Source organism: Anopheles marshallii, chromosome 2 (assembly GCF_943734725.1).
Source record: "Anopheles marshallii chromosome 2, idAnoMarsDA_429_01, whole genome shotgun sequence".
In the NCBI taxonomy this organism is placed as follows: domain Eukaryota; kingdom Metazoa; phylum Arthropoda; class Insecta; order Diptera; family Culicidae; genus Anopheles; species Anopheles marshallii.
Genome location: NC_071326.1, coordinates 24346374 through 24418462, shown reverse-complemented (window position 1 = coordinate 24418462; position 72089 = coordinate 24346374). Strand labels below are relative to the sequence as shown.

The 72089-nt window shown below is 48.3% G+C and overlaps 3 protein-coding genes across 3 annotated transcripts in view; all 3 read left to right on the top strand.

Annotated features, from left to right (window-relative positions):
• Positions 1-3895, top strand: part of LOC128717304 (sodium-coupled monocarboxylate transporter 1-like) — a 4968-nt gene extending 1073 nt beyond the window's left edge. Inside the window, exons 2-4 of the mRNA XM_053811430.1 lie at positions 1951-2351; positions 2425-2735; positions 2811-3895. Of these exons, the coding sequence (XP_053667405.1) occupies positions 1951-2351; positions 2425-2735; positions 2811-3895 (1797 nt within the window). The remainder of the gene's footprint in view (positions 1-1950; positions 2352-2424; positions 2736-2810) is intronic.
• Positions 3896-17873: 13978 nt separating this feature from the next.
• On the top strand, positions 17874-19986 carry LOC128719413 (sodium-coupled monocarboxylate transporter 1). The gene is made up of 3 exons (XM_053813038.1): positions 17874-18540; positions 18619-19376; positions 19447-19986. Exons 1-3 carry the CDS (start codon positions 17874-17876, stop codon positions 19984-19986), a joined length of 1965 nt encoding a protein of 654 aa, XP_053669013.1.
• An 11451-nt stretch (positions 19987-31437) lies between these two features.
• LOC128717287 (twitchin) lies at positions 31438-63232 on the top strand. Its single transcript, XM_053811429.1, is given in 22 exon segments — positions 31438-31747; positions 32764-32785; positions 33204-33366; positions 33464-33605; positions 36670-37296; positions 37365-38530; positions 38613-38732; positions 40184-40334; positions 40512-40954; positions 41023-41148; positions 41208-41904; positions 41969-42322; positions 42444-43853; positions 44058-44360; positions 44657-45550; positions 45663-46537; positions 46696-49378; positions 49449-49730; positions 49804-50109; positions 50177-62155; positions 62230-62532; positions 62604-63232. Coding segments are annotated over 22 exon segments (23985 nt in total).
• The last annotated feature ends 8857 nt before the right edge of the window (positions 63233-72089 follow it).

Here is a 72089-nt window from a genome sequence, read left to right as displayed (position 1 = left end):
ATTTACTAAACAAATCCAAGCTGAAAGAGTCGGCGCTGCTGTAAACATATTAGCGTATTATCAGATGTACTAATGGCGAAGTATTTCACTGATAAGTGACGCCTACCAGTGAGTGTCAAAGATCGTGAGAAAGTGTACCAGCGTTATGGCGTAACTGTGTACCATCGGAACCGATTGATTCCTGATGGCACGTGAAGTGTATCACTGCCCAGGCGCGCTAATGTGTTTGATTGATGCTGAAGCAGCTGAAGCTCGTCTCGTACCGATTGCTATTTACATAGTGCTCTGCGCGGAACCTTCATCGCATATTGGGTTGTGTTTGGATCAGATGGTCTAAAGTGGGAAATTTTATAGCTGCATGACTGTTTCCTCAAACGGACGCGTTGTTTGGGCTTTCACTTCACTCTACCACATCTATCTATAATGTTTACCTCTAGCTGAGGGTGACAAAATGGTGATAAGATGTCTACCGGTGCGAGGAGATGGTCAATATTGGAAATCCCCCCCCCATAGGCGGTGTTCAGACATGTTCTGCTTCAAGTAGAAGATCTAATGTCGCACGTATAATATTGATCTTACCACAAGCGGACTAAAAGCACATACACTCGGTTGCTTGTCCAACTTATTTGCGGTCAACAAAACGTTTTTCCACATCACTTTCATTCAGTTGCTGGGGCATATAATTGAATTTTCTTGTCTCTCAGACGGTGGAGTGAGTAATAGTGCACATGAAACGCTACGTGCTTTTTTTGTTTAGTAATAACTCACACTTGAAGTTATCAATCGGGACGGCCCCCGGGTGTTCCACACGACAGGACCTGGTACAAAAACCCCATCCGGGCCAATTCATCCGTATGCTGGGTTGGTTATCCACCTGTACGGGTAAATAAAGTCAAAGAAAGTCAGAAATGGAAGGTCTAGACCACTTGATGAGGTGGTAGTAAATAGCGTTATGATTAATGAAGCTTTTTGCAAAAAGTCATCTGGAATGAAAATGTTGATGAAAAGTCAGTTATATAAATCTTTAGTGAGGAGTCATTCAAACCTGGAACCGATTCTCAAAAGATTCTTGAATCTTCAGAGCGGAGTGGCGGATTTCCAATTCATCCGACACTAGTGGTAATGCCACTGTAACAGAAGTGTATCAATCTGTTATGTGATGTCTAAAATGAGGATTCGTTCACACTTGGTACAGTATGTTTAACCATCCGATTTGGACATGGATTACTGTGTGGGTCTACATAGCTCCAGAACGTTTACACCGCAACGAATGACCAGTCGCACACAGTTCGATGAATCTTGCAACAAAATTACACCGCAGTTAGAAATAAGTGCAGCTTGTAATAACTCATGGAAGAATTAGCTTTAGCAGCGGCGATCATGTGACAGTTATGGCAAGTTAATTTTTGACCAAGTTTCGACGAACCCTTCCTATTCCGACGCCGAGTCGGGCGAATTCCTTGCATTCTTTCGCGCGACAACGTTTCGTGCAGTTCAATCATTCGAACTGACAAGGTCAAGATGCGATCGTAACTGAGACGAGCATTACTACTGCTGCTGGCCAGTGCTAACCACTGGTTGATGGCATCGCTTCACTCACTTCCTGTACGCGGAAGAGTAACATGGTGTTACATGCGGTGCACGCCGAGCGTACAATTATGATGGATCTTTGCAAACGGTACCCCGCATCCGTCGCAGCGGCGGGCATCGTTGTGTTAGAAAGTAACGGGGTAAATGGCAGTGATTAGTGGGAGCTTCTGTGTGCCACTTTATCTCGACACAAAACGCGGTACGATCGTACCTGATGATGATAATGATATAAGCGACGACGATGACGATGCTGATGACGAGTAAACTAGGTCTAATTTTCACCCGTACCGTACGGTGTTGGAAGTTTCGTGACAGCTTTCGACCGGCGCACGTGTAATGTGTTGCACTGTCTCGTTACAGGAACAGCTGCAGGAGCAGCAGCAACTGCAGCAGTCCGCGACCGAGCGCGACACGACGAACGATGTCTGGAACTACGTTGTGTTCGTATCCTTCGTGGTTGTATCGGCGCTGATCCCGATCCGGAAGCGGCTCTGCCGTCGGAGCACAAACAGCAAGAGCAAGCAGGACTATGTGTTCGGAGCCGGTCATATTTCTACCCTCGCGATGATGCTATCGATCGCGCGCGGTACCCTGGGTGTGATCTCCGTGTTGGGCTATCCGAGCGAATTCTTCTACCGTGGTTCGGCCATGTGGGAGTCCCTGTACGGTGTCATCACCGCGTATCCGATCGTATGCTTTGTCTTCATACCGGTGTACTTCGATCTGGGCATAACGTCCGTCTACCAGTATTTGGAGCTGCGGTAAGTGTGATGATCTTCAGATTAGAATTTACCAGAGCTTGAAGAATTAACCTTCCGTGTGCTTTCCTTTCAGCTTCAACAGTCGTTTAGTGCGTTGTCTAGCGTCAGGTACTTACATACTGAGGACGTTGCTGAGCTTAGGCGTTACTATCTACACCCCGACCGTTGCCCTGAACACAATCATCGGGGTGCCGTACTGGGTGTCACTGCTCTCCATTACGTTGATCAGCATCTTCTTCAATGCGCTCGGAGGGCTAAAGGCAGCAGTTGCCGCAGACGTTATACAGAGCCTCAGCATGACGGCAATGCTGGTCGGAATCATCATCTACTGCAGCATTACGGTCGGTGGTGTGGATCAGATATTCACCATCAGCTCGGAGAACGGTAGGATTTCGCTTTGCCGGTGCTAATGTTTCCACAGAGATGACCCTTTCCCATTTGTGTTTTTTTTTGTCGCAGATCGCTTTGCGTTCTTCAACTTTGCGGCCGATCTTCATCTGCGTGTTACGACAACGTCCGCCTGGTTGGGTGAGCTGTTCAACTCGCTCAGTCTGCTCGGCTGCCAGCAGAACTTTGTCCAGCGTTACCTGAGCATGCCGACGTTCGGCCAGATTCGCCGCACGCTGATGTGGAACATCCCGGTAGTGATACTGCTGTTCTCGCTGCCCTGGTTGGTCGGGATGGCCATCTATGCGATCTACTGGCATTGTGATCCCCTGAAGGCGAGCGTGATCGCGAAGATGGATGAAATACTGCCCTACTTTATGCTGGATCGGTTCGACAGTGTACCGGGCGTTTGGGGCATCTTCGTGGGGACGCTTTTCAATGGGGCGCTCACGTTAAACATCTCCAACATTAACTCACTGGCCACGGTGACCTGGGAGGATTTCCTCTCGCTAATACCCGCACTGCGCAAGAAGAGTGACAAACATCAGCTGAATGTGATAAAGCTCGTCGGTACGATCTACGCGGTGGTGATCATGGGCGTTGGTTTCATCGTTGGTCTACTGTCCGGTGTGATCGAATCGTCGATGCTGATCATCTCGGCCACTTCCGGTCCGCTGCTGGGTGTGTTTGTGCTGGCTATGTTCATACCGTTCGCCAATTGGAAGGGTGCTGCGATGGGCATGGTTGCATCCCATTTATCGATCCTATGGATCGTGGTTGGCCGGTTAATTGAAAGCAACGTTAGCGACACACTGTTGGATACATCGATCGAGGGGTGTTACGCGGATTTGATGGAGGCGCAAAAGAACGCATCCCTGCTGGTGGTCGGTCTGGAGGAGGGTGTTGATGCGATCGAGACGAGCAATCTGCTCAATCGAATCTACTCGATTACGTACATGTACTACGGTGTGTTCGGGACGGTGCTCACTGTGCTGGCGGGGATCGTTATCAGTCTCGCCACCTGGAGCAGCCACGATCAGTACAACATGAAGATGCTACATCCGGCAGTACGGTGGCTCTATTCCCGCTGTCCATTCAGTGGCAAGCACTTTGGATCGTTCGAGGTAACAACGAAAGAAGCGGCACCAAAGTGTTGATAATGACTGCCCGGAGTAGAATTTGTGTTGTGCCCATGCTCCATCGGTATGTGATACAAAGAAAGAAAGAGAGAGAGAGAGATGTAATAGTTCCTATGCCCAGCTTAATAAACCTCTCTGGGCGTCTTGTAAAGATTTTAAATGTACGATAAGGTGTATAGTCTTAGCCGTTAAGTAGGAGTATATTAAATAAACTTGTTAAGCCATTTGTAAACCCGGATAAGAGTTTTTGTTTTATTGTTCTGGATTTTAATGAATTTCATTTACTATCGCATACATTCAATGAGATCAGTTCACTATGATGGATCGTCTGGAAGTCTTCTTGCAGAGAGAAAAATCATTGTTCACAAAGCCGTGCAGAAATTAGTTTGTTAATGTTGAAAGATAAATTGGACATTTAAAATACATCTTTTAGTTACATTATTATATCATAATCGGACGCCAATAATAAAAAGATACTAAATTTGATAGATTCGGTTAGTCAACACTATGAAAAAAGGGGATTAAAATAGCTAGAAAAAAAAACAAACAATTTATTGTTAGAGTACAACCGTGAGTTGGACACGTTGAACACATTTTAACACGCTGTGACTGTCGTAGAATCAAAAATTATCAAAAATCCCTAGGCTACTCCGTTTAACCGCGGTTGCCCCGGGTGACTAGGGTTAAGTATGGTAGAGTGAGATATGCGTGAGAAGGTAAGAAACAAGAGAGAATCAGCCACAGCACGGTGGTACGTACAGTGGTGCCTGTACTATTTTCTATGATGTTTGATCAAGGGTGCGCAACACTAATGGTACGCTGTATTTATGTAAACAGTTGAGTCAAATTACAGATTTGTCAAAAATATGCCGTGTTATTTGATTATGCTGGCATGATCAAGTAATAAATTTTCAGATTTTAGTTAAGTTTGAAAAGTTAAGTTAAAATTGTTACAAACTGAATATAAAAATGATGATGATGATGATAAAATAAAACGTTTTGATGGATCGATTTATCATTTATCATCGAGTCACAATCCGAACGTGGAACAGAAATTTTGACACCCCTGCCTAAAGCCAAGAGTGTCGAACACCTTCGTAACAGTTTTTGGACAGTATTTGTCTCATGGACTTATTTGTTGTATTGTAATGATGTACTGTTTTCTAACTTTAATATTTGAACTTAATTTACTAGTTTTTTTATTTTGAAAGAAAAGCTATGTACACTTTTAACAAACGTTAAATCATATCCCATGCCAAAGTATGAAGAGTTCAAAGAAAACGAAAGTATTTATAAGTAGTAAAACGATTTTTTGTTTCAATCCTTCTGGTGTTGTACTTGTTGAATCATTACAGATTAATGTAAATCATCAGTAGTCATTCAAATCTGGAGTCGAACCAAATGATTCGAGAATTCTCAACGATTGACGAATTTTCCAAAATCGTTAAACCTCATAGGCTAAACGATAATTCATTACTTTTTGTTCGAGATTCATTGTAACATGGGGTCAATCTGAGTCAGATTCACGAGTCTAAATGAATCTTTGAACTGAATGGCGGAATCTGCATCACAATCTCAAAGATTAATAAAGATCTAAGATAAGATTAAGATTCATGAATCATCAAAGATTTATGACCTCCGCCTATAAGCTTCCAATCTTTTGTCAATCGATTCTTGATTTGAATGACTCCTAACTAAAGATTCATATGAATGACTCTTCTCAAAAAGATGCAGCACAACCCTTATTCATTGATCTATGATGAATTATGAATCTATAAGGAGTCAATAGTCTGTGGGGATTGATGGATCTTCAGATGCACGTAATGTATCTATGCACCAAGCAGGTGCAGATGTTTTTGTGTCCGACATTTTAATCCACGCCATCCAATGTCACATAGAGGGTTATTCTGAAACAACAACAAAAAACTGGTTCATGCATTGCTTTTTAACAATCAGCTCGTTGTGTCCGCTGACTTTGAGGGCACCTGTTCACACCTCGTAAGCACAAATCAAACATACTGCTGCATACCGCTTCCATCCCTTAACGGTGCTTTCAGTGCCGTAGGGTTCGGTTTTTCATTCAGCTTCTCAATTCGAACTTGACTCATAATTTATGTACCAAACAAACCAACGACTTTGGCTGGTGGGCAGCGTGGTTCGTACTGCTGCTACTGCTACGAACGACTGGTGGCAGTACTTTTCCACGGCACTTGACCGCCAAACGGGCAAATCCAATAGATTTTGAATGCGACATGCGGCAACATTGACACTGGCAGTAAACGACCTTCTTGAGGTTCGGCTACGACGGGGAGGGGGGGATCTCGGTGTTTTGGTGGGTTTTTTTTTTGTTCGGTTGCATGCGTGTGTTTGAGCAATTTCATCGAAGCTTGTGAGCCCGCACACCAACCAAAACATGCCCATTGCGGAGCAGTGATAGTGTTGCCGTCTTCATCAGTGGCGGATGTCAAGTTCTAGCACGTGCTGTTTGATACAATCTTGGACAGACGGGTGGACGGGCAAAGATAGTCGGACCCGCCGGACATCATCTCCAGCCTGCGTAGTGCTGATTGACGTAACGCATACCGGACGCCGGTGGCTTAGTCTAGTTGTTTAGGCTTCCCAAAGTACAGCCTCATATCTGCATAGGGGCAGACAACAATTGCCCATTGGAAGTGGCGCAGCACTAGCCTGCTACACCTGGCAGCCGTTTAGCGGCGTATTTGGAGCGTGCAGATGAGATGTTCTTATACTGCCGACTGGCTTGTATAACACAGTATAACAGTTTTTTATGGGGGAAAAAACGATTAGTGGATCTGGAACATTCATATTCAAACATTCCAACAGGCTTGACGTCGGTTTTTTTTATTATTAGCATCACAGTCACCCCAGCTTGATAAGCTCGGCAATGGAATGTAATGTTGGTTGATCAGGCAGGATGCTATCTGGTCGAGCCTCTTCTCGCTGGGTTTTTACTAAACGCCAAACGTCTATTTCTCTCAATGAATTCCAAACGAACTGTGTCAATACCGTATCGCCGCAGATACACATCTCAACTCGTCAATCAAACGATCGTACATGAATGATATCACTCGCGAACTCCCCACCGCACACACACACCCACCTAAACAAACAAAAAAACAAAACCGGCCCAATCCAATTTCGTTCGGTTTCACGCAGTTCATTGATTGAAACTTCGTTGACCTTTGCAACATTAAACCATGCATTCAACATAAATGTGGTATGACGCTTTGCCGAAAGTAAATACACACAATAAAGCATAATGCAAAAAAAAAAAAAATGGTGCCAATCGTCGCGGTACCTTTACCTATTTATTGGCTTTTTTTGTCACTTTTGCACCATTTTAATGGTGATGTTTATTTTCGGCTTCCCCGCAAAAAAAACAAATTGGAGGACGGTGCCGCCGGCTTCGGTCGGGTTGGTTGTTTTAAATTTGGACTCCGGAGCACATTTGGATGTGTTGATTAAACAACTGCATGCAAACGGCAGTGTGTTTCTATTGCTGTGGTGCTGCGGTGCGTGAATTTGGCATAAATCTATCGATGGAACGTGTAGCGGTATTTTTAAGTAATCAAACCCGCTAATCAACGGTGCTAACAGTGGCGCGCACACTGTTTTAGCATGTCTGCCCTGGTGGATTTCCCATTAACACCTGGGATCGCATCGATGATCAGTGTTCCGGGCCAGGTGAGGGAGTTGGGGCAGGGGGGAGGGGGGTATTTGGATGATGGATGTTTTTAGTGCTTGTTACGAGGAAGCTTCCATCGAGCAGGGTTTGATAAGATAAGGGTTTGAATGAGTCACGATTGTTGTGGTTGACGCGCGCGCCTGAGGCTCCAGATGTTAGCAGCAGTTAGTTCACCTTTTCTACTGCTGGAACAGCTGGACGAAGCACCGCCAAATGTGGAGGCTTCGGGGGCCGAATGCGGCACGGTCAATCATAACGACAATGCGCTGATGACGGAGCCACGGATCGCCTCTCTCGACCACGATCTTCGAAGGACACGTTACCGGGTATGTATCGATCGTAACCGATCGTGCTGAAGGTTCCTTTTTTGTTGTTGTTGTTGTTGCTGCTGTGTCCAATTGTTCGTGGTACGAAGCACGCGACCCTGCAATGCACAAGAAAGAACCGTGACGGACCTTGCCCGAGTGAAACCCTTGGGCCGGCCGTGTGCTGGCGGTGGGGACGGTTTGGTAGGCACCGGTACCGACCGCTTCTAGCCAAGTAAGAAACATTGGGACCTGCTGTTTTGTGGCAAGTGATTATTCGGTACGGACTCCAAACCGACACCGACCGTGCAACCGGTGTGTCCGGCTGTTGATCGATCTGCGTATGCTACGGGAGGGGAGTGGGACACCGATGACAATTTTGGAAGGCCTTCGGACCCTTCCGACCGTACCCATCAAGAAGCGGTGGAAAGCGACCCGGCGGAACGGTGGGAATCACAGACGCGAGAAAAACAAGTTGTAGGGGATGGCGAAAACAAACGAGCGTGCTGCAAGGCTTGCGGGTGAAAGGAACATCGGCTAGGCATGGGAGGGAACTACACACGGCTCGAACGGGTGTGTGAGCGGGATCGCCGAATGGTTCGGTATTGCCGGTACTTCATGCGATCGTACGAAGCAGCGGGCGAAGTCGCGCCGAAAAAGCCAATTTCTGCCGGAATATTGGCAGAAAGCAACCGAAAGCCGAAAACCGTCCCCGGGACAAAAGTGTCCCTCCTTCGCAAGGTGTGGTGTCTGCCGCCAGTGCAGGTCGGGCAGGCAGTGTTGACCGGTTCGAACGAACAGACGCGCGCAAGATTTGCACGGAGCAGGACGTTCGTCGCTTGTAAACGGTTGGTGACTTGGTGCGGTGTTACACTAGCGGTGCTTCACGGAACGCACGGTGCCAGCGGGTTGTGCGGGAGTTTCGTTTCACGCGTTTGTTTTGCGCCTAGAAGGTACATTTGTAAAAGTACGTAACGTTTTGCTTACACTACCGTTAAGAAAAACAAATAAACAAAAGAAGAAAAAAAAACCCGCCCGCCATCCAAAAAAAAAAAAAAACGCCCGAAACCAAGTGGCGCACGTGACTTTTGCGGGCCAACGCATAATCTTACAGCGCATGTTCAGTTTTGCGATCCGCAACTGCAAGCAAAGCGAGCGCATCCGTTTCGCTGTACGCCCGGTGAAAGGTGGTGCAAGTTGCGTTAGTGTAGTTTTGTGTTTATTGTTGACACAAGGGCACGTTGGGTGAAGTAGGAGAGTGAGTGAGAGAGTGGAAGATCGCGATCGCGGTTAGCATATTGTGCGTATCGTGGTGATTTGTTATTTTAGGCAGACAAATAGACGCTAATCGATCCACAGCAGGGAAGCGTGCGGCACAGTTTCTAATGCGTGATACGCCTGGCAAACATAATTCATACCAACGCACCATAACTGCCCCGTGAAGGTAAGTTCTATTACATAATTTTCTTCCCATCGGCTTCTGGTGCTACTGAGGTGCAGGTTTTTGATAACAATCCAATACATTCTATCCGTGATCTGCGATGTGCACAGGGAAAACCTACGAAGCGCGTTTTCGCTTGGGATGTTTTGCCTGGAGTTATGCAATCAGCGTAGCGCCATCGGCACACCAGACTGTAAGTCGGCGTACGCTCTTCTTTCGGGCTTTTTCGCTACCGATACCACGCTGCTGCTACACCGCTACACACAGCTGATTATCTGCATTGATTGTGTCTCTCCACCCGCGATCCCATCCGTGAATTTGGTTTCACGTGATTCCGATAAGATGGGTCCGGTTTTGTGCACGGGACGCATCGCAAAACCTGTCTGTCGCTAAGCGTGCGAAAGCAACAATTTGGCTGGGCACTGACCATCTTCTGTGCGTGGCAGCAATCAAATGGAGAGAAAAAAAACTGTCGGTAGTAGACAGGCAGAAGGGCAGTGGAACACATGCTAAGCGACAGAATACAGCCCAGCCCTGGCCAGGTGTCGTTCAAGTGGTTCCGAGAAACTTGGAAGCACTTAATGGCTTAATGATAGCGTTCAGCCCGAAGCGTTACTCTTAATTATCTTCTATCAGCTGGAGTGTATGGTGGCATGATTCGACGCTTTATGAAGTATTAAAGATGTTGTTAAACAATTCCCGTCTCAAATCTCGGCTACTGGACGTGCTTATGCGCACGTCTACTTAGAGACTTAGGACTCGCGTGCTCAAAGTCGCGTGACGCACCGTTTGCACCGTGGAGCACCATTGACACCGCACGTTATCAATTTCCACCGGCGGGAGAACGCTTTTGTTTAACCACTTGGTGACACTGATGCGGCACAATCGCTACAAGCAGAGCGTTTGAAGAGGTTCACGCACAGTGTGAATGTTGCTCAACTGATCGCAAACCAGTTCGGTCAAACGGTTAAAGTGTCTGCTGGTGTTTTTCCTATAAGTGATCGAAATGCGTCAATCAGCAATGGTTATCGAATGCGCCGGCGTGGTGTGCTTTGTTTTTCCGACGAATTTGTTCTGTTCTTCTGGAAGTGGATTTGTTAAGACTTAGGGAATACCTATCGATTATGTTTGTTTCCTGCAATTACTACTTCGTGAAGCTTTGTTTCTGTTCAAACTCCCAATAAAATACAGTTTCCACTACAAGTCGTTTAAGCGGGGGCTTTGGGGCTTCGTATCGTATCGTAGATATGTATCGAACCATCGACATGACAGCAGCGCTGATTAAAGCGACACACGCTTGACAAATCGGCCCACCGCCGTGCCGTGATTCATTCACGTTCTATGAGTCAGGTCAGGCTGTGTGCACGACGTGCACGAATGTTTGAAGAAAATGTTATCCCTCCATCGGTCAAGGTATGCTAATTGCCGGTCGAAGGATTGCCTAGCAATCAGCAGCAAACGGGAGAGGGGAGGGGTGGGGGGAGGAGGAGCAGCAAAAAGCAATCTCTCAGCGTTGTCTTACGCGAACCTCGTCAGGACGTGACTAGGCGCATTAAGAGAAATCGAGTTAATCGTGCATTTCTGAGGAAGCCGCGGCATAATGGGCCAAAGCCGGCGCTGGCCGTTCGCCTAGGGAGGGTAGTTCCGCACGTGAAGCCGGTCCCGACTAGGTCAAGTGAAAGAGTTTTGCCGAAAAATATCGCACGTCGATCGTGCGCGAATGGCAAACCAAAACCCGAAGCTGGCCAAAAAATCCCGAGCGTGGCCCCCGTGGCACAACGGTCGATGTGCGTCAAAAAAAAAACCTGTTTCTGCTCGCTGCGATCTGCGTTTGGAGCGTTTGTGTTACGTCCGCCCGAAACGTTAAATCCAGCGGGATGTACATAAAACTGGTCACGAAGATCACGTGATGTACTCAATACACAGTGGTTCCCTTTTCATCGGGTGGAATACAACACGCTCGAGGCCACATTGAAACCGTTCCCGAAACGCATTGGAAAATCCCCTCCTTCCAAAACGATCTCTGGCTGTTTCTTTTGTGCGGAAAGTGTGAACGAACTTTACATCGGGCTAGTACATTGATTCGCTTCGCCGATGTAGCAAAGTTTCCAGACAAACACCGGCACCAGCAGGCTAGATTGGGCAGATGACTAATGTGCTATAGACGGCCGATGTTCTATCACGGCGATCCCATCCTAAATTCCTAACCATTAACGTCTCGATTATGCGTATTTTCCCAGCGTACATAGTTGTCGTCTATTATGTCGCCTTAATTATCAGATACAGCATGCGTGCAATAGCATCGGTGAGGATCTGTCTGTCACACCGTTTGCACGGTGTGCGCGACGAGGTGCGGTTGTTCACGCGAGCTCAATATGTGGCCGGACCTGTAGGCTTACGCGTGATTGATGGATTGATCTATTTTGTCCACCGTGTTCGACACACTCATTGAACGTGCCGGTCGCAGCATGGGATGCGCGCTGATAACGCTGATACGATTTTAGGCATGTCCACTTGTGTGAGAAACCGGCCGGCACGGACGGAACACTTTATAAATGCTATCGGATGCGCTAGTGCACCTATCAATACGGTGGTGATCGTTGTACGGCGTGTTTGCTAGCTGGAACTAGTCGTAGCATATAGGAGTGAAGGTTAGCTCTTCGGATCAATACACTTGCTTCCCCTATCTGAAGGTGACAACGATATACAATCTAAAGGTAGGTTAATAATGGTGTCATTTGGTGCTAGTTAGCTTGCAAAGTACACGATCAAGTTTTTAGAGCATCGAAAGCGGCAAACCGCTTAGCGGGTGCAGCGCAAATGAACTCGATCAGGAGACAAAGTTAGGAAGGCACCTTTGACACCGCACACCACATCATCCTCGTGAGCTGCCGATCAGTGCTCGTACGCCTTTTTGTGTTTCGCCGCTAGCATCAGTGGTAGTAATTAGTGCTGCACGTCTTGCTGACGTATTTAGCTAGCGAGTCCATGCCAAAGCTGCACCCTGTGGCGGAAAACAATGTTTAACGTTTGATCGTTTAATCAAATTCAACTTCCAATACCCGGCGATGGTGGGCCGTTAAAATTCTTCTCCATTTTCGATGCGAGTACCGTGCGGCCTTCACGGCAACAGCTGTTTTACGCTTACGACGCCGGAAATGGGTTAGGAGCTGGCGGTCTAATCTATAGTTACCGTGCCCGATTGCACCTATCGGGTTGCCAACGGCTGATGTCGCTGAAGTTTTGCCCGGCACGCACGTTCCCGCATGGCAGGCGGATTGCATAAACCATTTGCCACCGTTTATCAAAACCGGACGCTGCTGGGTAGCGTTGGCAACAAGGTTAGAATGCGCTTGGGGTTGTTTGTTTTTTTTTTTAGTGAGGTGAGACCACATTGGGTCGAACGCTGTGACGGCAGAGGATCCTTGCGCCCGTCAAGGGGGGTGGATGATCGCGACAGCCATACAGGGCACATGATCGAACCTATCGTTCGACTAGCGAAGCGACGGGTTGACGGGAAGGAACTGCTGGCGGGACGTGCAATTCGTGGTTGTGTGAATTGGCATCGAGCCAACGCCACCGATCGAGCCTCACGCAACAGTTCGCCGACAGTGGGCGATCGTCGTTCGACAGTAGCGGAACGTAGCGTCGCGTCGTGTTCGTCACGGTGGTGTGGTACGCTATCAGCGCACGTTAGTCGTTGGGGCCGACCCAGGTGCAGAGGGCCGCTGGTGGTTGAGCTAGTCGGCTAGTGCTAATGTTTGGGATCGCTGGTAACCGGTCAGTGCGGTGAAGGCAGGTTCCCCGTTACCGATTCGCACAAAGCATAAACCAGCCACGGCCTATTGCAAACCGGCAGGGCGGTGAGTGGTTCTGTTCTAGATGCTGGGCACAGCTTAAAACCGACACTAGCCGTCCAAGGGTTGTGCTTGTTAATTGTTGTCGTTTCGTGAGTGTAAGTGTGTAAGGGTGCGTGTGCTTGTGCGGTGGTTCGATGCACAGCAGAATAGCAACAGTTTTTTGACCTCCGTCCGTGACCATTCTTGAGGACCATCGCCAGCAAACCGGCGCCTAACCGCGCACAGTGCCGGCAGCTATCACGTGCATCGACATTAGGTACCAGGTGTACGGTGGTGTGTAGAGAAGTGCAGTTGCATCGCAAAATGATGGTAAATATCCGCCGATTGTTTACGGTGTTGGGATCGGGTTGTTAGTATTTCCCTTCAATTTTCATTACCCTCCACCCCCCCCCCCCCCCCCCCCCCCCGTTTTTACTGTGTTTTGTTTTCCACCGGACGGGTCGTCTCCACTCCGCTCGCCGCAAAGTGTCATATACGTACGAATGAAGTGTTGGTTGGATATGGCTGAGTACGGCATGCGAGTGTGCATTTTGTGATGTGCTTAAAGTTGTAATATACTCCAGTAATATTGGCGTGGCAGCTGACGTGTACAAAGCAAATATTACCACGAGTCCGGTAAGAGGTGTACAATTATTGCGTTCCATGTGTTTTAGGGATGTGGTCGCCACATAACACCCTGCTGCACATCGAAACGGTTCAATCAGGTGGGAAATTATAGCGGTGATGAACTTTGGAGACTACCCTGCCCTTTACCACCACCCGGTGTTAGGTAAAAAGCGGGGTGCTTACGCAAATGTAATCGGACCGATCGCTAGTGCCCGGCTTTGCATCATGCTCGGGGCGTAAAACAGCTCAAATCGCTACTCGTAACGATCGTGTGTGTGTTTGCTTTTTTTTTTTCGAGTGCTTTTTTTTAGAACCATTCTTCCACGTATGAGTTCCTGTCGTAATAGCTCCAAAACGTAAGGCGCATTGTACGTACGGAGGGTGGCATCGCCCTGGAATGCTTGTGATGCCACTGTTCCCACGCACGCGTTGCGTCCATGTGGGAGCCAGCAGCTCGTTGAGAGTAATAATTGCAGAAAACGGCCCGGGACGGTATGAGCGAATTGTGTACCGAGGCAAAGCATCACTGATGCACCCGGGTAGAGTCGAGATTCACGAGAATTACAATCGTTTGGGCTAATCTTGTGCTCGCTGCGATGGTCGGGTGATAGCAAGTGTACACCGGTGACATTGGGGCGCACGTCATTTAGCTCATGGGATTGTATACGCAGGGCGTACGTGAAGCACAGGTCTTTATTATTAAGATTTTCCGGCCCGTTTGATGAATTTGGAAGCGTTTGGCCAGCTTTGCCGCCGGGCGAACCGTAACGATACGATCCTAATTGGTGACAAAATGGGCGAACTCCTTTGTTTGAACGTATGCTTAGCCTAATGTGAACAAATGAACCTAATCCATCATCATTTACATTGTGCATGATGGCGACACGTGAGTATAGCATATTCGAGTAGTCCAGTGTAGAATAACTCAGAACAACGTAAACGTTTTGAAAATATGCGATGTACTTAAATTACTGTTTGATCGTTCTGGAACTTGAACTCGCTTTAAAGAAAAGTAAACTTTGCTAGCCAAAATACGACTTAACAACATGATCGGTCCAAGCGAAGAATTGACAGTTCAGAGATTGGTCATATTCCGACAGCTCGTGTGTCGACTTTCGATGTACTACACCGAAAGCTAAGAGTTGGTGTAGTGGCTGAAAAAATAATTTTGTAGGCAACTTGTGGTGGACAAGATCTAGTAGTTAAATTCATCAGGATCTCCAAAAGGTTTAGTGTTCTAACGCCTTTATGCATGCAATGTATTTTTCGTAAAACTATCAAAACTAAATCTAATCATTTCACGCGCGTACACTCAACACCCCTGTATTGTAAAATGCGATAGGAAAGAGCAATGAAAAGCTGAATTAACAAAGCGATTTACCATTTCACAAAAACATTTTTTTAGAGTAATTTCATATTAGTTTGTTGATTTTCGCTATACTACCGGCCATAGGAATCAAAAACAGGCATGTTCCAATAGTGATCGTAGTAACATTTGCAGCCAAAACTTCTGGCAAACATTATATAGCGAGAGCAGCAGTCTACTTGGATTGAAGTTGACAAAACAAATCAGAGAACGAGGAACGTTGGACGAGATGAAGCATTAAATTCGTTGTGCTTTAGTGGTGGAAATCATTGTTTGACAAGATAAAACCGTATTTTCCATCATATTTCATCGAAACATCGAAATTTGCACCTGCCAAACACTTAGAAATATAGTTCAAGTTGCGCCATTATTGGAACACTCTATGTTAGTTTTATCAAAAACGCCTGAAGTTATGCAATTCGGATGCAAAATCACATACTTAAGCTTCGACAAGCAAGCACGTAAATGCATAGTTCTCGGATGAAAAGAATGCACTCGGTAAGCATATTCCACTGGGTCGTGAGTCATCTTGAGCAAATCTGTACCAATCATCGTGTGTAACGAGCAGTGTACTGTTGCCTACTACTGGAGCGCAATGTACATACAGTAGCACCTGCAGCGTGTTTGCTCATTAATCTAGTTGCACTGGGCAAACTGTTTCAACATCGCTTCAAGCGCTTCATCGTTCTGGCCATTTGATCATCCTCTAGTGGAGGACCGTCTCATCACTGACGATCGTCACCAGTGGTTAACTATCAACGTCACCCAAGAGGTGACTAATCGGATGCTGCATAACGCTTTGTAGACACGAAATTTGTTCATTACAGTCGCCACCCATTGTATATCGGCTAAGATCTGCCAGGCCACATGGTTAAACACACGGTGGCATCACAATTCATCCTACGCAAAAACGATCGCGTGTGCAGGCGTGCACTGCGGGAAATGTATTGCACGGGCAGGCCATTGGTTTTTCCTGGGCCTTTTTGCCAACTGGGAAACGGTTGACAGGATGGGTGAAAAATTCAGTTTGCGGAAGGAAATGATCGATCAGTACAGAATGGGAATGCAACCGAACAAAACGTTTGTTCTGTTCCCTTCACGAACCAGCCAGAAAAATGAAGCACCACTCATGGCAGGGTGCTAAATGCGTTTGTCAAATTGGTTCTTCTTCCGCAAACGAGCTCCGATGTTCGCCCGTGTGAATTTGTTGTGCTGCCCGAATTAGACGATGAGCCGACACGATTAGTGACCTCCGTAACGATGCACGGGAGGTGCCACCTTAATGCCACCTGCCTCTGGGTGATGCTGTGTTCCGGTTCCGGTCACTGGCACAACAAATTAATTACGAGCGGCGAATTACTGTTTTTGTTACTATTTTGGGGTTGCATTGTGTGCTAAGTACACACATCGGGGTGTGGTCGATTCGATCGATGGAGGATGTGTTGCGAAAAAAAAGAAAGAAAAGTTTGCAATTTTGTTCCCCGTTTGGCGTTACCACGTGACGGTGGATGTTTTTGTTGTTGTTATTGTTTTGCTTCTTTCATGTTTGCTCCCTCCCTTCCGGTTGTCCCACTGATGTTCGCTGATTAAACAAGCTGTAGCGTGATGGGAAGGGATTTTAGGGAAGCACCACTACAACAGGTGACAGCTAGTTGGCACCTAGTTAGGTGCCTTCTATTAAAAGCGCATTCCCCATTAGCGCTACACCGTCGGATTCGCTCGATCGCTTGAGAGGAGGCGTCGAAAACGGGACCACACGGTAGTACACCATTCGCGTTTGCGAAGTGGCTCAAGTGGCACAAGATCTCGGGTAAAGTCAATGGCAAGAACAGTTGCCAACCGTCGTCACCGTGTCCCGACACAGCTCGCGTGATATCTTCGATGACGAAAAGTGCGAATTGATTGCGTTCTTTCGGTGTGCTCGTTGTGTGCCGCAGCAGTGTAAACAGCGTACCTTACCAGTTGGGCCCAAACCGTGCTTGTTGGTGACTGCAGGAAGTTGAGCAAACCCCCGTGACCGCACACACTTTTTGGGGTGAACCTTTGCCCGTGCGTCTGCTGAGATGAAGCGTTTTGTAAGTAGGCGAACACGTCACGGCGCCGGCGTGCTGTGGCGCTTGGTTTAGCAAACCATCAGCGGCCCAAAACGGTGAACGTCTTACCTTTGTGCGTCCCCATTTATCGTAAGGACACTAATCGAATTTCATTATAGGCAATTGTAGGCACAATGGGGCGGGATAAAGAAAAAAAAATAATAAAACGGAAATTTCGCTTGTGCCCCCAGACGGGCGATTTAGGCACGATCTTCCTCCGTGGATGGCACCGTACACCAAAAACAGACGTGCATTCAAGTGGGGCGGTCGTGTCTGACGCTTGGTTTTCACCGACTAGTGAGGCACCCGAACGATTGGGACCGGGACACCGCGATTGGTTAGCGCTGACGGTGAACCGTTGCTTGATTGTGGACCGTTATCACCTGTTGGGTAGGGAATCAACGCCAATTTGCACCAGGCGTTATCTTACCTGGTGCGATGAAAACGAGGCGTAAAACATGTTCTACCCAACGTCGTTAAATTTTGCCCACAGATGGCGCCACTGTTTGCCACTGTTTTGCTCGATGTACAGTGTGCTGCATCTTGCTAGTCTACAGAAACAATCGTTTTGCTTTGCGCTAGACTAATTCCATCGTTTAAATTTACCTTTTTTCCCCAGATGGCAAGAAGTTTTATGGATCTTATCTGGGACTATGCGGTGTTCGTCGTGTTCATCATATTCTCCACCCTGTTCCCGCTCTGGGGTTGCTTTTTCGGCAAGAAGGAGAAAACCAAGGCCGACTATGTGTTCGGCCTCGGCACAATATCGATGGGTGCGATGATGCTTTCGATCGCCCGCGGTACGCTTGGCGTCCGATCGTTTCTGGGCTACCCGAGCGAACTGTTCTATCGCGGATCGGCCATGTGGGAAACGCTGTACGGCATGGTGACCGCGTATCCCGTCGTCTGCTTCATCTTCATCCCGGTGTACTTCAACCTGGGCGTGACGTCCGTTTACCAGTATTTGGATCTGCGCTTCAACAGCCGGCTGGTGCGATGTCTCGCATCCGGCACGTACATCGTCCGGTCGCTGCTTAATCTGGGCGTCACGGTATACACACCGACGGTCGCCATGAACACCGTCATCGGTGTACCGTACTGGGCATCGCTGATCGGCATCTCCGTCATCAGCATCGGGTTCAACTTGCTCGGTGGACTGAAAGCGGCTATCACGGCGGACGTAATACAGGGCGTGACGATGATCCTGATCTCGCTGGGCATTATCGTACAGGCGATGATAACGGTCGGTGGGTTCGAAAAGATTTTCACCATTCCCGCCAATGAAGGTAAGGTTGCGATTGGATCTTTACAAAAAGAAAACGTCCTTAATTCTAATGCTTACTCTTTTAAAAACATCTTTACAGATCGTTTGAATTTCTTCAACTTTACCGGTGATGTGACGGTGCGCGTAGACACCACGTCCGCCTGGCTCGGTCAGCTGTTTATGTCGCTGAGCATATTCGGCTGCCAGCAGAACTTTGTGCAGCGCTATCTAAGCATGAGCACGTTCAAGGAGGTACGCCGCACGCTGATGAGCAACATACCGGTCGTGATTGTACTGTTCTGTCTGGCGTGGATCGTCGGGATGGGCGTTTACGCGGTGTACGCCGTGTGCGACCCGATGAAGGCCGGCTACATTAACAAGATGGACGAAATTTTGCCGTTCTTTGTGGAGGACAAATTTGCCTACCTGCCGGGCGTTTTGGGCATCTTCATGGCTTCGCTGTTTAACGGCGCGCTGAGCCTGAACGTATCGAACCTCAACTCACTGGCAACGGTCACCTGGGAGGACTTTCTCTCACATCTGCCCCGCTTCAAGGGTATCGGCGATAAGCAGCAGTTGAACGTTATTAAGTTTATTGGTTCGATTTACGGTGTGATTGTGATGGGCGTTGGGTTCTCGGTTGGACTGCTGTCGGGTGTGATCGAGAGCAGTATGCTGATGACGTCGGCCACCTCCGGACCGCTGTTGGGTGTGTTTCTGCTCGCCATGTTGGTGCCGCTCGCTAACTGGAAGGGAGCCGCCTGCGGTATGGTCGTGTCCCACATCATCACACTGTGGATAACGTTCGGCAGCTTAACGGTGTCGAAGGAGGTTATACTGCTACCGACTACCATTGAGGTAAGCATCTTTGTGCGATTTGAGCGCACCAAACTCGCCATTACTAACGCTTGTATCTTACCGTTTTTAGGGTTGCACAAACGACACATTCTCTTCGGGTATTACAAAACCCACCAAATCCTGGCTGCTAGCCAACACTCCTCTCGAGGTGGAGTCAGAATTTCCCTACTTTGACACCACCCCGCAAGCACCGGTACCGTCCGCGACCGGATTCCCGCAAAACATCTATTCCGTGTCGTACATGTACTACAGCTTAATCGGCACCTTCCTAACCGTGGTGGTGGGAACGCTGGTCAGCCTGTTGACGTCGCACAGCGACGATGCGTACGATCGCAAACTGTTGCATCCGATCGCTTACCACTGCAGTAAGCTATTCCCCGGCAAGGAACGCCGATACATCACCAACCCGGACATTCGGCCGAAGGATGTGGAGTCGGCAGAAAACGGTGGCGCGAAAAAATCACCGCTCGATGAGCTTGAGCGTGACAATTTGGGTTTCGATACGGTCTCTGAGCAGTCTGGTGTTACGGTGGTAAGCGTCGACCCGATACCACCGAAGTTGGATAGGCCGGAGGTGTACCGGAAGCATGACCCCGAAGCCGACCACTAGACCCGTGGTTTGACGATGGCTCCTCGCAAGCGTTATTATACACTATAAAGACTGTGATAAACTCAGAGAAATTTACCGTTTACGTGCATCACCTAGATCAAGCTAAGCACCGCACCTCAGGAGGAAGTGTGTTTTTTGCTTCTTTGCCGCAATAGTATTTGCCGTTCGAGTGACATAATGGACGAGCGATCGTAATGTTTTTTTGTTGCCGTGTCAACTGTAAGCGTCCCAAGGGAGGAAAACGTTGCTGAAAGGGGAAATGTTTTCTATTCGCAGCATGACGTGCGACGCAAGATGCAGATTAATGATGCGTTAGCAAAACAAAAAAAATCTAGTTCTAAGAATAGCATAAGTAAATGCACGTGTCTAGGCCTAGGACATTGTGTTTTCGACAAGGGGAAGGGTAACAAATGGAATTTATTTCGTGTTTAATGCTGGATGTAATGTTAGGGAAGTATAAGTAGAATAAATTATGCGCAATTATAAGAACAAAGGTTTGTGAATTAGAGCAACGTGTCTATATGCATGTAGTCTCACTTGTAATGAACTGCGTGTGAATGATGGATGCTTTAAAAAATGGACTGACGTGCAAGTATCCACTTCTGGTTCGCCTTTTGTAGCTATTCTTTTGTGCACAGGTAAACTTTGACCTTCATTTATTATGCTCTCATTGAACTTGTACCAACTACTACGAGGAGCTGCATATGGAAGGTTTGTAAAAACTGCAGGTGTCATTACGAAGCGAAGAAGCTTAACATCGTTAGGAGCTTCATATCCGACAGGTGGCTTTTTAATATTGTCTCAGTTCGGGAGGTTACTGCGTCGATGTTCAGGTCATTCAACGTCAAACATGGCAATGAAGTGCTGCAGAAGCTTAAGATATAGATCGAATGTTCAGTGACGTCGGAGTAATCGACCTACCGGTGAATACATCCTTAGACAAGACTGGAAACTGTTATGGTATATTGCCCAATGTGGGGGCAATTGCTAAGGCTCGGGAACTGAGCAACTGAACCGAGCTCAGGCTCAGGCTGATTGTGCTGACAAAATATTCCTTTTCCGACGAAGCGCAACCTCGGGTACTCAACGGATAACGAGGTCTATTTCATGATAACAGTTTGCCTTGTGTAACTGGTTCTCAACCGAGTAGCGAACCATTGACGAAACAACTATGTTGTTCGAGATGAAGGCTCTTGAGGAATTTGTGGATATTGGGGACATGGTCACCATACGTCCTCTCCAAGTTTGTTGCTTTCATTAGAAAGTATGACGATGCGAACTTTTAGACTAACTTCATCAGCATCATGTAAAGAAATTCACCGAAGAAGATTGTCCTCCAGAATGAGATTATTAGAACTTCAATCGCCAAACCTCAAACGGAGGTATGTTAGTTAAAATTGGAGGGATAGTTGATTACTTAGGATTTAAAAAGCTTGAAATTAAAGCCAACATTCATGTTTTAGGTGTCCTCTGCTTTGGTACTTAGACATTAGTGTAGAAAGCTGATTAAATATATAATTCAAGCGAACTTTTGCAGTTGGACGGTTTGACATTCTTGTATAATAGATAATGAAAACAAGTAATTAATGAAGTTTTATCACGCGAAGAGAATTGATTGATTAGTGTAACCGTAAACCAGTCAACTCTTGGCGGAGTTCAAGATGATGCGGAGTAGAATGCAAGGCGTGCCAAGCACATTGTACCGACCCATTAACAAAGGATTGAAGTTTGTGGATGAATTTCCATCCCAGTATGCCATCTTACGCTCGCTGTCACTCATCATCGCTCGTTGTTTAACGTGCTAGTGAATGGGTGCTGTACATAGTGTCGAGGATTTGCTTGTAACTCTAGAAGAAACTTCAGTCATTCTTTGTGCTTATGCTCTTTTCCGTTATGCTTCATTTTCGAGTGCCGAGTTTCGAAGTACATGTATGTTTCAGTGCTGTAAATATGACATAAAGCAAGTGAAAGAACAGAAAAATTAAGGGCTCGTTATCATGTGTGTTGTAACACAATATTTCACTAGCGCTTTTGTCTCTTTTCTTGGGTGGCAAATCACTTTAAAAAAAGCTTGCAAAAGTAGCAGTATACATTGTAGCTTGAGTGTCTTTACATCGGCAGAGTAGCAAGTTGTACGGTTGGAAGAGGTTTCGTAAAATCTGTATTCCCGGGTACCCGTGAAGCTGAAGCTTAAGTTTGCACTACTGAGAAAAGGAAAGCTATCCACCGTAATGAAGTTTATCCTCTTGATTATGAGCCTGCTGAAGTGCCTGATCTTCCCTGTATTAGTTTCCCAGAATGCTTTTTGTCCGGCTGTGGCTGAGCTTCGAGTGAAGCTAAAGAGGTACTGCGTGTAGGTTTCTGCATTCTGCCAGGAGGCTGATGCACACATTTCTTTTGTAGGAAATGTAGGTCACTGCACGACGACGTTGATGCGACGTTGATGGTGCCACACGGCGAACCAGAACGGGATAAAGAAAACAAACCCCGTGAACGCGGGGATGGGTGGTGAAATTCTGCTCCAACATTCAAAGGGTGCCTGGTTTGCTTACATTTTAATACAAATTACCATCGGACCATTCCGTACGGTCTATTTATTCAAGCATTATTGTGTAAATGCCTTTTCGCCACAGAACGTTCAGGTCCGTTCCGAACCGGGCGGGTTGGCAAAGGAAGAAAAACACAGCACAAGGCCCAAGGTAGAGTTGATTTCAATGAGCCAAGCACGGGAACTGATTTTCGTCCAAAGTTTATAGCACATCAACTAGGCCTGTACCCCGTGCCGGGATCAGTTACCGTGACCGTCGGTGCTGACAAGCGCGCCAACATTTCTGCAAGGTCGGGATGGATCAGCACATGAATCAGGCTCAATTGCAAATGGATACAGAATGCACAACGTTAAATTACTTCTTGTTTACCATAAAAATGTCAACCCTCGTTATTTCTGTGTACAAACAAATGCTCCGTAACGATGGCCGATTTTCATGGCACAGGGAAGTGTTTGCCATGCCGTACGTGGAACGGTTCGTATGCAACGGTGCAACGTTGCATTTACCGAGGCAACGGTAGCTTTAATGTGGTGAGTATTGGTGTGGAATTTGGTAAACATTTCTAAAGAATCTCGATGACATTAGTACTTAGCACTGGGCGAGAAAAATGACCTTTCAGTTGATGGTGATGACGATGATGCTGAGTTGTTAGTGTGATTTATCGTCTCAAATATGGTACAATGTGTAGGATAATATTGCAAAAAAAACATCCTTTTAAGATTTATTCACAAGTAACATGGATGGCATATTTGTGTATTTGAATAATTACACTTCCGATCTGACCTACTTCAGGTTAAAATTTGACGTCGGCATATTGATGTTAGCTGATGTTGGTATGTGTTACTAACATCCTTTTTGATCGCTTGGCAAAATTTTCCATCCTCTACTTAATGCCGCCATTTTTATATTATTCCAAAAACCCTGTCCAAAATTTCAAAGGAAGATTAGAAGAGCATAGCAAAAAGTTTATAGCGCCCACAATTATATGCAGCTGTAAAATGGCACCATGTCTCTAACAAAACCTGTTTTTTGATCCGTGGGTCCATTTTCTGCCGGACGTTGCCATGATTTTACGTTTTGCTTTCGCGTGCTAAATTTAATTAAGTCCGCATGAACGCTTATTTTTGATTTGATCAATAAAAACAAAACACCCAAAACATAACAACCCAACTTGGGTGTTTGGGAAGAGATCAGTTGGAGTTGGAGGAAAATTATACCGCCCGGATCGGACCGGATCGAACGGGTGCTGGTCGCAACCGGTGCAGCGCCGCAAGCATTAGATCACAGAGGAGAAAATATTTATTTTGTTAATATATCAAGATCAGGATGGCGATGGTGGGTTTTATTGCACGGCCCGATTGGAAAGCAAACCGGTGGGGTTTTTTGAAGGCAAAGTGCGTTATTAGTTTCACCTGTTATGACAGCCAAACGGAATGAAATGGATAGCTTCGCGCCGATGCGCCATGTGTAAGGCCTGGTGGAAGATGAAGACCGTTCGTTTATACGCTCAATGGAGGTCATTTTTTTAAATAAAAGGCATTGAATTGAGTAAACAGGGCGCAAATCCTATTCTAAATTAGTACGAACGAAGACCAGCGTGAAAGCGTAGCTGAGATGAAAGCGCTCACTGTGTGAAGATGCACCATTATTTTTAGCAAAAAGTAATCCTTTTTAATCATTTGTAAAACTCTTAAACAACCAGATCCAATAGTAAGTGGGCAGCAAGCGTACAGACAGCTAGAACAGGCAACCGGGTCTCGTTCGGGTTTGGCTTAACAGCATTGTTTACCGAAACGGTAAAAGATAAACTACTTTACACGATAGGTGAGGTGTCGCGTACTATTTTTAGCCTGCAAGATACATTGCCATTATGAATCGACCGTTTATTTATACATCGATCATTTTTTTCCCGCATACATTTGCGAAGGCAATTGCGAGGAAGGCAACGGGTTCGCTGGCATTCTGGTACGTCGGTGAGTCTGCACGTCACTTAAGTGACGGTATTGTCGGGTAATTCTCGAACCTTTGCGCGAAGCTGGTTGATATCACCGCGGTGGATGCGCATGCGGCAACCGTGTTTTAGTCGGTGTATGGTCAAGGACCGGTTCGCGTCGCGTTTGTTTGGTTCGACCCCATTAGGGAGGGAAATTCGATGCTCGATGTCGCACGGGCATCGGTGAGTGTCCGGATCGGACGCGGTTGGCAATTTGACAGCAAACGGTTAGCTAATGACCTTTTCCCGGTGCCTTGGGCCATCCTTCCATCAGTCATCACTCAGCGATGCAAAGCTGTGGAGGGATGCGGAGGATGTGGAGGATGCAGGAAGCCGGCCAGGTTTTGACAATGTGACCATTACGCGGCTTTACGATGAGTTGGCAACCCCCTAGGGGGAGATGATTTGTTTTTTTTCCAAACGGGGAGAGAGGGAAGAGGAAGGAGAATCCTCTCGAAAATAAGACACTTTTTTCCCACCGTTATGCCAGCTTAGTCATCGCATTCCGAGACCATTACCAACGGTCGGCATGAACAATGTCAACTCGTTACATGCCGCGTTACGTATCACCCGGTTCCCCCCAATCCACACACACGAATTTCCCATTATCCAGGTTGGTATTATGCTGCCATCTTGTTCGCTACAAAGGACAATTATTTTTACCCGTTCGCAAGCTGTTTGGCAAAGCGGAATCCATTTTTTCGTTGTTATTAGCGTCTTCAATTCTCCTCAATAGCGGGATGAAGCTATTTCACAGTCTTATACAATCGTGCAGCAAATGGGAACGATCTCGACCGCAAACGATCGTACGCATGGTTCCTCAGTCCGCCGCGACTCTCCGGACACCGCTTCCGCAGCTCTTAGCAGCATCGCATAATTAATGGGGAGGAATTTCGCGATGCAATTATGCATTGCAAATCTGGACCTTTTTGCGGGTGCGCTTTTGGTTCAAGGTGATGCTAATTAGTGCATACGCGCGATGGATGGATACATGAAGGTGGCAATACGTCAACATTGCGTTCCTCTGCCCCGGGCGGCACCATGATGGATGGATGGAAAGAACACGACACACAACCAGGCACCGGCAATAATTGTCCGCCGCGGTATGCCGCAAAGGTGTGAAGTGCCCGTAACCGAGCCGTGGTTGGAATTTTTAAATGCGATACTCCTAATGCACGCTCGTTTTGCATCATGCCGGTGATGATGAAAATTAATGTCAAGATGTAGAAGGGAAAAAAAACAAATATAACAGCATTGCAATCAAACAATTTAGATTAAATTCTACTTCGTTAAAATTCTTTCGCTGTAAGCGGAGTGATTGACTGGGCGCCTCCATCGGTGCATCAGCGGAAAATTATCATCTAGTTAAACGGAACACTGCATTGTGGTTGAGCCACACACAACTATTAACAAATATAAATTTTAAGTGACCCACGACTTAATTTGCTTTAAAATTTTAAAATAGCTTGAAACGGAATATAAGGTAAATAAAAAAAACAGTAATACTGAAGGTCAACATCTAAATGAATCATGGCAAAGGTTCTTTAAACGCGTGGTTATAAACACGCGATAAATTTGCGCACACTTTAAGCAAGCACGAGAAGTAACAGTTTAATACGTTCATCAGAGCTACGAATTAATTACGCTTGATTCATGCCATACCATTAAACCCGCAATCGAGAATAAGAAAGAAACAACACAACAACAGCAAAACAAAAGACGATAACCGATGCAGTTCAAGTGGTTGAGTCAGGTTAATGCAAATTTACCCTCACCGGAGATCATCACATCCTTCGTTCAATGGTTTTCGTTGTGTGTGTGTGTGTGTAGGTCGCATTCAATGCCAAGAAGGTGCCGAAAAGTAACACCGCCGAACGGCCACCGGACTGGATTTTGCGATGAAAATATGCGCATTTTTTGGAACATCAGTGTTTTGGCTTGTACTCAGTGTGTCGGTTTTCTTCGCTTCTTTTATTTTTTGCTCTGTTTCTCTCTACAATCCCTTGTACCGTGTACAGAACAACAAACAATCGTCCATCGTGTGCTGGCAGTTTGGAGAATGCCGTGTGCCAGCCATAACCGCGGGAACACAGGAACGGTCCGTCACGATCGCAGGCCGATTCATGTCGGTGGAAAGTGTCTAATTTTAGCGCATCGCATTACTTAATCTTGCAGCCCTCGGCCACACTTTCCACACGGAGCGTAGCAGCGCAGTCTGCGCGCGCAGACTCGCCGCATCGTGGCGAAACTAGTCCCAATCTGCCACCGGTTCGACCGGTAGGCCCGACGGTTCGATCGATCAGTCGACGAGTGAAACTCACGCCGAAAGCGCACACAGTAACAAGCGGGAGCACAGTTTGGACGCAGCAACCAGCGCGCTACAGCATCTACTACCAGCCTACTACCACTACGACCGAGCGCGTGATACAGTGAGCGAGTGTTGTGTTTGTGTGGTGAAAACAGTGCCAGATCAGCAGGATACGATCGAGCGTGCTTCGTAAGTGTAACTGAGTCGCTTTTTCATGTGTGTAATGCATTGCGTCACCAGTAAAGGGGTGGGTTCCGTGTGCGTGTTGGTTTCGTGAACCAAATGCAAAAAAAAAAAAAACAGAAGAAGCGAGAAGAAAACTGCACCGTGGGCGAACGAAAACCGAACGACGAGCCGTGTCGATAGTAGAAAAATAGCCGATGTTCTGGTGACCGGCCAGTTGAGCAAGTGAAGTGAAAGTAAGCAGTCGCGTGTGCGTGTTCAGGCGATCGCCCTGCCAACCCTCTTCTTCTTCTCGCAGGAGGAAAAGTAGCCAAGGGTAAAAAAATATTCCCAGTAAGAAATTTTCCCAACCCAACCTTTTTTCCCGTGCAATAACGGATAGAAGCGTGGATTATTTAGGATAAAAGTTACACTCTTTATGTGATGATCGCTGTGAATTAATGGGAAATAATTCGTTGGTTTTTGGTAATGTGACAACCCATCCTTAAGTGTGTGCTTTTCTTCGCAATTTGTGGTGATGGGAAAAGGGATGTAATAAACGATCGTGTGAAAACAATTTGGTGATGGAAACAGTTCCTACATTGGCGAAGAATAAATCACACGCGTACGACTATGCCACGACCATGTTCAGTTCTAGAAACATCGTCTGCATTGCTGCAAGATGAAGTAAAATGGAGTTTGCGTGCGTGCGTGTCTGTGTGTGTGTGCTAGCGAATGAATATCGTCAGCAATGAAGTGATCCGTCCAGAAAGGTGGTGATGATGAAATGAGGAAATTTAGAACCACCGAAACACCATGTGCACATAAAAGTGGCCCATTAAAGCATCTTGATCGCGAAAGGGATCTTCTTTACCCGTCGTTCCGATCATGCCGCATTATATAATGGCGCTGGGTACGATCGTGAACCTCCCCGTCTTGACCTTACCATCTTAGTGTTCAGCCCCGCTCCACCGCCGAACCGTGAAGGGAAACACTCACATGAACGTTGTTCTTTAATTTTTCTACCCTGCCCAAACGTATGGCCTGCCCCGCGCTAGTTGTTTTCGAGCCGCTCGTCTTAGCCAGCGCGATCGAATTCTTCATTGTGTAAACATAGGATGAAGAAATGCGCGAGACCCCGTTCGGAGCAGTGCAATAATAGGTGCCCAAAAGCAACAACGAAAAAAAAAAACACCGTGCGGCGCATGAGTGAATCGCGCATTTCTTTCGCCTTCGCGTGTGAAACGGCACCGAGTGCGCGGTGCAAAGGATTCCGTGGGATTTAAGCAGTCTGGGGAGAGCGGGCGAACAGAAGGGGCCAAACGGGTAAAAATAGAAGAAAAACTGAAAAAAAGTCTATAAATAAAATGGGCCGACCGAGAGACCGGGCCGCGGGAATGGGCCGCGGATCGGTTGCGTTTGGCGTAAAGTTTCGAAAGCCGCAAGAATAAGAAAAAAAACAAAACCCCGCCCCGAGAGAAAGTTGTAGAATTTGGCGCTTCACTAGCCGTTTTTTTACCGATGCGTGTGTGCGTGTGTGTGTGTGTAATGGAGTGTGATTTCTCGCCCCATCTTGGTTGCGGTACGGTGGCAGAATATTGGTTCGGTGTTACGGGGCCCGCACGCATAAAACATGTCGTTCGTGGGCTGTCACATTTTTCGACCGGTGGTGAAATTGCGTACGAGTGCGAACAGTGGGCAAATGGTGGATTTTATTCGCAATTATATTTACCCGCCGCGAATAATGACGGACATGTTTGATTTGAATTGCTCAAGGTTGAAATTGCTGTGCTGGTGGGTGGGATGTCGGTACGCGCAACCGGTGCAAGGGGACCAAAAAAAAAAAAGAAAATCGGAACGCATAGGAATGTTTGCTGAAATGGGATGATTAAAATAGTTAAACCCTGTCCGCAACGGGGGTATTTCTTAGGCCGCGCAACAAAGTGTCTGTGTCGGTGGGGAGGCGCAAATAGTCCTTTGGCGGTCGGATTGCACCGAAACGGGGCTGCTAATGAGCGAAAATCCTGCCACCGTCCACCGACGAAAACGACCACAACGGTGACCGTGACGGGAAATTATCTTGAGTGGGCGGAAAACACACAGAATTCGGTGACAGACAGCCAAGACCGCGCTCGAAGGACGCGCCATAGAATAGTGTGTCAGGGTCTGGGCTGTGAACGGTGCGCTAAGGTCTACGGCGATCGGTTCCAAGTGCTGCTATGAATAGACACACGGCTCCATGAAGATGCTAGCCAAAAATATGTGCTGTGTGTGTGTGTTGTTGAAAATTAAAAATGACAAAAGTTATGGTTTCGGTGCGTGTTGTGTAAAAATATAATGGATTATTGTGTACATTGATCGGGAAGTGGTGGACGATACGGTACTTCGTCTGGGAGTGATGTATTTTTCATTGAAAATGAGCATGGTTGAGTTACGTCGAAGGTTGTGTGACTGGATTTATTTATTTGTATTGTGTTGTGTGTGAAAATCCATATCCAACAAAGTTGAATTTATAAAGAATTTGAAGAAAAATCAATCGCAAATGAGTATACTTTTTATGATATTCATAAAGAACTCTTAAGTAGTGTTTAAATTGACATGGACCGTGGAACACAGGATGTGTAACATGAAACAAACACAAATGCCCCATTTCAAGACACGAGAGCCTTTTCGTAGTTGGATTAAAGTTATAAAACTGCGTTGAATGCGCGAAGGATGAAGACAACTGGATGACTTCATCAACATATTGCAATTATCTTTGGGATAATTGGCGCTATATCAAATCGAAAACGAGAATGTTTTAGTCATACAATACTTTAAACTCACTAGTAAACTTTATTTCTCTGTGCGCATGGATGATGCACATTACGTTCTATCCAAAGAATTACGCGACTCACTGGCTCGATGCTGCTTAAAAGCTGGAGAAACGCTATTTACCAGCTAGTCACGTCATTGAGGAATCTAAATTTGTAGGCTATGTTAGAAAAAAAGCTAGGATTATTAGTTGACTCATGTCAGCAGTGCCGTATGATGCTCTAAACCTATTAAAAATAGTACAAGGTGCAACATGGACAGGATGAGCAACCGTTTTCCAACAATAGCATTCTAATAATAGCATTCCGTGCATTGCACAATGTGAAGCTTTATATTGCAGTGCATGATTGTCCACTCTCAGGTAGCGAAGCTGTTACCAGCCTTGATTGCAAAAAAGAGACAAAGAATTCACAAATTAGAAGGCTTATCTACACTTAAAGGCTCTTGAAACTCAAGAGCCTTGAGAACTTCCACAGTGTCAAATGTATAAGGAAAAATCATAATTTCCCTATCTCTACACAGGATGATTCCTTAATTATTTTAAAACGAGCAATCATCACCTACAACTTCCACTACGATACCTTCGCGAATGGTATTTCGTTTCGTTTCATTCCCACTTGGCTTGGTACCTTCTGATGCATCTGAAACACAATCCATCTGTCCGCCAGTACCGCGGATCGCCTTTATTTTTAGGGCACTTTCATGCAAAATTTCGTCTATACTTAGTCAGCCACTTGAGGATCGTCTTCTGGCAGCGAAAAGACAGCGTGAAACGAAATGGAGGCAAACATATGTGTTTGTGTGTGTGTGTGTCTGTTTTTTTGCACCCTGCTGACCGTCCTAATAATAGGTTCCACTTTGGCTTATGAATAAGCCCCGGTGGTATGTAGTTAACCGCCACCCGTACAGGGTGTTTTTCTTCAACATTTGTACGGCTTTGCTCTGGTTTTCTGGTCGACAAAATATGATGCAAAAAAAAAAAAATGAGCAGACATACGAACAGTGCACACAAGTGTTTGTTTTTGCTTCACGTACCGTGTAAGATTGTCCGTTCCGGTTCAAGCGATGGACCGGAAAGGTGTCGGGAGGACTAGTTATTTTTGAATGCATCGCAACGAGTTTTTGGTGTGAAATTGAAGTGACTGGTTGGGAGGAGTACAGAATCACCACTAGAACACTTGCAAAACGTGCCGACGTGATGCGAGTGATTCGTACATTATCGTCACCAGAATGTTTGGGGTGTTAATTTTGTCTATCAACATTTAATGTTTGAATCCTTCCTAAGTGAGTTGTGTGGTTTTCGTTTGCTTCTCTACCCCCCTAACAGCTTAGTATCACACTGCAGAGACTGAAAAGTGAAAGCAAAACGTAGATTTTTGCACGACCAAACGCATCAAACACCATTCCGTGTACATGTCAGTGTCACTGTAACAGAAGGGCAGAGGACGCGTTTACGCACCCGACCGTTACGTGCTGCTGGAAGCAAAGAAGCCAAAGAGAAGAGAGAAGAGGAGTGGTTGGTAGTGGGGCGTTAGTGAGTGTCCGAGCGCAATAGGAAGGAACCCGCGGGACCTGCCGGACACATTGCTGGTGGTGGTTGCGCCTCCACCCGCTATCGAGCAATCATGGCGGACCATGATTTCGCGCCAAGCTTCACCCAGAAGCCGCAGCTACGGCAGGAGGACGATGGTAACCGGTTGATATTCGAGTGTCAGCTGGTGGCGAAGCCGAAACCGAGCATCGAATGGTACCGCAGCGAGGAGCTGCTGTCCGAGAACACGCGGACCAAGTTCAAGATCCAATCGTTCGGCGAGAACAAGTACTTCGTCGTGCTCGAGCTCGACGACGTCATCGATACCGATGCCGGACTGTACAAGGTGAAGGCCAAGAATCGGATGGGCGAGGTTTCCGCATCGATCAATCTGAACTTCAGCCGTAAGTAGGAAATTGGTTCGTGTAGATGCGGCGCGGTTGCAGCGTTCCCGAAGTTTTCGTTTCTTGTATGTTTCCACGAACGGGTGACGCAAATAACGGTGGCAGCAGCAGCAGCGTGATTCGGTGAATGAGTGCTAAAATGTATCGTGATCCATTCATGATTTGTTGATCGTACCCTTTCGGAATGTATGGCTAAATTTAGAACATTTGGGTGGCATTTGGTTGCGGTACATTGCTAAAGCTGATCTAACCGGCAGGATCGTTTGCGAATTGTAAATTCTGTTTTAAACCGTTTCATTCAACGTGTATCTAGAGATTCTTTAATGTTTTACGATGTCGTACATTCACCTCAATGTAATGTTTGCTAAATCACATTAAGATTCATGGATAGGATTGAATCGAAAACTCTGTCACAAAGATTCATAAATTCGTGAATCCTCAGAGATTCTTGAATCCCCAAAAATTTTGAACGTGATTTCAGAAGCAAACAGAGTAAAAATTTTCTTAAACCCTTGTTTCAGGATTCATGAATCTTTGAGGATTCATAATTCTTGGAGCATTCATGAATCTTCGAAGATTCCGAAATTTTTGGGTGTTCATGAATCTCTGAGGATTTAGGGTTGACTTCTGATGTGAGTGACTCATCACTAAAGATTCATATGAATGACTCTTCACAAAAGATTCATCAAGCACAACACTACAAAAAAAGCGATTTACTGTTGCGAATTAGATCAGCCATGGTCCCGCGATAATGTAGTCTAGGGTTGTAAATTTGTAAACAAAAAGCACCGAATGGAAAGCACACTCACGAACCATTGAACACTCACAATAATTGGCCAACTTCTGCAGTTTGTTAGTCACAACACTGTGTCACTTCTATTTTGTCTCGACTTGCTGCAAACCGCTGCACACTTGATAGAACTACCCCATTAACATGTCAATATTTCCTCTGTTCTCGTTTACCCAACCCACACATCATGTTGTACGTGTCTCTTGTGTTCAAAATTCAACCATAGCTGCTGATGAACCTGTCGAAAAGTAAGTGTGCCAGTATTCGTTATTTCGGATTGTTTTCTGTGTTGCTCTATTATGTTTGTGCATTCGTTTACTTCCATTCCCTGCGCTGTCCTGTTTCTGTTTATTGTTAAGCAATATGCGGACAAGTTTCGAATAAATCCCCCTTATTTTTGCTTCTACTAATTACTATATGCGCTTCCGAATTTTCTCCAATTATGCGCTACTAATTCCCACTGCCTACGGCCAACTACTACGATCGCCCACTGACTGGGACTGGGACAAGCAGAAAAAGTAGAACGCAAGGAACGGTACGTATGTGCTTCGTGTTTATGGTTTTTTTTTGTGTTGATTATGCTTGATGATGGTAGAAATTGATTTGGACAAAATGTTTTCTATATTTATTACTTACCACTGGCCCGTTCCTACACTTACCGTACAGGCAAATCGACGGTGTTGCACCAACGTTCATCAAGAAGCCCTCCATCAAGCAGGAAAACGATGGCAAACGACTCATTTTCGAGTGCGAGATTAAGGCTGACCCGAAGCCACAGATCAGGTGGTCACACAACAGTAAGGTTATCGATAATACACCGAGGCATAAGGTAGGTTGTTCCGCTCGGTACGCGCGTTTGTGCGAAGCGTTGTGACAATACCCTTTACACACCTGTCAACCCTACTGTTGCGTTTCGTTCATTCCAGTTTAAAGTACAAAATGACGGTACGCTGTACCGTGCCACCCTAGAGGTTGATAATGTATCGTTCGAAGATTCGGGTAAATACAAGGTGACAGCCAAAAACGAGCTGGGCGAGTCGAGTGCGACGATCAGCCTTAACTTTGACAGTGAGTATAGCGCTTACCGGCGCCCAACAGGCCCATGCCTCGACGGCATTTGACACCCTTTTTGTCTACAGTGCTCATCCCGAATCGCAGCCTTTTGTTACCTAATTTGTTTATTTAAGGTTAATTTTGTCGTGTGCCATTTTGCCAGCCAGTCATCCTTCACAAATCATCGTCTCACGCTCATCCCATGCCATCCGAGTCATGCATCTCATGTGATGCGTCACACGAATTTCGTTGATGTTGTAGATAGTGTGTTGAGTACACCGCTAGTATGCGGTATTTCAGTGTTTCGGGTGTTCTTCATTCACGCATAGTTTAGCATCGAACAGCATCACCGTTCACCTCGCCCGCATCTATCGCCATCTCTGTGTAAATTCATTCCACTCACTTCCCATCAATGGCATTTTCATTCACTATCGTATTAAAACATAAAATGAGAGAAATCAATACGGCGCGAATCATTGCTATCGTAACAACTAAATCGGATTCTGTTTAGAAAAAAAGTACCTACGCAAAGTGTGAAACGGTACACAAATGCTTTGCAAAACTGGAAGATCTTAAGACAATGGAGAAATGAACCCCCGGTCGTAAACAATGCAAGAGGATCTTAAAACCGATCGGTAATTACAGATGCAAAACAAATCGAGAAAGACATGTACAATTCAATCGAGATATGGTTTAATACACGAAAAGAACGGTTCTGGTACGGTAGTACGGGGTTTTATACAACTCTGGTCTGCACACCGAATGGGTTCGGTTGTGTCGCACACAAATCAAGAAATGTTTTTTTTTTGTTATATATCTTTACAATCGTATCAAGTAGCAAAACAATGTTTTCGGTACAGAATATATGTCTCTGTTTCTCTCTCTGTGTGTGTGTCCCCCTTGTCTCTGTATGCAAAATGGATGGCAAAATTACAACGTCAACTCATTTTTCCGTCCCTTCCCGTTTAGGTGAGGAAGTCCCGGTACCGGCGGATGGCTTCAAGCCTGCTTTTACAGATCGACCTGTCACACGACAATCGGACGACGGCAAGAATATAATATTTGAGTGTAGATGTATCGGCGATCCAAAGCCAAGCTATTCATGGCAAGTGTCGTATATTTGATTTACTATTTAATTATACTTCTAATACGCTAGTAGTAGGCAAGATCTCGCTTTGGACCTGTGTGCCCACCGCGTAGACTCGCCGACTTTGTTTTGTTACTGTTGTTGAGCACCGACTTCGGATTAGCAGCTCTAATTTTTATCTATCCCATTTCCCTAACTGATGGCAACACCGTAGGTTACATGAAAAGAATGAGATTGCCATGGCTGGCAGGTTTAGCAGTGAGGTCGAGGAGGACCAAAACCACAGCTATCTGATCCGCTTCACGATAAAGGATGTGAAGCAGCTAGACCGTGGTGTATACAGTGTGCTAGCAAAGAACAAGCATGGCGACTCGACGGCTGTCATCAATCTGAACTTTGATTCTAGCTCGAAACTGATGTAAGTTTACGATGCGTATAAGGATAATGCGTGGTTTGAACGATTGCATAAGGAGCTGGTAATGCGTTAGGATGCAGTCTTGCCTGATATGATACTCAGCGTTAGCGTTGGCGTTAACGTTGGGTCATGACGAGCCCCGTACGGTTCGACCGTACGGTTGACATGAAAGCTCCAATGGGATCGTATCAACCCCTTTTTTTTGTTGTCACTTGAAAATGAACGTTTGATCAACCCAAACACGCACACACACACAAACCTATGTTTTGCCTTCCTATTGTCGTGTAGAAATCCGGAGGGCAAACCACCCCGATTCCCACAGAAGCCCACCATCTCCCAGAAGGGTGATGTGCTTTCGATGGAATGCATTTTAGAGGCAATGCCGGTGGCTGACATTACCTGGTATCATGGTCAGGACCGGATCGAGGATGGCGAACGGTTCAAGATCCTGCGGAAGGCCATTTCCATCGATACCTACCTGCTCACACTGCAGATCTCGCTACCGACCGCCAATGACGGAGGCATCTATCGCTGCCACGCTTTCAACCCGTTCGGGGAAAGTAACGCGCACATTACGCTTAACTTCAAAGGTATTTCCACGTTTCCTACTTCTTATCTACCTGTAAGCCGTGTTGCGTTCCACTGGTCTGTTTTACTGTGTTTTCTTTGTTAATTTTTTTTTATCTTACCTGTTACATTTTGATTTCTCTACTGATTTTCATGCACTACTTTTGTTTCTTGTGCCACCTTATTACCTGTGTTCGGTGCTGTGTTTTGTGAATTTATCGTTTTTTTTATTGTTCGTGAACTGTTATCTATTAGTATGTTTCGTGTTACTGTAACTTTGCTCGTATTTTCGCCTATACTGTTTATACTGTACCGCTACGATCTATTTGCTAGACTTGTCGTCTTTGATAAAGCGTACTTTTGTTTTGTCTTTCCCATTTCCGCCGTACGAATCGATCAACGATCAAGTGTACGTACGATGTATTACTATTTACTTCAATGCTATCTATTCCCTCTTGTAATGTCGGATTGTGCAGCTTTGGAGCATTTTCTGACCCTCTTTCTTCACTTTTTCTCACAACAACTATTGTGTCTGTGAAATGGGAACGTACCACTTACTTCATGGCACTTCTTGGGACCTTGTTTTGTACAATAAAAGTGAAATATTTAGCACAACTCCATCCTTCAAAAATGATCATGTTATTACGATAGCAAGCAAAGATTGATCACGATCTTTCCGCATCATGTACGTTGCTGCTAGTGAGCAACTGGCTTGTGGCTGTAAACAACACGGAATGGCAGCTTGTGCTTCATAACGTAGTCTGTAAGAACCGTTCATCGACCGTTCCGTATTAGTGGTTTGTCTTAATTTGGCTTTTAGTGTAAACACAAAAGTATTCTTTCCAGTATTTTTTGTTTGCTAACCAAACGATTAGATTTCTCGCGAATTGCGTTGAGTGAGTGCAACGATTTATTTTGTCTAACAGCTTCGAAAACAGTTACCCGTTCCACAGCGGTGCAAAAGACAATTTCAACTGATTATTCTATTTTTCGATTCCACCTGCGTGAAGCGAATGAAAACGAGCGTGGATTTGCACCGTCGTTCGTGGAGAAACCGAAGATCATACCGAACAAGCTGGGTACGCTGATTACGATGAAGTGTAGATGTAGATCGAAACCGAAACCGACCGTCAAGTGGATGCGAAAGAAGCAAGAGGTAACATCGTCCAACAAGGTGGCACTGGAGGTGAAAACAGTCGACGAGGACACGTACGAGCTCACCCTCAACATAAAGGATCCGAACGCGGACGATGGTGGCAGCTACTCGTGCATCATTAGCAACGAGTTTGGCGAGAGCAGCGCAACGCTCAACCTGAACATCGAGGCGGAACAGGAGACGACCAAGAATGCGCCCATCTTCGTGGAGAAGCCGCACATCGTCTCGCTGGACAATGGTAAACTGGTGCGCATGGAGTGCAAGGTGAAGACGGACATCAAGCCGGACATCACGTGGACACGCGAAAGCCGACTGCTGCAGGAAACTTCGAAACTGAAGATGACGATGACCCAGGAAAAGGACGTCTATCACATCACGCTCGTACTGAAGGATCCACAGACGGAGGACTCTGGCACGTACAAGTGCAACATCAAGAATATTCTCGGAGAATTAAATGCCAATTTAATTCTTAATATTGAGAGTGAGTAGCGCGGTGTGTGATGGTGTTTCGAGGCAAAGCGTATTTACTGTGTTTCGTTTTCTTTCCAGTTATTCCGGTGATAAAGGAAAAGCCGAAACTAGTTACGAACGTTAAGAAGCGTACCGCTTCAATCGAGTGCTCGGTGGCGTCACGCTTCAAGCCAGAGTGTGTCTGGATGAAGGAGACCACCGTCATCAAGGAAACGCACCGGCACATGATCAAGATAGAGGAAACTCGCGAGGGCGAGTTTTCGGTCAAGCTCAACATCGTAGGTTTGAGCGAGGCTGACTTCGGTGCGTACAAGCTGGTGGCCAAGAACGATAAGGGCCAGGCGACGTCGCAGGTGATCGAGATCAAGGACATTGTGTTCGAGAAGCCGCCTGCAACGAAACCGATCATCGACGCCAAGTTCAAGGATGTGGAGATCGATGAAGGTGGCGATCTCACGCTGGCGGCCGGTTTGGCACAACCCGACCGTCACTTCAAGGTGTACTGGATGAAGAACAAAACGATCCTGAAGGCCAGCGAAACGGTCATACAGGAGTTTACTGGGCGGATGGCTAAGCTAGTGGTCAAGAACGTAACCGTAGAGGACGCCGGTTCGTACAAGGTCTCTATTAGCAATGAAACCCAAAGTGATGAGTGCGAGTGCAAGGTGAAGGTGAATGCCAAACCGAAACCGAAGGACGAAGAGAAACCGAAGAAGAAACCAGCCAAGAAAGTGGAGGAGGAAGAAAAGCAGGAAGAGAAGGTGGAACTGAAGAAGGTGGCCAAGAAGGAGACGGAGGAGAAGGCCGAAGAGGAGAAGGTGAAGCTGAAGAAGGTTGAAAAGCAGGAGCTGGAGAAGCAGGCCGAAGACGACAAGTTGAAGCTGAAGAAGGTCGAAAAGAAGGAGACTGAGCTCAAGGTGGAGGAGCAGAAGGTGCAGCTCAAGAAGGTGGAGAAGAAGGAGGGCGAGCTGAAGGTGGAAGAAAAGAAGGCTGAGCTGAAGAAGGTCGAACGAAAGGAGGTGGAGCTGAAGGTGGAAGGCGAAAAGGTGGAGCTGAAGAAGGTGGAAAGGAGAGCGTCCGAGGCGAAGGTGGAGGAGAAGAAGGTGGAGCTGAAGAAGGTCGAACAGCCGGACAAAATCGAAATCAAGGTCGAGGAAGCGAAGAAGGTGGAAACGAAGAAGGAGGAGAAAATTCAGATCAAAGTCGAAGAGGATCGCCGCGGATCGATACCAAAGATCAAGGAGGTAACTACTAGCTCGTTCACTAAGCTGCCCGTACGGTGCGGTGCTTTTGTTCACGATTCTCAACGCGGTTGTCTGGTTGCAGGAACCGGCCCCCGCCCAGAAGGGTTTGGAAGCTCCAAGCATCGAAATCATCCGAGACAAGGGTAGCCGCCGTGGTTCATTTATGGACGATCGTCGCCCGAGTTTACTGATCAACGATGATGTAAGTAAAAGCATCCGGCAGAGTGATCCCATTCCGTGTGGCGTACTAAAACGTTTGTTTACGTACTCCGTGGTACTGTTTACTCAACAACAAAAAATGCACCTTCTACATCGACCTGTGGCTAACTGTTCGCCCGTGCAGCTTGTCTTGCTGGGGCTTTCTTACGTTGCGATTTACGTTACCGTTTCGACTCCCTGAAACGATTGACTTTGTGTTCCTAACAGTTCTACTCTTCTTGTTACTTATCTTCGCTGTACAACTCCGTCGCGTTGGTGGTAAATGTGCGAAACTCGACGTACCGTTTTCACTTGTACACATTCTTCCAAGACCAAACTAAGGCCTGGCGAAGTGATCGACGAACGAAAGGTGAATATACAGCTGTCGGTGCTGCCAATGATGAGCAATGTACGCCACGAGTACGCTCGGTGTCCGCCATTGCGCCACGGGTACTGTTTACTCAAATGCTAACTGACTCAGGAGGAACTACGTGTAAACCCGTGTTGTTGATTTCTGTGGACAGCGGCGATCGTATTGTTACAGTGGGCCAAAACCCAAAACCTGGCCCGGCTCACTTTCGACGAATGATCAATATTTTCCATCCCGATGCTACAGCTGCATTGGATGCGCATCACAACTCAAGAGCGTAACTTTCCGTACCTGTTAGCAGATGAGGGGGGGTGTGCTCTAAAAATAGAGTTAGACCCCGATGCTGTGTGCAGAATAGATAAATGTTCACATGTTGAAAGTTTGGCGAATTTTATTTTTTGTTTTCACGAAAGCAAACGAGGAGAAGCCAGCGCTGCAAAAATAGCGGAAAATTCGATTATTTTCCTGCCGCGCAACTTGGCTCTTTGACTTAAGTGAATAATTTTGTTTTTACTTTTTCCTTACCAAGCTGCCCCTGACTCCGTCTCGCTGCGGGGCTAGCTTGAATTGATGATTTATTGCGATTTGAAGCAGCATTTTAAGGGAGCTGATAGATTCTGCCGGCAGCCGGGCTGGGAAGGGTTGATGGTTTCGACCTAACGGGCGGGAAGGATTGTGAAAATTGATTACTGACATACGAGATGAGCTCGGGCAAGGTGTATTTCAATAGCTTCGGAAAACATACATATCTGGGAAGGGTGATCCAACACAACCATTTCGAGCATACTATCGAATATCACGTTTTATCGAATGATTTTGTGCACTAATATTGAACATCTTTCTCTCTCCTTCTTTGATCACGATCATTGCTACGTTTGTATGTATGTATGTGGGTGTGCGTGTGTGTGTGTGTGCATATATGTATCTGTTCGTATGTGTATTTGGTATGTATGGGAACACGTGCCTGATGTGGTGTGTGTGGTTTGGAACAACGAATCACTTGCGATGGTGGACGTACGTCTGGGTTGCTGACGACTGGTTGCGATTAAAAATATCAAATATCACGCAAAACTGGCGCCCTGTAGAAGCGACGACCATCAATCGATGTGCGTCGTCCGAGCATTCAAGATATGGATGAGAAGATCAACCAACCGTCGACACCGTTGCGAGCGATCGGCGAAGACGGCAAGGCAGCCATCATCGTGGACTTCCAGGAGAGCTACTCGGCAGTAGAAGGTTTGATGAATATTCCGTCCGCTTCCAAACGCTTATGCTGCTACCTAGTGGGGTGAAGTCGCGACTGTTCGATATCCCGTAGTGCCCGTGCGCACCCGCTTTGATGCTTGGCCAGAATGTCCGCTGATGTCAGCTCAGTAGTGTTACAGCGTGTTCCAATGTGTTGTGATTTTGCAGATCAAACCGGATACATCTCGGTGCAGGTCGAAGGTAATCCGGCACCGACCTGGAAGTTCTTTAAGGGCATCACCGAGCTGGTGGACGGTGGTCGCTACAAGCATCATACCGATGGTGAAAGCAACACAATTACGCTTTGCATCCGCAAGGTGAAACCGAACGATGAGGGCAAATACAAAGTGGTCGTCTCTAACGCGCACGGTGAGGACAGTGCCGACGTACAGCTCTACGTGTCGGACGCCAGCGGTATGGACTTCCGTGCCATGCTGAAGAAGCGAAAGTACGCCAAATGGGGCAATCAGGAGAAGGATCCCGATTGGGGCGACCTGAAGGAGGTGGAAAAGCCAAAACCGCAGCTGAAAAAAGTGGAACGAGTATGTGTTTTTGTTAGCTAACCGATGGTGTGCAACCTCATTTGTGCTAAACGTTTTGCGCGTGTTGACGTTTTACAACCGTCTGGTGTTGTTGTTGTCCAGGAACTCATGATGGTTTTTCTTAACTTTTGCTACAGAAACAAGACACTTTCTCGAAGCCATTGGTCGACATTACCTGCAAGGAGGGTAAGGAGAAGAAGGTGGTGTTTGAGGCTACCTTCACCAAACCCAATGCCAAAGCCAAATGGTTGTTCCGTAAAGATGTGAGTATGGTATTGATTTTGCACGAGACACCATTGAAGAGGAATAATTTTGTTTGCAGGAAATCTTCACGGGATCCAAGTACAAGTTCAAGACGGAGGGTGATAACTATACCTGTACCATCTTTAACCCGAAGGTTGAAGACGGTGGCAAGTATACGCTGGAGATTGCGGGTATCTCTTGTTTCGCGTACCTAAACGTGGAGGAAGCCGACCCGGTCTACAAGTTCACCAAGAACCTCAAGAAGGCTGAGAAGGGTTTCCTGACGCACGACTGTACGTTGGAGTGCGCTGTTGACAATTCGCTGGCCCCGATCGGCTGGTACAAGGGTGAGACGAAGCTCGAAAACAACGACAAGTATGTTATTGGCAAGGATCTCAACGGTACGGTTACGCTGATCATCAAAAACTGTACGGCCGAGGACGCTGACACGTATCGGTGCCAGATTGAGAAGCAACCAGACAAGACGGAGACAAAGCTGAAGATCCTGGAGTACAACTACAAGTTCACGAAGGTGCTCAAGAGCCAGCAACTGTTCGTGAAGGACACGGTAACGATGGCTTGTGAGCTGGACCACGTCCTAGGCAAGGTGGAATGGTTCAAGGGCGATGAAAAGATCGTAGAAAGCGACAAGGTGCAGATCGTGAAGGATGGTCGCAAGCACAAGCTGATACTAAAGGATGCTGCCAAGACGGACAGTGGCGTGTATCGTTGCGTCAGTAATGCTGACAAGACCGAGGCCGAAATCTTCGTGAAACGTAAGTGAATGCCGAACGTGCGGTAAGGTGAATAGTTTCGATACATTGTTGCGCTCTGTTACAGGACCGAACAAGTTCATGAAGAAGCTGAGCGATACGGTTGGCAACGAGACCGAGAAATTGGTGCTGGAAATTCAAGTTCAAGACGAGGAGGCTGATGTTGCGTTCTTCTTGGGTGAAACCGAGTTGAAGAAGGATGGTCGGGTCGACATCATCAACAATGGGGATGGTACGCACCAGCTGGTGTTCAACAAGCTCGAACTTACCGATGCCGGTGAGATCCGTTGCGAGTGCGGCCCACTGACCAGCAAATGTACGCTTAAGATCAACAAGAAGGAAACGAAGCCCAAGTTTGAGGTGCCGCCGAAGGTCGAAACCCCTGCCAAGGTGGAGAAGGTACTGGAGGTACCATTTACAAGTAAGTACATAGTTCTGCTTTGTCTTTCCTCACCATTGATGCGATTTGCATACGAACATGATACTGCTCGCTGTTGCTTAAACTACAAACTGTACATAATGTGTTGTCTTCTTCGACACAGCCGGTGAGTCGCGCCAGTCTAAGGTGGTTGCAAAGTTGTACAAAGATGGTAAACCGGTACCACCGGAAGACGTTGATATAGTTGTAGAGAATGATAAGCTCGTACTGAGGTTCAAGAAAACCGAATTTAAGGATTCGGGCGAGTACAAGATTGAACTGACGAACGCCACTGGTACAGAAGAGCATACCACTAATGTTGTCTTCCAGGACAAACCACAACCTCCGCAGGATCTTGGCTGCATCGGTATCTATCAAACGAAGTGTGTTGTAAAGTGGAAAGCGCCGGAAAACGATGGTGGGGCAGCGTTGGAAAAATACGTGGTTGAACGGCAGGACGTGTTCAAGCGTTCCGGCTGGGATGTGATAGGTGACACACCCGGCGACCAGTTGAAGTTTAACTGCAACGACCTCGTTTCGGGACGAACCTACAAGTTCCGGGTGAAGGCCATCAACAAGATGGGCGAATCGGAGTACTGCACGATGGAGAACGATATCATTGCGAAGGATCCATGGACGGAACCAGATCCACCGCGCGATCTGAACATTGCCGACTGGGATAAGGACTTTGTTGACTTGCGATGGAAGGTGCCCAAGTCGGACGGTGGTGCGCCCATCACCAGCTATATGGTGGAATACAAGCCATACACTGCCGCAAACTGGAAACACTATGCAGATGTCGGTGCGGCGGAGCTGAACCTGACCATACGCGGCCTGACGGTGGGCGAAACGTTTGAGTTCCGCGTGAAGGCGGTCAATCAGGGCGGAGCCAGCAAGCCAAGCAACAGTACCGAACCGCTCAAGATCCGCGATCGATACGTGAAACCGTTTATCGAGGGTGAGGGACTGCAACCTATTACGCTAAAGAAGGGCCAAACGGTACGCTACTATGCGCAGTATGGTGGCGAACCTGAGCCAGAAGTGATCTGGGAGAAGGATGACATCCTGGTGATTTGCGATTCCGAAAAACGAAAAACGATCGACGTTGAAAGCTACGCTACAACGATACAGGTACGGCACGCGGTACGCTCCGATTCTGGTGATTACAAGCTGCGGTTGAAGAACAGCAGCGGTGAGTTCGTCACGATCGGCAAAGTATTAGTACTGGACGTGCCGACACAACCCATTGGCCCGATCAAGATTGAGAAGGCGCGCGCAAACCACGTAGTGATCAGTTGGCAACCTCCCGAAGATACGGGCGGTTGTCCGTTGACGGGATATTTGTTGGAAAAGATGGATGTCGAAAATGGCACCTGGCTGCAGGCTGGCGAATGTGGTGCCGATCAGACGACGTTCGATTTCCAGCATTTACAGAAGGGTCGCAAGTTTGAGTTCCGTGTCAAGGCATACAACAAGGAGGGTGAATCCACACCTCTGGAAACGCTGTTGGCCGTGAAGACGGTCAATCCATATGGTAAGCTCAAAGCCAATCTGTCTGAGTGTTTGTGCGCGAAGGTGGTACTTCTCTTATCGTTAGTCATTGTCTGAAACTTAAGTCTGATGAAAAAAAAAACAACAAAAATTGATATAGTTGAAGATGCCACTGTCGATGTAGCCGTCCGGTAGCATTTATTTGATGGTAACCATTCTTTTGACTCACCTTGAACCTACGAAATAGATCCTCCTGAGGCACCGGGTAAACCGTTTGTTGATGACTATGGCGTTGACTTTGTGGAACTGAAGTGGGAGAAGCCCGAAAAGGATGGTGGCCGACCGATCACGCATTACGTCATCGAGTGTAAGAACAAGTTCCTAACCGATTGGACGGAGTGTGCCAAGACGGAGAACGATGACTGCGTTGGTAAGGTGCACGGTTTGAAGGAAAAGGTAGTCTACCAGTTCCGTGTCAGAGCCGTCAACAAGGGTGGCGCATCGAAGGCTTCGGAGCCGAGCGATAACCACACCGTGAAGCACAAGAACCGTAAGTATTGCGAAGTTGATCACACACAACGTATGTGTTACGTGTTTTTTGTTATAGTTTATTATTCTACTGCACTCTATGGATGCTACTATTTAGTTGAAATATGTTGATAAGCTGTCAAACTCGTGTTACGTCACTCGGAACGTGCGCGTGGCTCGGTGCTAAAGTTTTGCTCCCCCGGTATGATTGCGGTCTGTCAAATGGTTTCAATCGTGTTTTACTTACAAGGTCACTAACATATTTGTACGAACTGTTCTTTGTGTATGTATCTACTTGCAACGCCGTTAAACGTACAGTGAAGCCACGTATTGATCGTACGAATCTGAAGAACATTACCATTAAGGTCGGCAAAGCGATGATCTGGTCGGTCGACGTTAAGGGTGAACCGGAACCTGAGATCATTTGGACCTGGCGTGATGATATTCCACTGACGAATACCGAAAATATCAAGATTGAGAATGCTAACTACCATACGAACTTCTCCATCAAGGATGCCAAGCGGGCAGATACCGGCAAGTACAAGATCGTTGCCCAGAACGTGAACGGCAAGGACGAGGAAACGGTTGAACTGGTGGTTCTCGGATCACCAGGCAGACCGCAGGGCAAGCTGGAAGTTTCGAACGTTACGAAGAAGGGTCTGAAACTGAAATGGAAGAAGCCGGCCGACGACGGTGGCAGCCCGATTCTGGAGTACAAGATCGAGAAGCTAAAGAACCGCAATGGCAAGTGGGTCCGCTGTGGTACGGTAACCGGGGGTCCAGAAATTCTGGAAGCAGACATTACCGGATTGGACGAAGGTGCGACCTACAAGTTCCGCGTGATCGGTGTTAACGCGGAAGGTGACGGCGAACCGTTGGAGTCGGAGGAAGTGGTTGCCAAGAACCCGTACGACGAACCATGGAAGCCAGGCACGCCGGAAATTGTCGACTACGACGACAAGTCGGTGAAGTTGAAGTGGGCTGCCCCGAAATCGGATGGTGGTGCCCCGATTCAGAAGTACGTCATCCAGAAGAAGGATCGGTTCAAGGACTGGGAGGATGTGAGCGAAGTCGATGGCGGAGAAACGACTGCCACGATCGAGGATCTGAAGGAAAATACGGAGTGCCAGTTCCGCATCGTTGCTGTCAACAAGGCCGGCCGTTCTCCCGAATCGGATGCAACGAAGTCGCACATAGTGAAGCATCGTGCACGTAAGTATAGCAGTCGTTACAGGAGTCGAGCTTAGCAGTATGCACATTGCAGGCATACGTGTGAGCAATATTGATCAACTGCCCAACCGTTGGTTGGTTCCTAATTTCACAGTGAAACCACGTATCGATCGTACAAACTTGAAACCGATTGTCATCCGCGCCGGAAAGATGGTTCATTACGATGTCAACGTAAAGGGTGAGCCAGAGCCGGAGATTACCTGGATCGTGAAAGAGAAACCAGTATTGGCCGACGACAATTACGAGATCATCAACAAGGATTACAACACCAAGTTCACGCTGAAGGACAGCTTGCGTAAGCACAGCGGTGTTTACAAGATCCAGGCCAAGAACGAACATGGTCAGGATGAGGCCGAGGTGGAGATAACGATTCTGTCCAGCCCAAGCAGACCGAAGGGTCCGCTGGAAGTGAAGGACGTTACCAAGAATGGTTGCAAGCTGAAATGGAAGAAACCGGATGACGATGGCGGCAAACCAATCACAGGTTACGAGCTGCAGAAGTACGATCAGAAGGTTGGACGTTGGGTACCGATCGGAAAGGCACCGGCCGACGCCGAGGAGTTCGATGTTACCGGGCTGCAGGAAGGCCAACATTACAAGTTCCGCGTAAAGGCTATCAACGATGAGGGTGAATCCGAACCTTTGGAAACGGAGGAGTACATTGTGGCGAAGAATCCGTTCGACGTACCGAAGGCGCCAACGGATGTGGTTATTGTCGATTGGGACAACGCATCGGCCACGTTGGAGTGGAAGCGGCCCAATTCCGATGGTGGCGCCGCCATTACTGGATACTTCATCGAAAAGAAGGAGAAGGGAGAAACGAAGTGGGAACCGGCGGTCACTACCAGCTCGCCCGAGTGTCGTGCGAAGGTGGTTGATCTGCCGGAAAAGCGAGTCTATCAGTTCCGTGTTAGTGCAATCAATAAGGCCGGTACTGGTGAGGCTTCCGATCCTACGAACTTCCACACTGTGAAGCATCGTTACCGTAAGTATAGCGCCGTGTCGATAACACGTCAACATTATGCTGTTTGTTATGCTAATAAAAATGTAACTTGTAATTTTGTGAAGTCCAAAGTCCGAAAAAGCATTTACCTTTCTGAATGTTGTATGTATGTTTGCTAACTTAGCACCTTTCTCTTCCCGCAGTGCGTCCGCGTATCGATCGTACCAACTTGAATCCGATCACGATCAAGGCGGGTCTTTCGGTGCAGTACGATATCGACATTGAGGGCGAACCAGCGCCGACTGTGAAATGGTTCCACGGCGAGAAGGAACTGGCCACCGATGCCGACTACAAGATCGACAATGTCGACTATAACACGAAGTTCTTCATCATGCGCGGTCGACGTAACCTTACTGGCAAGTACACGATCGTGGCCACTAATTCGCAGGGTGAAGACCGTGCCGAGGTAGAGATCTGCATTCTCAGCAAACCGGGCACACCGGAAGGACCGCTTGAGGCGTCCGACATTCACAAGCATGGTTGCAAGCTGAAGTGGAAGGCACCATTGGATGACGGTGGTATGCCGATCGAAGGATACGAAATCGAGAAGCTGGACCCGTTGACCGGCCAATGGATTCCATGCGGACAGAGCGCGACTCCGGAAGCGAACATTTCGGGGCTGCAGGAAGGCAAGCAGTACAAGTTCCGCGTCAAGGCCTTCAACAAGGAGGGCGACAGTGAGCCGCTAGAGATGGAGACGGTGATCATTGCAAAGGATCCCTACAGTGTGCCGTCCAAGCCTGGTCGTCCGAAGCCCACCAACTGGAGCAAGGACTTCGTGGAGTTGGAATGGACCACACCCAAGTCGGATGGTGGTGCACCTATTACGGAGTACATTATCCAGAAGCGAGACAAGGCTTCGCGCAAATGGCAGGATGCTGCAACGGTAAAGGGTGATCGTACTAAGGGCACGGTAGAGGACGTGGAGGAAGGCCATGAGTATGAGTTCCGCGTCGTTGCCGTGAACAGAGCCGGACAATCGGAACCGAGCGACATTTCCGATTCGGTTATCGCGAAGATGCGCTTCCTTGCACCGAAGATCGATCGCAAGAATCTGGATAAGAAGGTGCTACGTAGCGGTCAGCTGTTGAACGTGGAGGCCGACGTTACTGGTGAACCAGCGCCGAAGGTAACTTGGGAGTTCAAGGGTAAGCTGGTCGACGGCAGGGAGGACGATCGCATCAAGCTCGAAAATGAAGAGTACAAGACAAACTTGGTGATCCGAAACCTGAAGCGAGCTGATGCCGGTATCTACAAGATTACGGCAAAGAACGATTCCGGAACGGATACAGTTGATTTGGAGCTGGTCGTATTAGCCAAGCCGTCCAAGTGTCTTGGACCGCTGAAGGTAACCGATGTGACGGCCGATGGATGCAAACTGAACTGGTTGCCACCGGAGGATGATGGTGGTGAGCCAATTCAAGCGTACATCGTCGAGCGTATGGACGTGGACAGCGGACGCTGGATTCAGGTGTGCGAAACAAGGTTCCCTGAAGCGGACGTTACTGGACTGCAGGAAGGTAAGGAGTACATGCTGCGCGTGAAGGCTGTCAACAGCGAGGGAGAATCGGAACCGCTTGAAACCGACACGAGCATCAAGGCGAAGAACCCGTACGATCCACCGAGCGCACCTGGCAAACCGAAAGCTACCGATTGGTCACGCAAGTTCGTTATGCTGGAATGGAAGGAACCGGAAAGCGATGGAAATGCGCCGATTCAGAAGTACATCATCGAAAAGAAGGATGTGAACAGCACCAAATGGCAGAAGGCGATGGAAACGGACGGACCTGAACCGAAGGCTAAGGTTCCCGATCTGTTCGAGGGAACAACGTATCAGTTCCGCGTCAAGGCGGTCAACAAGGGTGGCCACAGTCCATACTCGCCACTGTCGGACCCGGTGACGGTGAAGGATCGCTTCGCACCGCCACGTATCGACCGTTCTACACTGAAGAATATTACGCTGAAGGGTGGACAGTCGCTGCGGCTGGACTGCAAGATCAGTGGTGAACCAGCACCGACAAAGTACTGGCTGTTGAACAAGGCGCGCGTCGAGAAGGATAGTCCCGATGTGCGCGTTGAGTTTGAAGATTATCGTGCCAAGCTGAGCATTAGCAATATCACACGTGCCCATGGTGGTACTTATGAGATCAAGGCCGAAAATGCGTCCGGTTACGATGAAGCTCAGATCACGGTGACGGTACTGGACAAACCCACAGCACCAGAAGGCCCGCTGAAGGTATCGAATGTCCACAAGGAGGGTTGCTCGTTGAAGTGGAACCCGCCACTAGACGATGGCGGAGTGCCAATCGAGTACTACAATGTGGAGAAATTCGACAAGGAGACGCAACGCTGGTTGCCTGTCGGACGTACGCACGATACCCACATGGATGTGGCGAATCTGGAACCGGGTCAGGAATATTTGTTCCGCGTGTCCGCAGTGAACGATGAAGGTGTTTCCGAGCCGCTTGCTACGGACACTTACATTACCGCGAAGAATCCGTTCGATGAGCCTGGCAAACCGGGTACGCCGGAAGCATACGATTGGGACAAGAACTTTATCGAGCTGCGCTGGACGCCACCGATGACCGATGGTGGTTCTCCGATTACGAAGTACATTGTCGAGAAGCGCGTCCATGGTACGATCAAGTGGATCAAGTGTGCTGAGGTGATTGGTAACAAGTGCGAAGCCAAGGTTACCGAGCTGAATGAAGGCGAAGTGTACGAGTTCAAGGTACGTGCCTTGAATGAAGCTGGACCAGGTATCTGGAGCGATCACAGCAAGCCAATTACCGCTAAGCCACGTAAATGTAAGTACAGCAGCGAAGGAACAGTTGTGTACAGTTTGTTTGTTAACATGCATATTGTTTCGTTCAACAGTGCCACCGAAGATCGATCGTCGCAACTTGAAGAATCTGAGTGTTGCTATTGGCGAACCGTTCGGATTCGATGTGAAGATCTCGGGTGAGCCAGCACCAGATGTCGACTGGACGATCAACGATCGTATGGTTACGGTAACAACTACTCGTACGATCGAGAACGTACCATACAATAGCAAGTTTGTCAACCAGAATCCGGACCGACGTGATTCGGGCAAGTACATGATCAAGGCAACGAATAAGTTCGGTAGCGATCAGGTGGAGATTACTGTGACAGTAAGATGTAAGTATTTGATAGTACACAGCTGTTTCATGAGTAGTTGACTAATAATAGATTGCATTGCTTACCTTCGCAGCTAAGCCTGCCGCTCCGGAAGGACCACTGGAGGTTAAGGACATGACCAAGGATAGCTGCAAACTGGAATGGAAGAAACCGAAGGATGATGGTGGTGTACCGATCGATCATTACGTGATTGAAAAGTTCGATCCGGACAATGGTATCTGGATGAATGCCGGCAAAACCGATGGACCTATTACTGAGTTCCCGGTTGAAGGTTTGGTGCCTGGCCATCGCTACAAGTTCCGCGTGAAGGCTGTCAATCCAGAGGGTGAATCGGAACCGTTGGAAACTGCCGGCACGGTTGTTGCAAAGGATAGCTTCTGTAAGTGTACAAACCTTGGTGATTCGAAATGCAAGCAACTAATGAAATGTTGTGTCTCTTTCGTTAGCCGTTCCGGATACACCCAGCGCTCCAACGGTTGTTGATTGGTCGGAGAACCATGCCGTGCTCAAATGGCCAGAGCCAGATGATGGTGGTAGCCCGATCACTGGTTACATCATTGAGAAGAAGGACAAGTACAGCCCGATCTGGGAGAAGGCTATCGAAACAAACTCACCCAATCCGACGGCCACTGTGGGAGGATTGGTGGAAGGCAACGAGTACCAGTTCCGTGTGATTGCGATCAACAAGGCTGGCCCATCGGATCCATCCGACTCGAGCCGCACGTTTACGGCCAAACCACGATTCGCACCACCGAAGATCGATCGTCGTACGATTCGCGATCTTTCCATTTCGGCTGGTTCGATGCTGAAGTTCGACGTTGCTATTTCTGGCGAGCCTGCACCGAAATGCGAATGGCGTGTCAACAAGGCAATCGTCACCGGTGGCGATCGCCGCTTGGAGATTCTGAACACCGATTACAACTCGAAGTTCATCCTGCGTCCCGCGAACCGTGGTGATTCGGGTGATTACGAAATTACTGCCACGAACTCGTCTGGACGTGACCATGTGCTGGTGCAGGTGACGGTCACTGACAAGCCGGGCCCACCGGAAGGACCGCTGACGGCGTCGGACATTACGAAGGAAACGTGCAAGCTGAAGTGGAAGCGCCCGAAGGATGACGGTGGCTGCGATATCGAGTACTACCAGATTGAGCGCTTCGACGATGATGTGAAGGCATGGGTTCCTCATGCGAGAAGCGTCGAAACCAATGCCGACATCAACGGGTTGCAGGATGGCAAGAAGTACAAGTTCCGTGTCAGCGCTATCAACGCGGAAGGAGAATCGAAGCCGCTAGAGATGGCGGGAGACTTCATTGCGAAGAATCCGTTCGACGAGCCGTCGGCACCGCGCGACTGCAAGGCCACTGACTGGGGTACCGATTTCGTCAAGCTTGCGTGGCAGCCACCGGTCAGCGACGGCGGTTCACCGATCACTGGTTACGTGGTGGAGGTGAAGGACAAGTATGGCGAGTGGGAACGCAAGATGAGCGTACCGGCGGAAGCTACATCCGCGAACGTGCCTGATCTGCTTGAGGGACAAAAGTACGAATTCCGCGTACGTGCCGTCAACGATGCCGGTCCGAGCGATCCGAGCAATGCCACTCCTCCGATTATTTGCAAACCTCGCAACCAACCACCCAAGATCGATCGTACCAATCTGGTTGAAGTTCGTATCAAGGCTGGCAACAACGTGGTTTACGATGTGAAGGTTTCCGGTGAGCCGGTGCCAACCACGCGTTGGTCTATCAGCAAGCGTGAAATTAAGCCAACCGATCGGTACAAGCTGCAGAACTACGATTACAGCACGAAGCTGACCATTCGTTCGGCAACGCGTGAAGAAAGCGGAACCTACCAGCTGGATGCAGAGAACGAAAATGGCAAGGATACGGCCACCGTGCAGGTAACGGTGCTGGATGTGCCGAGCCCACCGGGAGGCCCGCTAAAGGTGGTGGAAATTACTGCCAACACTGCCGTTCTGGAATGGCGTCCACCATCGGATGACGGCGGTTTGCCGATCGATAACTACATCATTGAGAAGCTGGACGAGGTCAAGGGCACGTGGGTGTATGCGGGCGACTCGGGCAGTCCGAGGTGTAAGGCCGAGATCGATGGCCTTATCGAGGGCCACACGTACAAGTTCCGTGTGCGTGCCGCCAACAAGATGGGCAAGTCGGAGCCACTGAGCATGTCCAACTCGGTGCTGGCCAAGAATCCTTACCGCGCGCCGGACCGCCCGGAACAGGTCGCCATCAAGGACTACGACAAGGATTATGTCGAGCTTGAGTGGAAGGCACCGGAGAACGATGGCGGATCGCCGATCACCGGCTACGTCGTTGAGAAGCTGGGCAAGTACTCGAGCGACTGGGAGAAGGCAGCGGAGGTGCCGGATGGTGACGTCACCAGTGTTAAGGTGCCGGATTTGATTGAAGGAACGGCCTACCAGTTCCGCGTCCGTGCCATCAACCGCGCTGGCGAGGGTGATCCGAGCAGACCGACGGAGTCACACATTGCCCGTAGCAAGAACCAGCCACCGAAGATCGATCGTAACTATCTGTCGAACGTCAAGATTCGGGCGGGACTTACGTTTGAGTTCGATGTGCCGGTTAGCGGTGAACCAGTTCCAGCAAAGGAATGGTCGCACAAGGACAATATGATCATCAACACCGACCGTATTAAGGTGGTGTACGAGAACTACAGGACCAAGCTGCGCGTGATCGATGTCAAGCGCTCGGACAGCGGCGTTTACACGCTGACGGCAAAGAACAAGAACGGCATTGACATTGCCAACGTGAACGTCACGATTCTTGATGTGCCGGCACCGCCGGAGGGACCGATCCGGCACGAGAACCTTTCGAAGACGGGCGTGACCTTGATGTGGCGTCCGCCGAAGGATGATGGCGGTTCGGAGATTCTGCACTACGTCGTTGAGAAGTTGGACACGGATCAGCTGCGCTGGGTGCCGGTGGGAGAGACAATCTCCACCAAGATTCGTCCGGATAACTTGATCGAGGGCCACTCGTACCAGTTCCGCGTACGGGCCGTCAACAAGCAGGGTGAATCTACCCCATTGGTGACATCGCAACCGATTACGGCAAAGGACCCGTACAACAAGCCGGACAAACCGGGCAAACCATTGGTGGTCGACTGGAGCGACGATCATGTCGATCTGGAATGGACCATACCGAAGAAGGATGGAGGGGCACCAATTACCAGTTACATCGTGGAGAAACGGCCACGTTATGGCGATTGGAAGTTTGCCGGTGAGTTCACCGAACTGTACAAACCGTCTGCCAAGATCAAGGAGTTGACGAAGGATGAGGAGTACGAGTTCCGCGTATGTGCCGTCAACAAGGCAGGCGTGAGTGACCCGAGCGAACCGTCCGATCCAGTGGTGTGCAAGTCGCGCTTCGTCCCGCCACACTTCAACAAGAATGCGCTGAAGGATCTTGTTGTGCCGGTGGGTAAGAAGATCGCCTACAACATCTCGGTCGAAGCTTCCCCACAAGTTACGGCCGTGTGGAAACGTAATGGCGCTGTTATTCCCGAATCGCAGCGCGTCATTCGTGAAGTGTACAACAACGAGGTGTCGCTTGAGATTCCATTCTCGGTTCGTGACGATACCGGCATGTACACGCTGATTGTCAAGAATGAGTGTGGAGAGTTCTCGGCGTCGGCGAACGTGACTGTGCTGGACAAACCGGCACCACCGGAGGGACCGTTGCGTATTACCAACATCACCACGGAAGGTTGCCGTCTCGAGTGGAAGCTACCGAAGGACGATGGTGGAAGTCCAATCACGCACTACGTCATCGAGAAGATGGATATGTCGCGCGGTACGTGGACGAATGCTGGCATGAGCACCTCGTTGGTGAACGAAATTTCGCGCTTGATTCACAACAAGCGCTACTCGTTCCGTGTGAAGGCGGTGAACGAGATCGGTGAGTCGGAGCCGTTGGACTGCTCTCATCCGATTATCGCCAAGAACGACTACGAGGAACCGTCGCAGCCACCGAAGCCGGAGGTCCGAGACTGGGATGCCAACTCGGTCACCATTCAGTGGAACCCACCGAAGTCGGACGGCGGTGCCACGATCACGGAGTACATCATCCAGAAGAAGGAAAAGGACAGCCCGTACTGGAGCAATGCGGGCCGTGTGCCTGGTATCAAGCGCGATCTGCAGATACCGGATTTGGCAACGGAAACGGAGTACGAGTTCCGTGTTATCGCGGTGAACGCTGCTGGTGAATCGGAACCATCCGACCCAACCGATGCGGTGCTGACACGGTCGCGCTTCATCGCACCAAAGATCGTGACACCAATGCGCGATATGGTGGTGAAGGCTGGATTGATCTTCCATCTGGACATCAACTTTACGGGCGAGCCAGTACCGGAGGTTGAATGGACGTTGAACGGAAAGCCGGTGAAGACCGACACCCGTACGACGATGACGGCACTTGGACATCATACGATCGTGCACACCGTGAACTGTAACCGTGGAGACTCGGGAACGTACAAGCTGGTCATCACCAACTCCAGTGGTTCGGACGAGGGAAGCTTCAACTTGACCGTGCTGGATCGTCCAGATCCACCACAGGGCCCAATGGTATACGAAGAGATTACGGAGAAGAGCGTAACGATTTCTTGGAAGCCGCCGCTAGACAACGGTGGTTCGGAGCTCACTGGATATGTGGTGGAAAAGAAGGACTTGACGCACGGTGGTGGCTGGGTGCCAGCTGTCGCTTACGTTAGCCCGAAGTACACTCACACCGTGGTGCCCCGTTTGAACAAGGGCAACAAGTACGAGTTCCGCGTTATGGCCGAAAACTTGCAGGGTCGCTCGGATGGTCTCATGAGCGCACATCCGGTGGTGGCCAAGGATCAGTTTGTCGTACCTGGACCACCGACGAAGCCGGACATTATCGATAGCGGATACGATCAGATTACGCTCAGCTGGAAACCACCGATCAGCGATGGTGGCTCGCGTATCTCTGGATACATTATTGAACGTCGCGATCTGGCTACTGGACGGTGGATTCAAGCGAATAAGCACCCGGTGCCAAATATCGAGTACACCGATACGGGCGTCATCAAGGGCCATCAGTACGAGTACCGTGTGTCGGCGGTTAACCAAGCCGGACAGGGCAACCCGAGCGATTCGTCCGTCAAGTGCTGGGCACGACCGATGCAGCAGGCTCCCGCCCTCAACATGGACAGCTTCAGCAAGCGTACTATTAAGGTGCGTGCTGGTGAGCCAATTGTTATCACTATTCCGCTGGTTGGCGCACCGCTGCCAGCGGTGGAATGGTCACGTGGTGGCAACAAGATACCGGAGACATCGCGTGTTTCGATCGATACCAACATGGAGCAGACGGTATTCCGTGTCGACAACAGTAACCGCAATGACTCGGGTACGTACAAGATAAAGGCATCGAACCAGTACGGTGAAGATGTCAAGGAGTTCGAAGTTATCGTCGTCGACCGTCCGCAGCCACCGAAGTATGTGTCCGGTCTGGAGACAACGCAGGACAGTGTTACGCTCAACTGGGACCCACCGTCAGACGATGGTGGCTCGGAAATTACCGGATACAGCATCGAGTACAAGGAGTTCCCGTCGGACAACTGGAAAATGGTGTTCGGCACTGTGCCGCGTTGTTCGCATACTATCAAGCATTTGACGGAGAACCACGAGTATGTGTTCCGCGTGCGGGCTGAGAACATCTACGGCGCCTCGGAACCCACCGAGAGCAAACCAATCTCGCCAAAGAGTCCCGACCCGCCAGAGGCGGTTGACAAACCGACCGTCACGGACTACACGCCCAGCTCGTGCACGATTGCCTGGAAGCCGCCACGCGTACAGACGCGCCCGGTGGTTGGATACTTTGTTGAGAAGCGTGAACGTGGTACTGGTGAATGGGTGCAGGTCAACAACTACCCGACGACCAACACTACCTACACGATACCTGACCTTATGGAAGGCTTCCGGTACGAGTTCCGCGTCAAGACGGTCAACGAGGTCGGTGTTAGCAAGCCCAGCGAACCGACTGATCCGATCACTGCTTCGCACCAACGCAAGCGTCCGAACCAACCGGATCCACCATCGATCGACAAGATCACGCGCAACAGCGTTAACCTGTCCTGGCGCACGCTGCGTCGTGATGCGAAGGAGAGGATCAAGGGCTACATTGTGCAGTACCGCGTCAAGGACGACGAGAAGTGGGTGGATGCGAACTCTCCAGCCGATCTTATTGCCGATCAGGCATACCGTGTGGAGAACCTGGACGAAGGTAAGGAGTATCAGTTCCGGCTTATCGCCGTTAATGAGATCGGTATGTCCGATCCTTCGCGGCCAAGCATTTCCGTGACGCTTGCCGAGCAGCCGAACAAACCGATGATGGATCTGAGCAACGTGCGTGACATTACCGTACGTGCTGGTGAAGATTTCAACATCCACGTACCGTACACCGCGTTCCCGAAACCGGTAGCTACGTGGTTCGTCAACGAAGAGCTGCTTGATGACAGAGATAAGCGTTTCCACACTCAGCTGACCGATGAAGCCGCCAGCATCGTGGTGGTCAAGAGTGTCCGTGCCGACACGAAGCAGTACCGACTGATGTTGAAGAATCCTTCCGGTTACGACATTGCTACCTGCAATGTGAAGGTGTTGGATCGTCCCAGCAAGCCAGAAAACATTGGCGTCGAATCGTACGGTGGCGAGCATTTGGTACTGTGCTGGAATGCCCCGTTGGACGATGGTGGCTCACCAGTCACGAACTATGTGGTGGAGAAGAAGGACAAGAACTCCAACGCCTGGACGAAGGTCAGCAGCTACTGTACGACTACTTACCTGAAGATACGCAACCTGCGTCTGAACCAGCTGTACGATTTCCGCGTGTACGCCGAGAACAAGTACGGCCTGTCGGAACCGGCACAAGCCGATTCGATTGTTGCCAAACATCCGTTCGATCCACCATCGCAGCCAGGAACACCGAGCCGTGTCGAAACGACGGAAGATACGATTACCATCACGTGGACGAAGCCTGCCAGCAATGGTGGCTCCCCAGTTACACACTACATCGTGGAGAAGAAGCTGGCTACCGAGGGACACTGGTCGAAGGTGCAGCAGGGCACGCTGAAGGATCTGATGTGCAAGATTACTGGACTGTCGGAGAATCACGAGTACGTGTTCCGCGTTGCTGCGGTGAATGCGGCCGGCACCAGTCCGTACAGCAACCCGTCCGACCCGATCATGGTCAGTGCTGCGTTTACGGCACCGAAGATCACTTCCGACATTGGTATGCGCGATATTCTGGTGATTGCGCGCGATCCTTTCAAGATTATTGTGCCGTACACTGCCACACCGAAGCCGGACGCCATCTGGATGGTCAATGGCAACGAGGTATCGCGTAACGATCGCATCGAATTGCCGATCAACGACACAGAAGCTATCTTCAAGAACGATAACTCGAAGCGTATCGACTCTGGCAGCTACACCATTCATCTGGTGAACTGTGTCGGCAAGGATACTGCATCCTGCCGCGTGCTGGTGGTTGACAAACCATCGCCACCGATCGGACCGCTGGAGGTATCGGAAATTACGCCCGAATCGTGCACACTATCCTGGAAGACGCCGCTGGACGATGGTGGCAGTCCGATTACTAACTATATTGTGGAACGTTTCGAACCGCTTGGATACTGGACGAAGGCTAGCAGCTTTGTGCGCAGCACTCACTACGATAACATGGGCATGGAGGCGAACAAACCCTACAACTTCCGTGTGCGTGCCGAGAATCAGTACGGTGTGAGTGATCCATTGATTTTGGAAGAACCAATCATCGCTCGCTATCCATTCACCGTGCCGGATCCACCGAATCCGCCACGTGTCTCGGACTGGGATGCAAACTACGTCACGGTCACGTGGGAGCGCCCGCTCATGGATGGTGGTTCTCGCATTCAGGGTTACCGATTCGAGTACCGTGATGTGCTGGACAGCACCTGGATCACGAACAACTTCCTCATCAAGGATAACAGCTACCAGGTGTACAATCTGCTGCCGGGACGCGAGTACGAGTTTCGCGTACGCGCCCAGAATGCGGCTGGTGTGAGCAAACCATCGGCGTCGTCGAAGAAGTTCAAGATCCATGGCAAGATTACACCACCATCCGCGCCGGGCGCACCGGCTGTTGTAAAGGTGGGCAAGAGCTTCGTCGATCTCAGCTGGACTCCGCCGGCCAGCGACGGTGGTTCGAGGATTCTGGGTTACTACGTGGAACGTCGCGATATCGGTGGCGCACGCTGGGTGAAGTGCAACGAGAACAACATCCCAGTTACGGAGCTCACCGTGACCAATCTGATCGAGGGTGGAGTGTACGAGTTCCGCGTGTACGCCGTCAACAACTACGGCGTATCGCCACCGTCGCCCGAAACCCGTTCGGTACGCATTGGCGAACAGCTGGATACGGAAAAACCGGAATGGGTCAAGAGGTTGAAGTTCAACCTTGTGCCGCTGGGTAAATCGGTGGAATTGTCTTGCGAAGCGCACGGCAAGCCCGAACCGACATGCCGCTGGTTGCGAAATGGAAAGGAGATCACGCACGGTGGACAATATGCGCTGGAGAGTAAGAACGGTGTGTTCTCGCTGCATATTTCTAACGTAACGTACCGCGATGAGGGAGACTACACTTGCGAGGCGTTGAACTTTGTCGGTGTGATCCACACGACCGGTGCGCTGAAGATTGGTGTACCGCCCAAGCTGGTCAACATTCCGTCGGATGTATATCTGGTGAAGGGTGATAATGCAAAGATCAAGCTGTGCTTCCACGGCGATCAGCCAATGGAGGTGAACATCTCGAAGGACCGCGAGAAGCTGATCGAAACCGAGCATATTAAATACACCGTGTTTGATGACTATGCCGTCATCTACATTCGCGATGTACTGGATACTGATAAGGGTGTATATCTGGTGAACTTCAAGAACGACAGTGGCAGCGTATCGTGCAACGTAAACGTCCACGTTACTGGTCTACCTGGACCACCAACGGGTCCACTGCTGGTGAGCCACGTCACCAAGAACATGTGCACGGTATCGTGGAAACCGCCGGCGTACGATGGAGGGCGCAAGGTTACGCACTACATTGTGGAGCGCCGTGACATTAAGTCGCAGCACTGGCTAATCGTGTCGAACTACGTGAAGGAGTCGCAGCTCATCATCAAGGGACTGATCGAAGGCTCGGAGTATCTGTTCCGCGTGTCTGCCGTCAATGAGAATGGTATTGGACCAGCCCTGGAAGGTGTCGATCCGATCAAGGCTCGCGGCCCGTACGACTTGCCATCGGCACCGGGCGTCCCGATCATCCACGAGGTTGGAGGAGATTTCGTCAACCTCGAATGGGAGAAACCGGTGTCGGACGGTGGAGCGCGCATCCAGGGTTACTGGATCGAGAAGCGCGAACAGGACACGGACACATGGCAGCGCGTCAATACAACGCTGTGCGTCATCTGCACCATTAACTGTGCAAATCTGGTCGAGGGCCGCCATTACGAGTTCCGCGTAGCGGCACAGAACGAGATCGGCGTGTCGGAGTTCTCGAAGGCATCGCAGCTAGTGAAGGTGGTTGATCCGGATGTCGTGAAACCGCCGGAGGTTGTGAAGCCGCTCAACACGCTGACCTGCGTCCAGAACCGTGGCGTCGAGTTTGTCTGCAAGATTACCGGTGTACCACGGCCGAGGATCACCTGGCACAAGGGTGCACGCGAGATCTGCTCCGGATCGCGATATCACATGTACAGCGATGGTGATACGCATCATCTGGCCATTAATGACGTGTTTGGCGAGGATGCGGATGAGTACACATGTCGTGCGGCTAACCGTGGCGGTGTACGATCGACAAAGGCATCGCTGATCATCAAATCGCCACCGAAGCTGAACGTTCCGCCACGCTTCCGCGATACCGCCTTCTTCGACAATGGTGAAAACATTGAGATTAAGATTCCGTTCACTGGATTCCCGAAACCGCGTTGCCACTGGACTTTGAAGGGTGAACAGATTGAGTCGGGTAGCCACTACCACATTGAGACGCGTGAGCGCCACACGGTGCTGACGATCCGCGATGGTTCGCAACTTGATTCCGGTACCTACACGATCACGATTGAGAATGAGCTGGGACAGGATACGGCTGATATCAAGATTCAGATTAGCGACCGTCCCGATAAGCCACGCAACCTCACCATTGATCAGATTGGTCTGGATCATGTAACGCTCAGCTGGTTGCCTCCATCATGGGATGGCGGTGCAAGCATCACCAACTACATTGTGGAAAAGCGCGAGGTTCCACTGTCCACCTGGATTCGTGCCGGTACGACGCGCTTCAATCAGCTCATCATTCCGCATCTGTCACCTGGCCACCAGTACGAGTTCCGCGTGTTTGCTGAGAATGTGTACGGCCGTTCGGAACCATCCGATCAGACGGAGTTGATCAGCCTGAAGGATCTGGGCATCAAGCCGGCCAAGCGCGTCAAGTACGAGCTGGATGAGAACGGCAAGCCGAAGCGTCAGGGCAAGAAGGAAGCCATCTCGGACTATGATGACTACGTGTTCGATGTGTACTCTAAGTACCATCCGAAACCGGTCGAAATTTCCAACAAGAGCGTGTACGACCAGTACGAGATCTTGGAAGAGATAGGCACGGGTGCGTTCGGTGTGGTACACCGATGCCGTGAGCGTAAGACGGGCAACGTGTTTGCCGCGAAATTCATTCCGGTGTCGACGAATGCCGAACGTGAGTTGATTCGCCGTGAAATCGACATCATGAACCAGCTGCATCACCGTAAGCTGATCTATCTGCACGACGCGTTCGAAGACGAGGATGAGATGGTACTGATCTACGAGTTCCTGTCGGGCGGTGAGCTGTTCGAGCGTATCACCACCGAGGGCTACCGTATGTGCGAGCAGGAAATCATCGAGTACATGAAGCAGATCTGTGAAGCCGTGAAGTACATGCACGAGAGGAACATCATCCATCTGGACATAAAGCCGGAGAACGTGATGTGCCAGACGCGCAACACCAACCAGGTGAAACTGATCGACTTTGGTCTGGCGACGAAGCTGAACCCGAACGAGATGGTGAAGATCTCAACGGGTACGGCCGAGTTTGCGGCACCGGAAATTGTAGAGCGCGAACCGGTCGGCTTCTATACCGACATGTGGGCGGTCGGTGTGTTGGCGTACGTGCTGGTGAGCGGCCTTTCGCCGTTCGCTGGTGAGACGGACATCGATACGCTGAAGAACATCAAGCAAGGCACCTGGGAGTTCGACGAAGTTGCCTTCCGCGACGTGTCGGAAGAATGCAAGGACTTTATCCGTCGCCTGTTGATCAAGAATACGGAGAAGCGTATGACGGCGCACGAGTGCTTGATGCATGTGTGGTTGAGCGACACCTACAACAGCTCGACCTCGGTCATTTCGATCGAGCGCTACAAGCAGATTCGCGATCTGATCCGCAGAAAGTACGAGAACTGGGCCTCGTTTGTGCTACCGCTGGGTCGCCTCTCGGAGTACTCGGCCCTGCGCAAGCTGCTGATCCAGAAGTACAAGATCCACGAAACATCGGTCGACCGACGCCAGGCGGCTCCACGCTTCGTCATCCGTCCACAGTCGGCGTTCTGCTACGAAGGCCAGAGCTGCAAGTTCTACTGCCGCGTTATCGGTGTAGCTACACCGGTGCTCACCTGGTACCACAACAACCAGGAGTTGAAGCAGTCGGTGAAGTTCATGAAGCGTTATGCTGGTGACGATTACTACTTCATCATCAATCGCGTCAAGCTGGACGATCGTGGCGAGTACATTATCCGCGCCGAGAACCATTACGGTGCGCGCGAGGAGGTGATCTTCCTGAATGTGCACCCGATGTCGAAGCAGGTGCCGATCTACAAGCCGGAAACGTTGACTGTTCGCAAGCGCGAACCGAGCCCGCGACCGTTCTGGCAGGAGGAAGCCGACGCCGCCCCATCGTTCACCTTTGCCCTGCGTCCGCGTGTTATGCAGCTGCGCGACACCTGTAAGCTGCTGTGCTGCGTGACCGGCAAACCGATGCCTTCGGTGAAATGGTTCAAGAATGGCCGAGAGCTTAGCAAGTACGAGTACACGATGACGCACACGGACGGTGTGGTAACGATGGAAATTATCGACACGAAGGTTGAGGATTCCGGCGAGTACAAGTGTGTTGCCGTTAATCCACTGGGCAAGGCAGAAACTACCTGTGTGGTGATCGTGGAGGATCATCGCGCCGAGCAACAGTTGGCCGCAAGGCCGGATGTGAAGAAACCGACCATTAAGAAACCGGAACCGTCGAAAACGACATCGTCCGGCTCCCACCTTGGAGCACCTACGAACGAGGCCAGATCGAGGAACTCTACGCGCGAACTGATTCGTAAGTATTGCCGCAACGGGAGCCAACAAGCTGCAGGTTGAGGATGGTACTGATCACACTTCTTTATCATTCAGCACTTCAATCGGACAGTTTGATGCACCCGCCAGAGTTCACGAAACAGCTGAAGGATGTGGTCGCCGCCGACGGAGAACCACTGCAGCTGAACTGCCACGTAAATGGAGACCCGCTGCCACAGATTGTTTGGACGAGGGATGGCAAGAAGCTTAGCTCGTCCGACGTGATCGACATCAAGTACAAATCGGGCATTGCAAGCTTGCGCATTAACGAGCTCTTCCCGGAGGATTCGGGAGTGTACGTGTGCACGGCCAAGAACTCGATGGGAGAAGCGTCTACCCAGTGCACGCTGAGCGTGAAGAGTAAGTAGCTGGGAGGAGGGTTATAGACAACGGAAGGTCGCTAACTGATTGCGTTCGTTTCATACCGACAGAGGGTCCCACGTCCACGTCGCGTCCGGAGGGTAAGGGTATCCCGATCAAACCACCGGTGATCAAGAAGCACGCCGATTCCGGCTACTACAAGGACGGTTCGGAGGTGTTCATCTCCTGCAGCATCAGCTGTACCGATCCGTTCAACGTGATCTGGCTGCACGACAACCGCGAGATTAAAAACTCGGCCGACTTTGAGTATCTGAACGACGGTGACATCCACACGCTGCACATTGCGGAAATCTTCCCAGAAGATGCCGGCACGTACACGTGCGAAGCGTTCAACAAGGGTGGGGAAAGCTTCAGCTCGTGCACGATCACCGTCCTGGCGCAGGATGACCAGAAGGACAAACCAACCTTCGCCAAATTCCCGGCTTCGTTAAGCGTCCTCGACGGAGCCAAGGCTGTGTTCTCCTGCGAAACCTTCGAAGCACCGTCGAAGCTTCAGTGGTATAAGGACGGTGAGCCGATCAACGAATCGTCCAACCGGTACCGGTTCGTGAAGAAGGACAACAAGTACACGTTCACCGTGGCCAAATGTTCGTTCGAGGACATTGGCCAGTATCAGGTGCGGGTCGTGACGCGCACCGGCGATGCGCTCGCATCGTTCTCGCTCAACGTCAGCGCCTAATCGGTTGCATCCCGCTGGATGCAGTATGTTAAACTGTAATTATAATGCATAGCGTGTAAGCGTAGGCTAGAGAGTCGAATTGTTTTATTTTTTTTCTCTCCTTTTTTTGTATACAAACATACATATTTTGGGCCGGGAAATTGCATAGCGGGCAAACACATACACATCGTGCAAAAGTCGATATATTTATACATGCATATATTTTTACGTTATGGTATGTTTTTTTTTTCTATGTGTAAAAGCAAGTTGTTAAGTTTTATTTTTGTAAAGTATTATTATTGAACTAAACGAATGGTATTTTGCAAATTTGCATTGTCTGTTGATGGTTGTATCTCTACATGATGACACCGGCATTACACACGTCCACCGTCAGCTTGCTTTAAAGCTGTACATTTTTGATAAACCATTTCCGTTCAACAGATGTTGAATGTAACGGTCGCGCCATGATCAGACCACACTAGAACCGTCTGGTTGATGGAGAAACCAATGGCGCCCTGCCAGCGTGCGGCTGTGGTGTGATTGTTGGCACCGACTGACTTTGTCAAATTACCTTTTGAAGACCACCGTGGCCCGCAGTCGCCAAACTTTTGCCAACCCTATTGATGCCCATCAATCCGCTTTGCCCTTTACGTAGCAGCAGCAGCAGCAGCAGCCAAACAACGTACCAGCTATTAATTATCAAACTTCTGCCCTGGTACGGAGCAACCCATTAAGCTAGAACCGTTACGACCATCCGATCGACCAGCGTTGATGGAAGTTTTGGCAAAGGCTCATCGTTTATGGTTTCGTACCGATTGGTGAGTGCTACAAAATGGGTGGAATGGGAGCAGACAAATGGGCAAGAAAAGTGGTGGTGAAGGGATAATTTTTGGTTGTTCGTTTTTTTTACGGCCAAGCTGGTTTACAGATTGCCCTTTCCCATTACGTTCACTGCATTGGTGTGGATGTTGGATGTTCTTCTAGCCGTTGGGTGGTGAAACAACCCCAATTCTTGAACCCCCAACCCGGGCCCAGCGATCGTCGTGCGTAGCATCCTTTTGCCGAGTGGCATAGCATAAATCCGGCTCCTTCTGTTATCGTTTGCGGCTGACAGCATTCAACCATGTGCATTTTACATAAACTATTGGCTGTTGTCGAACGAGACAAAACTTTCGGGACGGATTGTAGCACCGTGCCTTCTTGTCCGGGACGAAGGAAGCGAGCATAAAAGATCTAAACCTCCAACCGGAATACAACGGACTGGTTCTGCACACGCGGGTTCTGGTATTGAAACATCATTGTCAAGCTCCGTACCGAGTAGGGGTGGGAGGGGGGTGGATGGGGTGGAAAGGATACAATCGGCTTAAGGTTTGTTGTTTTATTTTACCCTGTTCTGTCCGGTTCTGGCATTGCCAATTTAAAGCCACGTACGGTGACCCCACCCATTGGGGACAAGTTTCAAAGTTATCGCTCGTGACAAACGCATTAGCAACAAAAAAAAAGAATCGTCTCTCCGGGTTCCTTCACGTCTGGGGATGCTGGGCTGTTGCGTTCTTTGATGACAGGCAGGTATGGACAAGGAAACTTCCAGGAAAGGATTTGTAGCTAAGCGGAAGAATCTCCATGGTGCGGTGTGATAGTGAGCAACGGTGGGCGGAGAAGACAAGCCAAAATATATGTACATGTTGATTTTAAGTCCCATCGTTCAGTTACCCTGGAGGACAATACGGTTGAGGGATTAATAACATGCTATAGATCAGCTGCAACGCTGCAACTGGACCGGTGTACCGGTCCACCCGACCCTTACAAAAGATGCGATGCGGGAACCCACAAAAAGTTCACCACTAATCCACCAACGAAAGGACGATATTAATTATGTCCTGTCAGTGTTTGAAGTGAGCAGTGAGCACGAGCAACAAAAAAAAAACGGCAACGACAAAATGGTCAGCTTGGGTCAGCTTTTGACAGCGCAGTGTTGGACGGTGTGCGGTACAAATCATCATAAGCAAGAAATGTGGTTTGGTTCAAGCAAACAAAAAAAAACAAAGCGAAACATTTCAAACCTTTAACCACACATGATAAGGTAACGACGGAAATCACGATTTCTTAATGCTTTCTTGTGCGATGTGTGCCAAACCGACGCGAATACTCAAAAATCGCACCGCACAACCTGCAGCCCCAACGTGCACAAGGGGGCGTGGGGCGTTATGACGGTTTTGGTTGCGTTCGCATTTTGGCATTTGCGTGCGGACTTGCATTAAAACCCTCGAGTGGAGTCTGCGAAAACGCGCTAAATTACAGGGGCACCCATGCGGCGCAACAACAACGCACCGATCGGAAGAGCGTTCTGGGAAGATGCGTTTTGTGCGAAATGATGATGATTGCTTCCTCCGCGTACATGGTGTGGAGAAACATTCAGTTCCTTCGTCTGCCTGTGTCCATTGCGGCTGGAAGTGGGCAGTTATTATGCACTTCAGCGCTCGGTTGTGCGCTGGCTGGCACCAAATGAGCTGTTAAGCGTTTGTACATCATAAACGCATTTCGAATGTTTACGTGAGACGAAACGCAAGGTTTAAATTGATAAAAAATGACCATTTAAGCGCGCACGAATAATGGGTGCCAGATTCCGTGCGCACTGATGACGCGTGTTTTGAATCGAGCATGGTTGGATGAGCATTTTCGGGGAGCTGTTCGGTGGGATCCATGTGGTTTTCTAAATGTTAGCTTAATCGTTGACTGGTGACGCAACGTAGTATAGAGATATCGGACCTTAAACGAGAACAACCGTTTTTTGATAGTTTCGTGCATATTGTATTTGGATAGGATTGGATTTACTGAAGAATAGTTGGTGGGTATTCGATTAAGCCTTCAATATTTTTTCCCGAGAAGTTACTGTTTCTAAAGATTTCCGAGATGTCAGCATTGGACATTATAGGTCACTAAGCGAACAGCTTCAAGCGAACCATGGCCGGATCTCATTTGAACAACCATTTTATTATGTATGATCGACTCTACGCAGCGATCTTTGAGCTAATTCAGGAGTTCTGAATTATAAGAACATTCGTTGCCTAGGCTCAAAAACACTACAATTCCGCAAACAATAGGAAACGTTTATAACTTCTATTACATAACATTTTGGATCAATCCACATCAATTCTTCGTGCGTGTTGTCTTGGTATCAGAAAAGTCGAATATCGTTGCTACAACGGGAACAAAGTGATATATCAACAAGAAGGTGCAGCTTTTTTGAACAACCCACTATTTTCAATGGATCTTGCAGAAGATTCTCGATCGTACCATTCAACCATGCGCTCCAATCAATCCCGAATAAACGCCAATGCATATCTTAAGATCAGTTTTTTTGAAGGTGGGCTGGTAGCGTAGTGCCACCATCAACAAACCAATTCCAGCGGTACATAATCCATCAACCTGTTCTACGATACGCTACGCAAGATACTGAAGCCGGCTCATGCTAGATAGAGACGTAGAACTTTCAGCACGACGGTATACCGGGAGACAGCGGTTGTACATTTTGATTAAGAATTACAGGTTCTCGCGCAACTGTCAATCATCAGCCCATAGATTTGGGGTAGGCCGGGGCGGTATTCTGGTGCTGTAGCTCGGTAAAGAAGAATAAGAACCGATCGAATCTTAACGATGAAACCGCGTAGGAAGAACCAAAACGCACAAGACACAAACCGAACACAGCGACACGCCACCCGAGTGTGTTTGAAATCGAAAGTTCGTCGAACCCGAAACTAATCCCTGCCAACATGTGCTGTGTGGAACTATCGGAAAGAAGCGGCTAGTGGCGCATTTAGTCTGATCGTATAGCCCGCGGCTAAACCGTATTATGCCATGGCCCGAAAACGAGCAAGGCCACGATCCATCAGCCGTCAATCTACATTTGCATATTTCGGTGGTACGATCGGTACAAGGGTTAAAGCAATTGATGGTGGACATGGAACAGGCGGGACCGGCTTCCACTGTTATGAGCAATGCTTCGCATGAATGTAACCGTTCTCAGGCATGGGGGAAGATGTTCAAACAGTAGCACCGGAAAAACAACGAAACGTGTTCGTGTCCAAGCAGACTGCAGCACGCATGCATTTGGAATGCATAAGAGTGAAGCGGTTCACGACAAAACTTAAACGCATTTGGAAACTTCTGCTGCAGATAATCTCAGGCACGATACGTACGTGAACAATTTCCAACGCAAGTGCGTGTAAATGCAATATGACAGCCATTTCCTGTTCCCTTTGTTTCAATTCAGCGTTAGTTTTTCTTGTTGTTATGCTTCAAAAAAAAAGTTTATAAAGGTGAATAACACCTGCAGACCCATGGAAATTCCTTCCTTCATTGCGCTTTCGTGCGCGGAATGGTACCATCAAACAGAACCGTTGCTTTACACAATTCTTCGAATTCCAGCGATCCAGCACAAACAATATCTTTATTGCTAAATGTGCATAAATTTGTGCGTCTAATGGGACGTGGTGGTGAAGACGTTCTGCACCAATATTCAGCAACAATGCGCAACGTATCGCGAATCGGATCGAACGGTGTAAGGCGACGGCAATGCATAAATCATAAGGTGGCATTCATACACATTGCAGGGAACCGCAACCGAGCCGCACCGTGAGCTTTTTAATCCGCATGGCATGTGCGCTGCTAAGGGTCCGTGCCAAATTCGACGCTTAAATTTGACCGCTGCATGAATCATCTACTTACCGCTTTGTGCCATTTGCGGTTCATTACGTACGATGGATGACATTTAAACCGGGAAGAAGGCTTAAAGGTTTCGTACGGGTAAATATATTTCGTGTCATTTTGTATCGGACAACCCTATTGCTCGTATGTGCAAGTTTATGCGGCCGTTGGCTCACCGAGATGACGGTACGGGGACCAGGTATATAATATTGTTCCCAAAAAAAAGTATTTTAAAATTCCTTAACACCGGTAAATTGGAGCACACTTTACTGCCGGTTTCCACATGTTCTTGCACTTTATGCAATTCCCCACACTATGAACTGGGCGAGATCGGACCAACTGCAAGAAGCGCACCAACCATCCACAAGAAATTGCCCAGTGCACAATTAATCTACCGGTCAGTTACATAATTTTCTCAGCAAAAACGGGTAACTATCACGGCAAAGCTCACATCCGGCCAGTGGCTGGGTGATCATTTCGACCATTTATTTACTGCCCCGTAAGTCGTCACGTGGGCTCCCAACTGATGGATGCATGAAACCCGTGCCTATGTGCCTGCGCACCGCGAAGGCAGCAACTTGCTGCTAAATAATTAGAAACGCATGCAATCATTATTCTACCGCAGATGATCCCGTTCTATGGATGGGTTAATTATTGCAGCGCGTACTTAATGGCGTCGTTTCGTAACAGTGCCCAACAGCACCAAACGCGGCAGGTGAGGAAGATGAACATGCTGCAGACCCATGGCCCCTGGTGGGTTAGTTCGTTGACAGTTCGTCTTGCTGGTCTTGGGCTGACTTGTAAATTCTTATTATAACAGCGTAATAAGAAGGTATAAAAATGATTAAGCTGTTTTTTTACTACTTTGAATACTCAGACATTTCGAACTTCAAATTCAAGTTCGAAAAGTATCCTGCATGTACTGTACTTTTTTAAGCTTTTTCGATTGTTATTGTTTGTTTTAGTAATTTGACAATAAAATATCTTTCAAGTGCTACTCAAATATTTTAAACCATTCGATACATTGATAACAAATGCAGGAATTATGGAAGCACACACCTAAAATACAGCTTCTGTCAAAAAGTGAACAATACTAACCACTGACAGCATCGTTACAGCATAATTAATATATTGAATGAAAGTCACGTTTCGATAGAAGCACTTAAACTCAGCATTTTAACGTCTCCATCCATACGACTGTGCTATGCTTTTCGAATCCGAATCGAATATATGGACGAGGATACCAACCGACCGATGTCAGTCAGTACCGAACGAGGATAAACGTACAAGAAAACAGATTATTTGGCACTTTTGCTCTTCAAAATCTTTACCCAAACCACCATCGGTTGGGAAACAAAAATAGACGATAGTTGAATCGGAGGCGCCAAGAATTTTAATATAATTTAAAACGAAAACAAAAACTTACACGCCACGGAACGAGATCATTCCAGCAATGATCGCTTAAGAATTCTCCGCTCCGGAGCAAAAAAAAAAGGTACGTCGTCTAATGAAAGCTAATTAACTTTCCATGTCGATTTGCCAGTTCACTCAACAAGCTGCCATTAAACCGACCACTTTTACCGTCGCGAGAACAAACTGCACGATCTCGTACCACATATCCTCGCTTTCATCTCGCAATCGGTTGCTACTGGCGCGCTTCCAATAGCCCGTTCTTCGTTTTGTACCGGCCGTGTGCAGTGTTTGCTCAAGTTAATCGCTATGCAAATAGTGGCACAACCACCAAGCTAAGTGTTGCTTTGTTGCCGTGTTTCGGGTGCATTTTTTCCTTCCCATCAGGGAGCCGCGTCGTTCAGGTTGGCCGTGGAAGCAGTGGCTTGTTTACTGCATCCTCTTTGCTCTCCCTCTTTCCATCGCATCGAGGGTTGTACCAGCCCAAGGTAACTCATCACCTGGACGGCCGAGAAGACCAATAAGTTATTAATTCGCCTCTTGCAGTACCAACCTGCAGCTTAATGATTTAATAAGCTTCTACATAACGGTGGGGACTTTTTCTCGTCTACTTCGGTGCGTCTATTCGTCATCATCGCCGATGGTGGAGTTGTTGTCACGCGAGTGACAGTTCGTTGAACCGCCAACTATTCCCTGTACGATCATCAAACGGGCGAAGACGGATTATACACTCAGAAGAACAGAAGGAGGTCTCCGGCTCGGTGCTCGGTCGTTCCATACTGTGGTTAAGCAGGCAACCACGCTACCTTCTACCCCGGTTGGCTTTCGGTTTCCACGCGGCAAAACGAAATTCCGTTGCGAGTTGATTGAGATTTTAACCGCATCATTTCGTTATCGATTAACGTAAATGACCACGCGCCTACCCACATGTGTGTGCGGCGCGCGCGAATGTAATGCAGGCGGCAGAAGCGGGAAACGGCCGGGTTCGGAAATGTCGGAAACGAACCCATGGTCCTTTGGCTGGCGGTGTATGACGATGATGATGTTGGCGGGTTGTGTGGTTTTCGGATCGGAATGTAATTAAATACGGTCAGCCTTCTTAACGCTTGTCACGTAGTTATGGTGGTAATCGTCAGGACTTTGGCGTGCGTCGTTGAATACATCCCTGCAGGGGGGGGTCGCTCGGGACGGTGGACAAGGTATGTGAAAGACCGTGCGCACTGATTGTGAATTGTGAACGGATTGGAAAGAACGTCAATCGGCATGATGAATGTCCACCGTTTCGGTTCGCCGTTTGGAGGAGGGCTAGGTAAGTTATGCCTAGTTATGCTGCCAAAGGAGAATGATTTGCCTTATGATTCCGTTATGAGTCTGGTCGGGACAAACATAACTTTGTGTGCGACGAAATGGATTTACTTTCGCGATGGTTTCTAATAAGGTATATTTAAAACTCGATTATTTGCATAAATTTGATAATTTTGATTTGAACAAACAACGGATGCTAATTATTGTTAAATAGAAAAACTATATTCAAGTAAAAACATTAAGCACTACTCTCAATCAAAACGAGGCACACATTGAAAAGCCATCGCTTCTATGAGCCTGCTAGAAAGTTTGCCATGCTGACGTTTGTAGAATATTAAAATTATTTTTGCTCAGGAAGTTATTGATAAACATTTATTCTTATAAAACAGCCTCCAACGAACCTCTAGTTTCTAGAACTAGAACGTTTTATAAGTATATGAGTAGTCAGCTTCTAAACTCGATTATAATAGGATATATTTGGAAAGCGATCCAGCCAATAATAGCTGGCGTGTTGTCCAAAACAACCGATCGTTATCGATATCGATTGTGCTAAGTGGAAATAGTTATAGTTATGAACTGTATGAACTCTATCAAGGGTAACTGCAGTTATCTACCTTGAATTTGATGGCGGCACCGATCCTCAACTCAGCCGGACCAATTCCACTCAGTACTTAGTCAGGATGTACTCACGACTGTCTATACAGCTACGGGTAATTTAGATGAAAAAAGCCATTTATAGACTTGTTGAGATTGTAGAGTCACTAAAAACAAAAAAAAAAGATCAGTTATCTACGATCTTAATTCTCCAGACCTACTTGATAAAGTATACATTATTTGAATAAATTTTTTTAAATGTATAATTTGTTGTACTATTTGAGACTCACGAGCGTTCAAGGGGATATTTAAGCGACAACCCAAGGTAAGATGATGTACGCATACAATCTCAGAAACATCAGGAAGTCCTGTTTCGGAAGGTAGTTCTCTGACACCACACCACCATGAAGTGAAGTGTAAGGCCAAATGCATAGAACACTGTGCCAATGAAACTGGGCCTTAACGACTAATGTTTTTTACTTGGAAATTGAAAATACAGATTAGATATTGAATATATTTCAAATAATTTCATCTGTCTTAAACCTGTATTGGGGTATGAGGTGGGTAAATACATTGACTATTGGTGTGCTTATATCAACGACCAATTAGGTAGGTTACTCCACCTAAAAAAATGTCTTACAAGAATTGCTATCAACATACAGTAGTATAAGTCAAAAGTTCTTTTATATCCAATCTAAAAGAACTTTAAACCCATTGCATCCATCATACACAACCGAAGTTCCATAGTAACTAAAAAATAGTTCCAAAGCTTATCAGTGTATGTGACAGAGAGGCGAACGTCAGGCTTCAGCCACAAAACCTCTATAAAATGACAAAAAAGTGTATGTAGCAGTTGATGTTG

Bases quoted from the DNA above. Each gene is read 5' to 3' on its own strand.
- LOC128719413 (XM_053813038.1), top strand. From the start codon at position 17,874: ATGGCAAGAAGTTTTATGGATCTTATCTGGGACTATGCGGTGTTCGTC. The intron at 18,541-18,618 runs GTAAGGTTGCGA...ACATCTTTACAG, and splicing joins CACCATTCCCGCCAATGAAG to ATCGTTTGAATTTCTTCAAC. The intron at 19,377-19,446 runs GTAAGCATCTTT...TACCGTTTTTAG, and splicing joins TGCTACCGACTACCATTGAG to GGTTGCACAAACGACACATT.